This window comes from Carex rostrata, chromosome 30 (genome assembly GCF_964058835.1).
Source record: "Carex rostrata chromosome 30, lpCarRost1.2, whole genome shotgun sequence".
In the NCBI taxonomy this organism is placed as follows: domain Eukaryota; kingdom Viridiplantae; phylum Streptophyta; class Magnoliopsida; order Poales; family Cyperaceae; genus Carex; species Carex rostrata.
This window is the reverse complement of record NC_135947.1, coordinates 4,378,253-4,450,341: the sequence shown is the minus strand read 5'-3', so window position 1 is coordinate 4,450,341 and position 72,089 is coordinate 4,378,253. Positions and strand designations below refer to the sequence as shown.

The window sequence follows — 72,089 nt, the reverse complement described above, 5'->3', positions numbered from 1 at the left end:
TTACTAGATATCATGGTAGATGTATAAATACAATAATATCCTTGTTGAAAAACTTTTTTTTGTCAAATTAAAGTCATCCAATCAAATAAAAAATGATTGTTCATATTTTTTTTGGTGTTTCAGAGATTCACCTGATCAAATGTTATTTTTATTTTTATTGGTTGTCAATATATCTCTTCTTTTTGAAGTTATTATGATTATTATTCATGCAACAAGTCATTCTCAGAGTCTTTTTGCAAAATAATAAATATTATGCTCCTTGGAGCAAAAGAGTATGTAGTTAAACAGCCCTGATATTTTAATATAAACAATTACAAGATCTGCAAAAATTAATAAGCTAATAAGAAGTTTCAGAAACATAGTCAGGTACATCCATCCGTACCAACTTCTATTCAGTAGTACATAAGACTCTTAATAAAAGACACAAAGCCTTTTTTGAAGTTGGAAATAATTAATAGACCTAAACCCACTTATCTACCTAATTAACTTAAGTGACTTAAGCCTTATCTACCTAATTAATTAATTACTTATCATTTATAGACAAAATTCCCTTAGCCATCATTGCTTGTGGCTTGAAAGAAAGAAAGGTACAAAACCACTATCCGATTCTATCCAAAATACTCTCTGAGCAATTCCTAACAGCACCTCATGCGAAGAAGCAAGAAGCATCCATACTGAAAGTCGGGTCGAATTCAATTTTCTCGATCGCGAAATCCATTTCGGGCACCGGTGAATTAGTACTTGAACTAGCCATGGGAATCCAATCATTAAAATCTCCATAATTAATAATATCAGAATGCGCAAAGAAGTTTGTTGTTTCGCTAAAATCACTGGGGAATGATGGAATCGGAAGCTGCATTAAATCCGAGTCGAACTCGTACTCGGTCTTGCATTCGACCTCAGGTTTAAATGATTGGAATTGTTTTGTGTCTAGTTCTTGCTTGGCAATTAGCAAGTTTGAGTTAGGCTTAGTATTCTTTTGTTGACATGAGTGGATTCCATTGTATGTTACATCAAACACCATGGCGTTTTGATCGTTTCGTTGAACTTGCTTAGTTGCAAGGCATCCTTGTGTGTGTCGGTGTGTGCATCTGTAGTAACCCCTGAAATGTTTCAAATATTTATAAGTTTGATTATTTGATACTATTAATAATTTAGCATACAGTAAATTTGCAATTTTTGAAATAGGAAAATTTGAACGTCTTTCTAACCTTGGATGTTTGGCACCAAGTATATCTTTTTGGCCATATTTTCTCCAGCTATATCCATCTTCTAGGGAACTAACGGCACCGCAATTAGTGTTCACTGTCACTTGATTTCTCCATTTGGGCATTGTTTTCCTATACATCAATAGATTAAAGAAGAAGATTAGTCAAATAATCAAATATATATATATAATTTAATTATAAGCTTTCAAGCTTCAAGTTCATCTTATATATATTACAAATAAATTACCTTTTCTTTGATACTTCTTTTCCATCTTTGTTCTTGTAAGCTTGATCAAAACTCTCACTTATGGGGCTACCGCTAGCCGAAACAAGTGAATCTGACTCAGATACTCTGGTTTCACCTAGGCCAAAACTCTTGGCGAAGTTTAGGGATTTCTCAATCGATAGATGCATTTTCGATGCTATGTCCTTGCACGGCTCGATCGAAGACGAAGGTTGCTCTAAGTATACCTGAAATTGCCTCACTAAATCCTTCATTTGGTTGAGCTCTGTCACAAGAAAGCACCCCTCCATCTTTTAGATTAATTAAGAAGCTTATTTATTGATGAAACAAGTAGGACCTGGATGCATGAAATTAAGGGGGAAATGTTGAGAGTGTGTCTAAAAGAGGGAGAGAGATGCAGAGGCAAGGCAAGTGTATCTTTTGAGTTATCTATGAAGAGAATGGTTGTTGGGATAGTTATGGAATGGATGTGGATACAAGGGAAAGGGGCTTTTTATAAGAAATGGGGGTGTCCCAAATCAGCGCGTCTGGGGACTAAAAAAAGTGCAACGAAGGGATTTTATGAGAAAAAATAAATTGTAGTATACTTGTAGTGTATACCAAAAGTTGTACTAAGGATTGCTAATTTCCGACACAGTTATGTCTTGTTAACAGTGCAAGTGCTCTAATATATGTTATGACTGTGCAAAAAGAATAAAATCCATGTAGTAACATTTTCTGTTTTTGTTATAAAAGAACAGTTTTTTTTAAGTTTGTGATTTAGAATATTGTATGAGGTTGATAAATTCCTCTAATTCATTATGTTCTTTTTTTAATGTTTTTATAAGGGTATTTATAGGCTACATCCAACTTTGATTTGTGTATATATTTAAATAATATTACTCAAATTAAGAAAATTAATATTATAGATTTTCTCAATTAACAAGATGGGGTGTATATCAAAATATATTAATTTGAAAGACGATCAGTCTTCCATCAAATAATTTAAATTTTTAACAGTGGAGTTTAATAATTTTATGATGAATAATCATTCAAATTTCAAATTGACTCCAATTTGATATACATCATATCTAAATAAATGAGATGACATATACATTTTTTTTTATTTTGAGCAATATTTCTAAATATACTTACCATAAAAGTTGAATGTATCTAAATTTTATTTTTGTTTAATGAAACATATGAGCAACTTGAAAACTTGGTATATTTATAAAATAAATTATTATCTTGTTGTCCAATTAATTTTGATGAATATTATCTGCTGGAAATTCGTGATTGCAGTTTAGAGTTAATAAACTTCTCTTTTGAAGGCCAAGACTTATGATTAGATTAAAAATAGAAAAATATTATTGCTCAAACAATAGTATATATAGAAAATCAATTACTAGCTATATAGTTGAAGTTTCATTTTATTCAATTCCAATGATAATAATTTTACTTCATATAGAAACTTTCATTAATTGATTTCAAGTTTCTTTTTAAAAAAGGGCAAAAATACCCTTTTGATTGATTGAAACATTAATTACAAAATCGTCACAAAACCAATAAATTTCAACTTAGCCATACTAATTTATGTGCATATTTAATTTACATGCCATTTCGGCTAGACAGTTAATAACTTAGCATAAAATAAAAAATCTACCTCTGTCAAGAATTTTACAAAAAAGAAAAAGAAAATCTTTTCCTTTTCAAATGTTAGACTAGTCTTTGGTCTCTTGATAAGTAACAGGAGAGAACAGAGAGAGAAATGTAGAGAGAGAAAGATAGGAGAGAGAGTGGTGACCAATTCTTGGCCTACGCGCGTATATTAGAAAACTTTCTCTCTCACTTTCTTAGTAGAATTTTAATTTGTTAGATATATAATAATATAAAGCAAGTGGGAAATAATAAAAAGAGGTAATTATAGTGGTGAAGATGCTCTGAAACTGACACCAAAGAATCTTCAAAGTATACTAGTCGTCACGCGCTTGAGATATTGAAGGAGAGAGAGAACTGGAGAGAGGTAACAGAATGCCCAATTACAACCATGTTATTACGTGGCATTTGCTCAAATGGAATGTTTATTCAATTCGGATCCCTAAAGTAACTTAAAATTTGAATTTGAATGCGGACCCTCCGATCAGAATCTACACGCATATTAAATTTATGTGATTTTATCTAGGATCAAATTAGGGGTAAGAATATTGACATAGCAGTGTTGTTTTATTTCTGTTATTTGTGCATTGTATGAAGCATAAACTGATCTGTCAATATATTTACCCTCAAATTAGTCTCAATTTTGATCTGACGGTCCGGATTCAAATTCAAATTTTCAGTTACTCCAGGGATTCGGACCCATGTCTTTTTTGATAGAAACGTGAAAGGATGTGATTTGGGCCGTTGAATTTTATAAAATGTGTTATATGGCGGGAACACTAGACAATTTATTTGCTTTGGTTCTTCTCATTTTCCTTTTTCAAAGTATAATTGAAAATTTTATTATTATTACTGTCATTGTCATAATAAATTTCAATACTGTCATTCAAAAAGTAAGAATTAAAATATTAGAGTAAAAGAAACAAACATAAAGCAGCGCATTTTTTTATTTATATAACTATTAATATTTAAATTTTAGTCGGTTATGATTATTAAAGATAAAAAAGTCGGAAGAATCAAATCAATCAAAATAATGATATAAATTTTTCTACTTACATTCTTAAACTATTAGAGTTTCTAATCTGACAGTTTTTAATTCAGTTTTAGATATATGAGAGAATTTTTTATTGAGCAACTACGTAGGAAAATTTCTTATTAAAAAACTGTTTATAAACTCTATACTAGTCAAATGATTAAATCAAATTAATTCATTTTTTAATTTATTGCTGACATGGCTTAATAGAAACTCTAAAATTAATTTTAAAAATATAAAAGTTTAAAAACTTTATAAATCTTAATTTATAAAAAATAATAGTTATTTAAAAACTCATTTGAGTTTATATCATTCCGAGCTCATCCAATACTCATAACGTACCACGTCGTGTCTGATATGTTCATCCATAAATGTCAATATTGTATATATTTAAATTTATTTCTTAAGTTGAATAATATTATTTTTAATCCAAATCATCAAATGATGAGGAGAGGCCAAGTTGGTGATATATACACAAGCATAGAAATTTACAAAGACAGGGACCCCCTCATCCTCTCGTCTCTCTTTCATCCTTTTTCCTGACTTCTCCTTCAAGATCAAATACTAATTTTGATAGCTCGCCTCTAATATTATTAGAAATAAAATAAAATAGATAGTTCAAACTTCAAACTAGCTTTTTTTTTATTGTAGGTTCTAATATAGTTTAAATCCAAAATTAATTTGATTCATTCGACAACGATTTCAACAGTTTTGAATGAAGCGACACCAGCAAGCCCTGTCCGAAATTCACTGACAACCTCATGAATAGCATTATAGCAGTGAATTTTTAATTTAAGCCCAGGAATTGTTAGAAATGCTAAATTGTAAACCGGAATCTGTAGTTGACTTCACTGATATTTCTATCTAAGTCAACGTGTCAAACAAAAAACAAGTACTTGCACTGCCAGGGAGAAATTTCCATGGAATTCAATTGCATATATTATATATGGGTATCCGTATCATCAAGAAGTTGCCGTGTTTTTTGCACGGAAAGCAACAAAAGGACTGCTCTGAAGCAGGAAGCTTTTAAATTTTAATTACCGTGTAACACAACCACATGAGGCATAATATAGAAACAGTTTTTTTTTTTTTTTTGTATTGTAGAACTTAAAAAAAAAAAACTAAATTATCTGACAAAAGATTTTTTTTTTTTTTCGATTGCATAGATGGGACCGATCCAATTATTTGGTTTCATTATCGGTTCTACTAATTTTCATAAATTTGTCTTCGTCAAAATTTTTTTTGAAAATACTGGACTATGTAATCCACCATCCCTCTCCTCTTCATCCTTTTTCTGTTCTACCTAGCCTTCATTAGAGAAAGCCTAATTGAACCGAATTAATGGTTTGGTCTCATTTATTGGTTGTTGATGAGATAATTGTGAAAATCAGTTGGACTGAATCATTAGTTCATTTCCAACTAGATAAAAAAATAATCCATCTTATTTTTTACAAATTGATTTTTTGATATCTAAATAAAAATGATGTACAAACCACCGAAATTTGTATTTATACCCTAAAATAAAAAAAAATCAAATCATTTCATATTTTAAAGAATTCGAGAAATACCTAGGTTGTCAAATACCCCTACGGCTTCAAAGACTAGGGGCCACCCAATAATTATGCAGCCTCAGTCTTAAGAGTTTCTAAATGATTCTGCGGCTCCATTTTTTTTTTTTTTAATAATTTCAATTCTCGGTTCTGCGACATAGAGAACAAAAATCCTGATATTTGTGCCACTTTTAGCATTTGAAAAAATATTGATGTTTGTGTCACTGAGTTCAATATTTATTAAAAAAAAAAATGTTCTCTGTCATTTACAAAAATCTTGATATTTATGCCACAGAGAACAAAAATATTGAATAGTTAGATTACTCAAATCTTGATATTTCCAGACAAAAATTGTTCTTTGCCGTTTGCAAATATATATATAACCATGGAGCCACATAATTATTTGGAGGCTTCTAGATTGGAGCTGCAACGGCATTTGACAGCCCTCAGTCTTTGAAATCGCTAATCAATTTGATGACCTAGGTATTTATTGAATTCTGATCAAATTAAAAGTTTTAATTTTTTTTTTTGTGAATACCGTAGAAATAAAAATTTCGGTCGAAACCACTCCAGCTTCCTCGTTCTGTTACCAAAAGTTTATCTTAGTGTATGATGTAGCAAGTTACAGACAAGATGATCTATACTTCCATTATATGTTAGAAATTTATTTTAAAACTCAAAATTTATATAAACAAATATTTTTTAATATATATATATATATATATATATTTATGAATTATAGAGCTACTTACGAATATTAAAATCAAATGTATATATACATGAGTTGTGTCAATTTTCTCAATACATATTCAATATTTGTTTTCTGTTATAAACAATCACTTTATGAATTAATCATGCACCAGCTTTCATATGCAATTAATTGCATTTTGACGTTTGAGCTGATGTATGATCCGTTCATTTTGTTCAATATATTGAAACGATAAACATATAATGGATATGAACATAATTGTCATGGATGCATAAATTTGCTTATGAATAGTACATAATATATGAAGAGTAGATCATCCAATCATCCAATAATCATTTAATAATTCACATACTCTCTTGCTCTTTCTCTAAATTCTATAATTCATAAATTCAATTCTATTCTCCCACAAACAAATATTTTCTTTATAGAAAAAAATATTATATTACTACCATTGTTGAAAGAAGTTACATTAACTTCTACCACGGTTGCGCCCGCAAGTAGAGGAATACCAGTGTAACTTGGAGCAAGCTTAACCAATCATTCCTGCGCTTAGAACGGGAAGTTGTCTTAGGTTCGTATTTTGCAGCTCCGGGTCATAAAGTTTTAATTATATTCTTGATTATAGTTTTCATGTAATTATTATTTATTTAGTGATCAAAATTCAGATTTAAAACTAATTGATTAGTTCATATTCTTTTTCAACATTATATAGCTAGGTTACTTGTGGGTCCTGATCCGTGTTTCGTGCCTTGAATGATAACATTACAAAGTCATGATCTGGAATCTGGAGAGACAAAGTTACGGAATGATTAAATGTTCTACCTGAAAAAAATTAATGGCATATCAATTTGCTGCCTACAATAATTGGTGGGATGTTTGATAAACAAAGTGAATAATTTGATTTTTTTTTTTTTTTTTTTTTTTTTTTAAAGTTGAGTTTCATGTCCTCGGTATACGTACGTTGCTGGAAATTCACTTGAATATAAATAATTTTGTATTTTATATTGTTAATTTTATTATCAATTTAAATTAATCAGTGGTTTAAAATATGTGGAGCATTAATACGTCATATAAAGTGTGGATGTTTAACGTGTTCAACTTAATAATGAACTGAATTGAATAATTATTCAATCAAACAGTCAAGGAAATATTTGGGCTGATTTAATGATTTAATCTCCAAAATACAAAACATCATAAACTCACGTTTGTTATCTAATTAGACAAGTGGATGAGAAACTTAGAAGAAGACATAATTAAATAAGGCTCTCTAAAGAACTTTACTGTTTTGAATGAACTAAATTGGTGACATTTTCATGCACAAGGGAGATATTGGTTCAAGTATGTTTTTACACTTAAGTTTGCATATTTTTAAGACTAAATTTTACATTTTTTTACTACCTTTATACATAGGTAAAAAATCATTACTTTTGGATGGTCCAATATTTTTAAATCAATTAATATTGGACCTATCTAAAAAAAATACAAAAATGTTCTTAAAAATACAAATTTAGCATTCAAATATATTTTTTATACAGAGATCATATTTAATAATATGAATTGATAATTTGAATTTTAAAAATAAAAATATAAATTTAATATGTATATTAATTACCACAGCCTCACTAAAAAATAGTTTAATTCCATCTAGAATTTCTCTTACATTACATATATAGATATCAGCATTTTGACCACTGTAGTAAATTTTCTAATTTAAGAAAGACATATCTTTCATGACCTGAATTTTATTATCACATGAAGGACTTGGTCGTTACGTTGATTGATGTGGTACAAATTCAAATGTTGAGTCCGAAGTCAGATAATCATAGAAAATTCAACAATTATATATTTATATGTGTGTACTATAGTACTTAAATTTATCCCAAGTTGACATTTATAAGTGATATCCCAAATAAAGGTGATATGCAACATAATGTTATCATCTTTGAGGATAGAAAATGAATAGTCTGTTTGTAACTTTCGTGTATTAAAGGTGAGTTTGACAGTTCAAATCCTTAGATTGGCTCTTACATTTAATTAGTTCATTGATTTGATTATGGTTTTCTAATTAACTCCCCTAGAGAAGGGAGACATATATGCAAATATTAGAATAATTTTTGCCCACAATACGCTTTTACATATTTTTTTTTCCTTTAATGTTTTTGAAGACATCTGCATTTATCACGCATCTTATTGAATTTAGGAATATGTTTCATATAGAGGTAAAAGATTTGTTTAACAACTGTGAAAATCAATCAAATTATTATATTAATAAATGACAAATTTATATATATCTTCTTTACAGTTTAGATATATGAGTAGGGCTAAAAAAGTAAAAAATCCTAAAATGCCCCGTTAATAACTTTTTAAATTCAGGAGGAGAGATAAAATTTTATAAAAAGTAAAATATTGAAGATGTGTATTAATTTATTTCCTAACATATGATAAAATATTATTATAAATATTTGTCTTCTAAAAAATAGTATAAGTGGTTGTTTTTCCATAGTTGTTAATTCATGTATTTATATTAATTAATTATAAAGAATTGTATTAGCATTGTACCGGATATTTATACAAGTATCGGGTAGAGTTCAGTTTTGAATTAGATAATTAAATCAAATTTATATCCTATTCATTACAATATAAGTTTTGGATCAGATATTTAAATATTAATTTTGTAATTGTAATCATAATTTAATCGGTTATATTTTTTAATCAATATCCTATCAAAATTAACCGGATTCAAATCGATTCCAGTTTGATACCGAATCGAACCTGATAATCGGATAAAAGTAACACCACAAATTGAGAGTTCAAATTGATTGTCATAATTATAAAAAAAAAAAAACCATAATTATAGTAGTTATCTAAACCATTAGATTTGAATTAGTTCAGATTTCAAACGTTCCACCTAAAATCTCCCAACAAACCTGATAATCGGCAACGAAACTTAGAGTGTTGCAGCTTAAGAGTTTAAGCTGTGCTAAGGAGGAGATATTCGGCTAACAAAGGCTTAGAGTAATGAAGCTTAAAGTGTATAAAGGTACTAAGGAGGAACTCTAAGAAGACACTTTTTTCTAAGTCTAGGTTTTTATTGGCTTAAGAATTTCCTCTAAGAGCATCTTCAACAGTGATTGCTTATGGATTGCTTACGCTGATGTGTCAATTATTTTTGTAATTGCTGGGTTGTATGTAGGGCTGCTAATGATTAAGATTCGGCTCAAACTCGACTCGGCTCGTCAATTGTAGCCCAATGATTCGGCTCTTAACTCGGCTCATTTTTGAAAGAAAAAGCTCAGCTCGACTCGGCTCATGAAAGAAAAAGCTCAACTCGACTAGGCTCATAAAAGAAAAAGCTCGACTCGGCTCACGAGCCGACTCATATTTTTAATACATGTATATTTTCATTTGCTATGAGGCCTACCTTTATGCTGATGTTTAATTAATTTACATGTAGAGATGAATTTTTTCAAATTTGTAATACATGTATATCTTCATTTGCCATGAGGCCTACCTTCAATTTTTTCTAATTTCAAAATTTTTTCAGATTTCAAAATTTTCAGATTTCAAATTTTTTTAAGATTTCAAATTTTTTTCAGATTTCAAATTTTTTATGATTTCAAATTTTTTTTCAGATTTCAAATTTTTCAGATTTCAAATTTTTTCAGATTTCAATTTTTTCAGATTTCAAATTTTTTCAAATTTCAATTTTTTCAGATTTCAAAATTTTTTCAGATTTCAAATTTTTCAGATTTCAAATTTTTCAGATTTCAAATTTTTAATATTTCAAATTTTTTTCAGATTTCAAATTTTTAAGTTTTCAATTTTTTCAGATTTCAAAATTTTTTCAGATTTCAATTTTTTTCAGATTTCAAATTTTTTTCAGATTTCAAATTTCAAATTTTTTCAGATTTCAAATTTTTCAGATTTCAAATTTTTTTCAGATTTCAAAATTTCCATATTTCAAAATTTTTCAGATTTCAATTTTTTTTTAAGATTTCAAATTTTTTAAGATTTCAAATTTTTTCAGATTTCAAATTTTTCAGATTTCAAATTTTTCAGATTTCAAATTTTTTTCAGATTTCAAATTTTTTCAGATTTCAAAATTTTCAGATTTCAAAATTTTTCAGATTTCAAATTTTTTTCAGATTTCAAATTTTTTCAGATTTCAAATTTCAAATTTTTTCTTTTTCAAATTTCAAAGTTTTCAACATGTAATATGAGCCGGCATTTTGAAATTATTTTAAAAAAATGATATTTTTTTCAAATTTCTTTAGATCATTCCTTTAAAAAATAATTCAAGTTTTTCAACATATAATTTAAAGTCACAAGAATATCTGTATCCCACTTCAATTATTTCTTTAAAATAATTAAATGATCATTTTTTTAACATGTAATGTGAGCCAACTCGCGAGTCGAGCCAAGTGTTTACATGAGTCGAGCCGAGCCGAGCTTTTTTCTTTCAAAAGTGAGCCGAGTCGAGTTAGAGCATTTTTTAGTTTCGAGTCCGATTCATTATGAAATATTGAGCCGCTCAACTCATTGATTCGCGAGCCGGCTCGACTCATTAGCAGCCCTAGTTGTATGGCTATTGCTTATTTAGCAATTGTTGAAAATAATTGCTTAATAAGAAATCATTTTCTAAAGATGAGTTGGCCAAATGTTTAATTCTCAATTGTTTGGTTGATTGCACCAATGTAAGAGTAGATTGCTTAATTTTTAAAATTTTCATAATTGCTAATTTAGTAATTAATTTCAATTGCTGGATTGAAGATGCTCTAAGGAAACTTAAGAAAGGTGCTCTAAGCTTGTCTAAGGAATTGTTGTTCGGCTAGCTTAAGCTTGTCTAAGGAAGCTAAAGCCACTATAAGGAGGCTAAAGCCTTGTTGCCGAACATGAGCATTACGACTTCGAAACTCTGGAGGGTAAATCCGCAAATAATCCGCACTAATAGTCTAAATACCCTACTGGAGATCTCAATTGTAAAACAATAATAAAAAATTCTTTATGGACCTTTTCGTACATGTTGCCCTCTTGTTTTTTCCACACGTTGGCTTTCAATTAATAAAGTGCTCCACTTGCGGATCATCACAATGCCCTGCACAACAACCATCAGATGTGAACCGCTAGATGGATCCAACGGCTGATATTTCACTCCGCGCTATGCGGATAAAGAGGTGTGCTCGCTTCATGGCTTCATGCTATGATTCCCATCCACTTCAGGCCTTCAGGGTACCGTGTCTAATGGGTAATTCAGCCAATTTGCAAATGTAAAACAAAGAGAACTAATGGGCATTTCCTATGAGGTGGACCAGGTTTATGTGACATGGCGAATTCAAATATGTACTCTTTTTTTTGTGGTATCAGATTCACTGATTGTTGGTATAATGTTTATCCGCGTTTGGCACTGTCTGCCAAATAATTATCACTGTCTGCCAAATAATTATCACAAGAAAAAGTACCAAATAATTAATTAACTTTTCTAAATTACTAAACATTTTTTTTCCAAGAATAAGAAGTTATCGTACTTATTGGATATTAATATGCTCCTCGTTGTGTATAAGTAAAACCTATAAATATTATCAATAATGGAGACAGATTCAGTATTTTCATTAGGATAGGACAAAAAAATAGTTAACTGGATTCAAATTAATTAGCGGAGGCGAGCAACAGTGGAGGAGGTGATATGAGAAATCGTCTGCTACTTTTTTTTCTTTTTTTTTCTCTTTGTAGTGGAGGAGCACTCACCCGCTACTCTTTTCCTCTTAGGAGCGGAGTGTTTTCGTTTTTTATTTTTTATTGATGGATCAGTGACAAACTCAATGATATGATTTTTTTTTTAATAAAAAGTACAAACTGGAGGCAAATTAGCGAACTCAGCAAAATTTATGTAATATTCACGGGAGCATCATGGGTTGTGCACAAGACCCGTTCAATATAAGAAAACAAAATTGAATTGTGGCTGTTGAAAATTGTTGACTTTCAACCGTAGTTTCAAAATCAAAATTGTAAGCGGAATCAACAAATTGATTAAGGAATCAGAATCGGATAAATAAGTGAAAATCGGGTGAATCGGATTAGAAATTAGATATTTCTTTAACAAAATTTGTTTTGTATTAAAAATGAATCTTTTTAATAAAATTAATTTGTTGATTAACATTAAAATATTATGTAAAACACTAATTTTTAGTAATAATTATGTTTAGAAACTAGTGTATTAGAAATTACTTTAATTAACTCAAAATGCCTCCATTTTTAAAAACTTTAATAACTCAAAATTTAGATCTTAAAATTCAAAATAAAACCGTTGGATATGAACTATATCATTTTATCTATGCACGTGTAAAAAATTATGACATTTCAACTTTGTTTTGGTTGTCATCTTAAGCTTGTAAAAATGTATACTAATGTGGACAATTTCTAGACGTTGATTTTTTAACTTATTGATTCATATAAAAGTAAAATCAAAATGTGATAATTTTTTATGGGCACATAGAGAAAATAACATAAATCACATCTAACAGTTTTATTTTGACGTTTAAGTTTTAAATTTTGAGTTATTTAAATTTTTAAAAATGGAGATATGATGGAGGCATTTGAACCCTCCTCTTAAATGAATGAAAGCAGAATCAAACTTTTAATTGAAACACAAAATAAGATTCTGACTCCAGCTAAAATTTAAGATTAGAACTTAAAATACACATATATTAAGTAAGAAAAGATACATTAAGACTCATCAATTGAATTACTTTTTTCTAGCTCTAGTTCCACATGTCTGATTCACAAAACCGCTCTTCAAATATATAGTAGATTTTCATACAAACTCTACCTATTGTACGATTTAGGACTGATTCTATCAACTTTTCACATGAAATTCCCTCAAGCACATAACTCGGATAAAAATCAAACCAACATCCATCGATTCTGGTTTGACTCGACCAAGCCAACTCGAAATAGATCGATTTTCTAAACCATACTCTTAACATGGTTGGGCAATTAATTTTTCGGAATGAGGCGAGAGCTCAAAATCCAGTATCCTAAAAATTGGTTTTAAAAATCCAGAGTAAGGGACATAACTTAGATCTACCCCATGACCTGTAATCTCGATCGCAACCGTAAATGAGACAAGAGCGAAGTCCAAAAAATTATGAATATCGAAATTTGATAATAAGATGGATGTAAAAAAGAGCAGGGTTCAAATACCTTTATTTTTTGTATCTTCATCGTGTCTTCATTTTTAAAAACTTTAATAACTCAAATTTAAATCTTAAAATTGAAAATAAAACCGTTGGATATGAACTACATTATTTTATCTATGCAAGTGTAAAAAATTATGACATTTCAACTTTGTTTTGATTGTCATCTTAAGCTTGTAAAAATGTATACTAATGTGGATAATTTATAGACGTTGATTTTTTAACTTATTGATTCACATAAAAGCAAAATCAAAATGTGATAATTTTTTATGGACACATAGAGAAAATAATATAGATCACATCTAACGGTTTTATTTTGACGTTTAAGTTTTAAACTTTGAGTTATTTAAGTTTTTAAAAATGGACGCATGATGGAAACACAAAAAATGGAGGCATTTGAACCACCCTCTGAAAAAAGAAGAAGTGTAAATTAGACAACATATTGATTGAATTTTCTGAATTATTAGTTTATAAGAAGACCAAGTATAAAATTTTAAAATAAATGAAATTGTATATAGTAGTTTTTTTTCACTAAATTTTACTAGCATCCTTAAATTTCTTATCGTGTTATCTACATTTTGAGGTATGACTTTGGCCACATAATTTGACTCATGGATTATCTTTCCAATTATCAAAATTTGCGGTTATACTTTTGCTCATTTTCAATTTGACTTTGGCCCTATAATTGGACTTTGGCGTCCTCAAATTTCCGTATGTTGTTGAAATTGTTTTCAATGTATGGGTAGTTCTCCATAGATAGAACGATTTAACATTAAACCAATGTTATCAGAATCGGACCAGACGTCAATCCGGTAAAACTCTAATTTGACGGTTCACTGATTGGACCTATAGTTCAACCAGTTTGATTGCTGATTTTTTAAATGCTTGCATATTTATTTATAAGATATAAGTATTATTATAAATAATTATGTTTTATGTAATGAAATTTCCAATATACATATTAACAATGTACTATTAAATTTATATATTACAAATAATAATTTTTTATTAAAAAATAATATATTTATTGTAGCTCAAATGTAGAAGTCATTCTTAGAATTAGTAAAATAAAATATCATGAAATATTATTTTCATCAAAGAAATTTTATAATCTTATACTTCATATTAAAATTGAATAATGACATAAAAATTCTTTTTTTTTTTTGTGATCAAGTGAACCTCTAATGATCCATATTATAATTAATATTTTGTTTTTAAAAAAATAATATTGCAACAAATGTTGGATTATTCTCAAACACATAATTGTTTACAAAAGTATGTTCCAAAATTGAAAATAGATGAAAATGGACACAAAACCAATACAAAACCGATTTTTTTTACTCCCATTTTTTTTATATAAAACCGGCCGGTTTTATTAAATATATCCGGTTCTATTGCATGTCCAGTCCAAATAGCAAACCAAACCGTAAACCTATCCGGTTTCGGTTTATTCTGATCGAACCGATCGGTCTGGTCCGATTTTAATAGCAGTGCATTAAACTGTCCATTTTTCTTATTATTTTTTTTATTTTGTGCCTATTTTCGCCATAATGCGTCTTGCTGCCCCTCACAAGTTCGCTCCTGTTGATCCAGCTCGTGCATTAGCAGGGGCAGAAGTAGAAATTTAAATAGAGAATTAAAATTTAAATTGTATACTATACAGTCGGATCTTGAACCAGATTCTTACAATAACAAATTAGAATTTTAACTATTAAGCTACAAGCACATGTGATCATTTATGAAGAAGGTGAACTATTGAATAACTTTAAAAATAATACGAATTTTGAATTCATGAGAGTAACTGATCATCTCTGAATCTCTGAGCTATACATAGAGACAAAACTAGTGTGTTAAGTGTAGTCATTTGTCTATTCCGATCATTTTGTTTTTTTGTTTAGATCATGTTTTTTTTTTTTTTTTGGGTTTCCTACTCCTAGCCTATGTCTGAGCAGTGGAAGCCATTTTCTTTTGATTATTATTGAGTGTTCTTCTTGATTTCTTTCAATTTTTTTGGATTTCCTAGTCCTAGAACCGGCCTTGTGCAAGTTGGAGAAGAGGGAGACAAATTTGACCAAGGGGACTCATATGTCGGCATCACAACCATCTCTCTAGCTCACGGATAGAAATGTTTCGTATGGACCGTGTACAAATTTGAACAAACTTCATATGGTCTAGGTTTATATAAAAGGAATGGATCTCTTAAAAATTTAAATGACATGGCCTGCTTAGGGCTGGGCAAAAGAGCTCGAATTCGTAACTCACTCATTTACAAATTCACTTTAACTAACTCATTTACAACTCGAGTTGGCCAACTCGTTTAATAAATGAGCTGAGTTCGAGTTGGCCCCAACTCGCTCATTTATAACTCGAGTTACATAAAGTTACATAGTATTGATCACAATAAATCCCAAAATAATCAAACCCGAATCTCTAGACTGTTATTTGTGCTTTGAGATTCGTGCAAAATATGTTTGAATTTGTGTTGTAATACTATCACTGGTTAAACGAGTTATAAACAAGTTGTGATCCAACTCGAGTTGAGAACAAGCTGAGTTCGAGTTCGCTCTGCAACTTGTTATTATCATCTCAACTCAAGTTGGCTCGGTCATTTATTAAACGAGCCGAGTTCGAGTTGGGGGTAACTCGCTCAAACTCGACTCATTTACAACCCTAGCCTGCTCCTTTCTCTAGGTCCCATTGGTCGGTTTCCTTTTGGATGTACTCAAATTGCACCTAAAATTGTATTCATATCTTGTAAAATCCATATAAAATCAACCATTTGGAGGTTTTTCGCGTTCTTTGTATCAAAATTCTCGGTTTAACGCGTAGAATATTATCATGAATTTTATTTTCAAGAAATCCATATTCTATTTTGTGAATTTCAAGAAATTAGATTTTAAGGTATTGATGTTGCAACTTTTGTTATGTTGAATTTTCTTTTGCATTTATATAAGTTCGTTTACCTCTGAAAAAAAATTTGGCTTTGACATTGGCTATAGAGACCACCCACGTGCATTCACATTAGCTTTTTTTCCATATACTATTTGAGATAATCTTAACTCGGTGTGGAATTCCCATTGTCCTTCTTTATCGAATTCAGATCCTCCCCAGTACCGTAATAGGAAATCTTTTAGAATTATTAGATATATACCGTTCTTTTTAATTTGACACAAATTACAAAGTCCAATAATACCACCCCTGCGCTAATCCAAATCTCAAATCAGCTGAGAGTTAATCTCAAACCGTAAAGTGAAGAAAATCTTTTACAATATTAGAGATAATACTTTGTTCCTTATCTAAATTTGCTGGACACGTCCTTTCCCGTAGCACGAGTACAGTTTGGGAAACCTGTCCCTAGTTTGTGCTTGGAGCCATGTGTTGTTAAAATTCGACGGGAAGGCCTTGCTGGGCTTGCTCTTGATCTAAGACCAAAATAACTTATAAAAAAATGAATATGTAAAATAACTTATAAAAAAATGAATATGTAAAATAACTTATAAAATAACTTATAAAAAAAATATTTCTTTGACATCTTGATCTTATAGCAAATGAATTCGAAACTTTCAAAATTTTATATGCACATTCATCACTCTTGAAGTACATAGATTTCAACGGTTTGAATTTATCATTTGAAGCCGATCCGATATACTTTTAGAGTTTTGCTCATCAAACTCACTTAGTGAACACATCACACTCTAGTTTTGCTCTAAGTATATTTGCACAGTTTTATAACGGTTGATTCCCATCTCAAAAAATATTCCACACAATGCATCATGGGTCTTTCTCTTTTTTAATTCAATCATTATGTTCCTATTGATCGATCACAAATTTGTCCCAAAAAAAAAAAAAACGAAAAACTTTCAATGGGCATCGATAATACCCACCGTTTCGATTGATATTATTAAGTTTGCATATTTGAAGTATCAATTGGACCGATTTTCTTTGGTTATCGTTTGAAAAAAATAACAAATACAAAATTGTCATACTTTTTTAATAAATTTTATTCTGTCAAGAGGCGGTGGCACGTAAATGTTATCTACGCACCGCTAAAAACGTGTAGTTCACAATATCCAGAGTTCTAAATAGCTAGCTATAGCGGCACTATAGTTACGCTATAGCTTTTCCGGACCATAAACGCTAAGCTATGAGATAAAATTGCGCTAACTCAGCTACGACCGCTATAGCTATAATAGCTGACTGCTATTACCGCTATATGAGACCTCCTATAGCTACTGCTATGCTACATGGTTTTTTTTTTTGCAATTTATATGGACTTCTGTACTTCTATTCTTATTTCTAATGCTACATGGTCTTCTACGATAAGTATACTAAACCAAACTATATGCTTCTATTTTTATTTGTGATTTATTCTATCATTCTATATCGAGAAATATTCAAATACTAATTCTTCATTTTGATTACTCTTTTTATAGTATTCATTTGTAAAATTATTATCGTTCGTTTCAATTGAAAGCTGATTTTAATTATTATTATAATTATAAAATGTTTAAATATGTATATTGACTTAATTTACCTTATAAAATTAATTGCTCTTTGTCTATTATAATATGTAATACCATGAAGTATAAACTATTAAATAATATTACTTTTTAGATTTTTTTTTTCCTTCTTATTTGCGTAATTGATAAAAAGTATAGACTTAGATTAGTTGTCATTTTGTTGTTACATCAATTCTCTAATATTGATTATGTTGATAATTAGTAGAAATATAGAATATAAAGTTTGAAAAGGGAAAATCGCTATGTGTGATAGCTCCCGCTATAGCTACGCTATTCACAATAGCTTTTTTTTTATTCTCCCCGCTATACCGCTATAATCACTATTTAGAACCTTGACAATATCTGAAGACTAATTATTTGCGTAGATAATACTTATGTATTGTTACTTAGCGGTGCACAGATAATATCTACGTACCGAGAAAAATAGAATTTTCAAAAAAACAAATGTCAAAGTCTTGTATTCTTTTTTATTCAATTGGTAACTAAAATAAATTCGGTCAAGATGTATCTCAAACAAAGGTGTATCTCCAGTTTCAGCTGGAAACTACAAAACTGGAGATGATGGAGCACTGTGATTAAGTTAGAAAAGTTCTACTCTCTTATGATTGAAATGTCACTTAATGACGCGGTTTCTTTAAAAATTAAAATCCACGTGTTTTACTTTTAGCACACTTTTTTCTTTTCTTTTTGCTTTCCTTTTAAAAAAGTGCGTTCTTTTATTGTCTCTGTCTTACTGTTTTCATCACAGATAAGTAGAGTGAGAAAAATAGTACAGCGGAGTAAAATAGTACAGCGGAATAAAATAGTACAGCGGAGTCAGTTTCGTTACGGAACGATACAGTTACGGCACGGTACGATACGGTTACGGTACGGTACGATACGGTTATAGCACGGTACGACACGACACGCATGTCAGTTACGTGCCGTGACTCGCGTGTCCTGTGTCGAGACTATTCGTGTGTCGTTATTATCTTTTAAAAGTTTGATACGGCACAACACGTTGCGGCATGACAAGGCACATAGTCACACGAATCACATATAATTAGAACTATTTAGATATTAATTAAATGGTGGATCTTGAATAAATAACTTATTATGATTAAATGGTCATGCGAATCACGTTTGATCACAGCACGTTTGGACACTGCGTGACTCACATGACATGATCATTCACGTGCCGTGATCACTCTCTTGATATTTTAGTAACGGCACGACACAGTACGTAAAAAATTAACTTGATTACGGTACGGTACGGTACAACACGACACGTTTTTTCCACTTTAAAGATTAGGATGGTGCAAGATTATATTTTCAAGAAATGTTTCGATATTAATGATTATGATCACCAGTCTATTTTATAATTTCTTCTTGAGGTGACTGCGAGTAATTATTATATGAAAAATGTACAAGGTGTTTCTTGTTTTGTCCTTTCAGATATCTCTACGCTCTATGTTTGGTAGGGTCTATTATGGTGAGGGACCCACTGCACATGATGGAGTGCGAGACGAGGGGCGTCCATGCAAAAACAAAAGGTATTGTATCAGCGCCCATTTTATTTGAATTCGAGTCCAACAAGATATCTAATGCGATTTCTATGCGGTATGCGTAAGATATATGCAGTATGCAACTGATATGTAAATTTTTATGCAAACTTATATATATGAATTTTAAAATAAGAATTCATATATACGGTATTATGCAGTAATATACAATAATATACGGTAATATGCGATAATATTCGGTATCATACAAACAAGTATGTGGTGATATGCAGTTAAATATTCAGCTGAATTGCAGTAGTAATATATGGCTGAATATGCGATAGAATATGCGACCGCATATATTAATTGCATACAGATTTTTATGCGGATTACAACTGAATACGCACATACGACCGCATAGAATGCATTTTGTTACACTAGAGATTTCTCATATTTTACGTCACTTTTTGGAAAATTAACCGTTCAAATACATTTTGCATGAATCTCAAAGCTGAAACCCTGCTTTATTCGCCCGAGTAGGCTTTGAGATTCGTGTCAAGTTAAAATTTCAAATTTAAGACTGTCCGATTTAATTGTGCTTAGTCAGGTTACCTGAGGGGATGCCAATTTTTTTATCAATACCCAAAAATAAAGAAAATGTCAAATTTGTCCTTTGATTTTTTTTTTTTTAAATACCCTGATTGCTCAAATGTAGGGCAGTCAACTTTTACTATCAAATCGCCCCGCAATGGGGGGTCAACTTCTTTTTTTTTGGACCAAACCGCCCAAGGGCAGGGAGGTCAGCTAGAGTAATATTTATCTTTTTTTGTATAGATCTTGATATTTTCATCTAAATAATTTTGTGGAGTTTTAGTTTTTTTTTTTTACGATGTATGTCAAAAAGATTGTTAACATTGACAAACTTTCCTAAACCCCTAATTTGATTGTCAAATACTCAATTTTTTAATTGGTCCTAATTTCTTTCCATTTTTAAGTGTCATTTAAGAAATATTTGGATTGATTGATAATTGATTGGTTATTTATGTATTTGTTTTTATTTTTTATATCATTTAAGAAATGTCATTTGTCATTTAATGATTTTATTTAAGTAAACATCATTCTATTATTTATTATAGGTAAGTACATATAAATCCTAGAGAGAGGAGGATAATCCTTATTTTAATAAATTTTTTTCTTCTCTTGTTTTCCGTTAACATTAAAAAGGAAAAAACTGGTATGTACCAGCAAAAAGAAAACTCATAGGTGTCTTATAAAATATGGTCTTACATTTGCACTAAATCGATGTTATTTTTTATCGGATTTTATTATACTAATTGATTTTTTATTTATAAGTTGAATTTAGAGCCAATCTATTTTAATATAATTAATGTATAATGTTGAATACTTATTCTTTTTATTAATTTTTTTTATGAAAATATGTTATTTCGTATGAAATTTTGTTTTTGTTCTCTTATAATATGTTCATGTTGCAAGACACATACACAATACTAGTTACATATAATGATGATAATACAAATTGATCGATTTGTCCGTTGCATATTACGGTAGCCTTACTCATAAGTAATTATTAGTTTACTAAATAGTGATGAGATTGATATGATGTGTTGATCATAATGACAATTATAATAATAATCATTTAGTGCACACTGCAATATATAGTATATTATTTGACCCATTAGTTTAAATAATGGATATTTAGCTTATTAATTCTAGCGTTATTCTGAACTATCTAATTTATATTTGACATACATTTTCAGTTGAAATAATGCGCCGTTTTATTTTTTTGCTATTTCAATGATTGTCAAATGAGCCCTCATACAGAAATATCACAAGTGCCTTCCTTATTATGTAAAATTAAATATCAAAGTATTTAATTTAAAGAACGTTACATGAAACCTATATATAGTCTATAAAATATTAATGTACAAAATTAAAATTTATTATATTTCAAATAAGATGATTAAAAGATTGCTACTCAAAGTAGTGTAAACAAATTAAACATACATAAATTTCATATATTTTGAATATTTTGCTGTAACCTAAAATATAATTATTATGGTCGTAACTTTATCACTCGAAGATCATCACTTAATCAATTTATTTCTAATGCAACTTTACACAAACAACTTTGATTAATTTTTATGAAATTCCATCCAGTTTTACGTTTGGATGACACGGGAATAGCAGCTATTCCTAGCGAGCTATTCTTTGTTTTTCACGTTTGGATGAAAAAAAAAGCTATTCTCAACACAAGGAATAGCTCGGGTTAGCTGTTATTCCGCTATTCCTTAGAAATGTCGGGTTAGTAGCTATTCCGAAATGTCGGGTTAGCAGCTATTCCGAGCTATTCTTTGTTTCATCCGAACGCACCGACTTGAGAGTATAAACAATTGAAATTTGGATTAAAAATTAAAGCAACTAACATGGTGATATATGTAATTATAACAGTTGACATATATGAGCCATATATATTTCTGATTTTTGTATTAATATCCTAAAAAATAAAGAAAATATCAAATTTGCCCTCTGAATGTTTTTTTTTACTTTTCTTGTTTATGATGTATGTCAAAAAGATAATTGGTTGCGTTATTTTTTGGCATACACCATAAACAAGAAAACTAAAACTTCAAAAAATTATTTAGATGAAAATATTAAGATCTCTAAAAAAACTTACTGTAGCTAACCGCCCTACCCTTGGTCGGTTTGGTAAAAAAAAGAAGTTGACCGCCTCAACGCGGGGCGGTTTGGTAGAAAAAGCTGACCGCCTAACGTTTGGGCGGTTAGGGTATTTTTTTTTTAAAAAGTTTCAGAGGATAGATTTGATATTTTCTTTATTTTTTAGAGTATTAATAAAAAAATCGGGAGGGGATGTGAATTCGAGTAGGCACCGAACACGTTGGCCACGCAAAATATGAGATATCTCAGAGGATACACACTCATTTTATTTACTACTCCTTCAAACGACAAATTCGAACAGTTGAAACCTACCTACCTTACGAGTGATGCGTCTACGTATGAAAATTTTAAATATTTGAATTAATTTAGTGTAAAGTCAAGTGGTCAAAATTAAAAGGTTAGTACATTAATTTTAATGCATTCATTTTTTGAATTTGTTTTGACCACTTGATTTTATGCAAAATTATATTTTTTTACATGTAGACACATCACTCGTAAGGTAGGTGGGTTTCAATGTTCAGATTTGTCATTTGAAACCGATTTGACAGATTTTAGACTTGAGTTCACCAAGGAACTTAGTAAACTTAAGAACAACCTAGTTCTATTCTCTCTTTATATATATACTAATTTAGAATTTAAGATTTATATACAAAAAAATAAAATAAAAGAGATTACCACAAGTCTAATATAGATGATAATGTCTCGTTTCTTTATTAAAAATAAGTATATTTAATTCTTGCATAAAACTTTTGAAAAATATAGATGCGGGTTTTGATAGAATCCATCATTTAAAAAAAAAAATAATTATACTAATTTCCTCACCCCTGTCCCCCCATTTATCCCCGCACTCTCTCTCTTCCTTAACTGCCATATATCCCCTCACTTATTTCGCTAAAAATTTACATTTATCTCCGCATTAAATTAGACTGTCATTTAATACCAATCTCCGCATTAATTATGCTTTCCTCTAATAACAATTCATGCATTAATTATTCATTTAAAAACAATTTCCGCATTAATTATATTGTTATCTAATAACAATCCCCGTTAATAAATGTTTATTTGTTATTTCTGAGAAGTATTTATTCATGTAACATAAAGTATTTATCCATATAACATAAAATATTTATCATTATGTCTGAGAGTATTTATCATTGATGTTTATTGTAAGTTGTTATTATGTTTGGGAAGTATTTATCTATGTAACATAAAATATTTATCCATGTAACATAAAGTATTTATCATTATGCATGAGAGTATTTATCATTATGTCAAAGAGTATTTATCATTGATGTTTTACTGTAAGTGTGTAACACTGTGAACTTTTAAAATTCAGATTAATGAAAATAATATGTGGTTAAATCAAATAATATATATATACGTATATACGAAATTAGTGATGTGGATGGTGAAAAATAATTATACGATTAATTGTGTTAAGAGAGATGAGCAATTGGGGTTATATAAATCATTTAAACAATATCGAACAAGTGGAGGGTTTATTTTGCAAAAATACCACTTACAAGTGGGGGCCCCTTGTCATTCTTCTCTCTTCCCCTCCTTCCTTTCTTTTCCTGCGCCCCCTCCCTTTTCCTTTGCTTCCGCCAAGAGAGAAAGAACGAGAGAGAGAGAGAGTGAGAGAGAGACACCCCGGTGACCGTATTGCGCGAAAACGGAGATTTAGGAAGAGGAGCTCAAATCTCGCACATCCATCCATTCCATTGGTAATTCCCCTTCCTATTTCTCTCTCGTTTCGTGATTCCGTGTTTTTAGGGTTTCGGTGAAAACCCGTAGAATCGTACCAAACTTATTATTCCGTGCCTTTGTTGTTTCTATAGTGTAAATTGACTGATTCCGTGTTCCAAAGTGCCACCAAATTTCCAATTTACGGATTTTCCCAAATTTCTCGATTCCGTGTTTTTAGGGTTTCGGTGAAAACCCGTAGAATCGTACCAAATTGATTATTCCGTGCCTTTGTTGTTTATATAGTGTAAATTGACTGATTCCGTGTTCCAAAGTGCAACCAAATTCCAATTTACGGATTTTTCCCAAAAAAATTGATTTGAGGGTTTAAATTGTAAAAGTGCCGGAATTTAATAAATTGACCTATGGATAGATCCTAACGAGCACGGCTAGCGGGATTGACGAGCTTACCGAGTCGCGAGATCGCGGACCCTCTACGTGCCCTACATAACCAGGTGCGGGGGTTCACGGGATCTGTTTTGGGGTTTATTCGTAGAACTAAATAACGGTGCATATTAATATATTTATGTTGATTGCTTGATTTAAATAAACTGTGCATAGCATGTTGAATCTCTAATTGAAAGCATTTGTTGCCGCATTGCATTAGTTGTGATATTAGTGTAATTGAATTGTATAACTGTTATGATTCTCATGTTGGTACGGTTTATCGATTGTTGATCTGCCGTTTTGAATAAGTGAGTGGAACCACAGTATGACTTGGATTGATTGAGTGAAGTGAACAGTGTATCATAGTGGAAAGTCTAGCTAGCTACTAGACTTTCATCCAGGACCCTTATGCGCATCTGGAGAATGGCCCTAGTGAACCCAGTACCGGTTGGGTAAGGGAAGTGCAGTGTAATTTTAGGTAGAACTGTGGTTCAGTGGTTCAGTGATTCAGTGAAAGTGTCAGTGATTCTTTTTGAGAAAATTGATATTCTGTTGCATATTTGCGGAATATGCCCGTGTATATTTTAAGTGATGAATTGATGAAATTGTATGACTTGAAACCAGAAATTAGAACTGTTAAGCCGGAGGTGACCGATAGTTGATATCTGTACCTCATAACCAGACTTATATATATTATATCTGTGAAACCAAATCTTTCTGGAAATTCGTTGATTGATGTTGATTTTATGTGAATTGAAATCCGTTTGAATCTATTTCCGGTACATGTGCATTTATTATTATTGGTGAATAAATAAATAGATGCCCTATTGCTAGTGTATTTAGTTCAGGTGATGGATTTCTCACAAATCCAGTAGCCCTTTAAATTCCGCACTGAGAAAACGGATGACAGGTTTTCTCACCCCCTCCCCTCGGGGAATTTTTCCCTTTGAACTGATATGTGCAGGTAAACGCGAGTGAAGTGGGACTCGGGCTCGACTCGTGAGTATAGGCCGAGCTAATAGGTTATGCCAAACCCTTTTATGTCCATTTTGAATGTGTAGTTGAACCCGTAGTCGGTTATTTTGATGTATAGGTTATTATCGAACCGTATTATGTTATACAACCCTAACGGTATGTTTTAAATAGTTGTTATGATTTAAATGTTGAAATTGCATTTTTAATGTCATTAAAAGGTCCAGTGAATGGGGAGTAATTGTTTAAGTATACGGGGATTTGATCGGGTTTGAAAACGGGGTGAAATTCCACGAAAATGGGCAAAGGAATGAAAAACAGTACTCTTATTGCGGGCCGCAATAACCCTATTGCGGGCCGCAATGAGAGCAGACAGAGGGAAGTTCGCAGGCTGACTTCCAACCAGGTCATTGCGGGCCGCAATAAATTCATTGCGGGCCGCAATGAATGGAGGCAGAGGCTCCCTTCAGAGGCTGGGAAATTTGGAAATTGTTGCGGGCCGCAATAAATTCATTGCGGGCCGCAATGAATGGAGTCAGAGGCAGTTTGCAGAGGCTGGAAATTTTGGGAAGGGTTGCGGGCCGCAACAGCCCTATTGCGGGCCGCAATGGGTTCCCAAAAATACTGTTTTGGGTATAACTTAGCCAAATTAAATCGGTTTTGAACCAAACTTGTTTTAAATCAAATCATATGATAATTTGACTAATCTGGACCGTCGGTTAAAGGATTTTCATGCAATTTGACTTCTCCAAAATAAAATTTTCCGGGCTCTATTGAGCGGTGCTTCGTAACCTCAGACAACGCTCGAGAGTATTTATCATTTGAGAAGTATTTAAAATTTTCCGGGGTGTGACAAAGTGCAATTACGTTTGAGAAGTATTTATATATGTAACATAAAATATTTATCCTTGTAACATAGAGTATTTATCCATGTAACATAGAGTATTTATCATTATGTCTTAGAGTATTTATCATTGATGTTTTACTGAAAATTGCAATTATGCCTGAGAAGTATTTATCTATGTAACATAAAGTATTTATCCATGTAACATAAAATATTTATCATTATGTGTGAGAAGTATTTATCATTGGGTGAGGGGATTGTTTATTTAATGGTCCCCAGTTGTGCGGGGACAATCCAAAAAAAAAGGAAATTTTGTGCGGGGATAACTGACAAATATTTATGAGGGGATTGTTTATTTAATGGTCTCCAGTTGTGCGGGGACAATTAAAAAAAAAAATTGTGCGGGGACAATTAATGGATTGATTTATTCAGTCATAAATAGATATCATTGTATAGGGATTAATACTTTGCAAATCCACGATAAATACTTTGCAAATCCACGATAAATACTTTGATGCTTCAAGTTAAATACTAACACTTTCTGCGGAGTATTAATGATTTGAGCGGTCCCCCCCATGACTTTTTTGGCAGTTTGTGCGGGATTTTTTGCGGAGTTGAGACTGCGGGAATTATTATCAGGATTAAAAAAAAAATAACATAGGAGCACATACAGTCCACAGTTTGAAACCCCAAAAAGGTACCCCTAAAATTGTTAGGTATTAATTTATGTTTTACTTGCCAAAATTAATTACAAGTCTTGTCAGTCAAGAAATTAATATTGTTTTTATTCCAATTATGGTCTTCAATTTGACTAAACAGTTTGTCATTCCAACAAAAAATATTTATATATAATATTATATTCACATTGATTAAAACTTTCTTCAGATTTATATATGGGACGTGATATGAGTACCCGCATTCTCATTCCCTCATTATCCCCCCAATTTTATTTGTTCAATCTCATCTACATTTCTCATGATCTATAAGGAATTTTGCGAATCTAAAACCACGAACGTCTTCTACACAATTTTATCTTTCAAATGAGATCCATGATGACATACTTTCGAGCTCGTCATCACATAAGTATTTATACCTTGTCATTTAACTATTTATACCTAGTATTTTTCACATATGACACTGCTAACATTTAAAAGTATTAATATCAAGTATTACAAGTATTTATACCTATGTGGTCAAATATTTTTGTTAGAGAAAGGTTGACGCAGGAACGATTAGGGAAATGTGATGCGGAGATGCGGGGTCCATGATTAGGGATAAAATACTTACAAGTATAGGTATAAATACTTGCACGATGAGGTATAAATACTTGCACAATGAGGTATAAATACTTGTGTGACGATGAATCCGAAAGTACGTCATTATGGATCTCATTTGAAAGATAAAATTGCGTAGAATATGTTCATGGTTTTATATTCGCAAAATTCCTCATAAAACATGAGAAATGTGGAAGATATTGAAAAAAAAAACTCACCTCTAAAAACGTGTATGATTATTCTCCCATGTAGTTTGAGTGGTTTATCTATATAGTTATATCAAGTTAGACATGCAAGTATTAATATCTTAATTTGCAAGTATTAATTTATTATCTTCCAAGTATTTATACCCATGAATTTAATTAAACTTGGAAGATCACAGTGTTGTGAATAAATTTAATTAAACTAATTAGTTAAGTTAGTTTATGGGAAGTTAAAATTTGTTTAAGAGATGGGGATAAATGCGGATACTGGAGTGTGGGGATTGAAATAATTATTCTTTATATATAATCATGTTCACTTTTTGTTACTTTATTCTTATTTTGTAGAAAACATTTTCATACTTTCCAAATGCATTCCAGCTAACAAGTATAGATTTGAATCCGGCAATCCCATCTCATTATATAGTAAAATAATGATGATGTTCTCTTCTTATTGCAATGTGTATACGTGGATAATATGCACAACCTTTTTGATGTAGCATTGATGGATATCACATAGACATATACTACTTTTGTCCCTTCCTTAATTAATTTGAAGAACAAATTTATCCAAAAATATATATACATTGAAGGTACGGAAATGTATATATTTTTTTTCATCATGGAAGAATGTATATAATTTGATCGTTAATTTCTTTTTATCATTTATTATCGAGTAATTTAAATATTTAAAATAATGACTTGCCAAACGAACAGAATAAAGACAGATATGTTATGTTATTTCCTGATATAATTATAGATCTCCACGATACTCTTTAATTATGAAAATCTGTTCTGATTTGTACTAGCGGGGTTATGGGATTTTTATTTATTCATTTTTTATATATAGCGTTTCTTACTTAGAGCAGAACAACAAAATTTTAATAAGGGGGAATTTCACGCATAACCCTCAAAAACTTCAAAATTACGTATTCCCCCCTCTAAACTTCAAAAACTCGCAAATTTACCCATTTTACTGCATTTTGTATTAAAACTCATTCTAAAATTTTAAAATACCCATTTTACCCTTTATTAAAAGCATATAAAGTCCATCAAACTCAAATTTAAATCTAAATGGTTCATCTACCGTTCGATCCTCATGCATTGCATTAAAATCTGTGCATAGTGCTTCAATATTCGCGCTGATATAGCATGCACAGATCTTAAAGCAATATTGATTGGTACGCAGCACATTAAGATATGTGCACGTTGCATCAACATATGTGCGTGTTCGCATCAAGATTCATGCTGATATTGTGCATGCATATTTAAAAGCAGTTTGGACAATAGAAAAACTGTTCATATTCAAATTTGAGTTTGATGGGTTTTATATGCTTTTGATAAAGGGTAAAATGGGTATTAATATAAAAGACAATAAAATGGGTAAATTTGTGAGTATTTGAAGTTTAAAGAGGGAAATATGTAATTTCAAACTTTAGAGGGGGGATATGTAATTTTGAAGTTTTTGACGGGTATACGTGAAATTCCCCCTAAGGAGAATGGCTAAAAATTAAAATGCACAATATGCAGTAGTCAGTGAGATTTGAACTCAATTCATTTCAACTATAAATTAGAGTTTTAACTACTAAATTACAACTAAACATTTGTTATTTATTGAGGTAGGCTAGAAAGTAAAAAAAAATTCAATTAAATTTCTATTAAATTTATATATACATAATTAAATTTCTATCAATACTTTTATGGGAGTAAAACTAGGTTGTTTCTAAGCTCACCAAGTTTTTTTGTGAACTCAAATCTAAAATCTATCGGATTGACTTTAAATGATGAATTCAAACCATGAAAATCTTTCTACCTTACGAGAGATGCATCTACATACAAAAAAAAAATTAACTTTCGAATTAATTTTGTATAGAGTCAAGTGGTCAAAAAACATTGAAAAAATGAATGCATTGAAATTAATTTATAAACATTATAATTTTGACCTCTTGACTTTATATTAAATAAATTGGAAAGTTTAAAATTATTGCATGTAAACGCATCACTCGTAAAATAGAAGAGTTTCAACTGTTCGAATTCGTCATTTAAAATCAATTCGATAGATTTTAGAGTTGAGTTCATAAAAAGACTTGGTGAACTTAGGAACACCCTAGTTCTACTCCTTTTTATGGACTTATTCTTGTTTTTATTTAGAATGTGATATTGGATATATGATCCGAACTAAATAATAATGAAGAAAATGTCCAAAAGTTTAATCTTAGTTAAACATATTTTCGATTTGATTATATTTAACCAAAGGATCATTAATTTCTGAGATCAATAGTCCAATTTACGCGCAACGGTGTTTTCTTAGATCAATTAATATTTCCGTACATATTTGAGTTCATTGCATTTAGGCCTTATTCATCTTCCTAAAGTTTCAACTGTTTGCAAAGTGAAACGTGTAGACCGAGGTGCTAAAAATGAAGTCAATAAAGAGATACTAAATGATTCACACCTAATGAAAACCCATTTACATTTGTTAGCTAGGCAAGTGTGTATTAATTATTCACTTTATAATTATTGATCATTCTCAGAGAATATTTGTATTGCTTGAGATTAAGTTAAAACGGCATTTAATTTAAGTAATAATGTATTTTTCTACCAAAATAGTAGCCAGATAATTCTATTTATTTTTTAATACAAAAAATCATATCTTGAAATGATGGAATATCTCGTCTCTCGTCTCTATCAAGCCTTTCAAAATTTTAAAAAAAAATTATGGAATATCCCAATGAACATGAATACATGAATCTGTTCGAATAATTAATATAACTGTGAATCCAATTTAATATTTTTAATTTCTACAATCATTAACAAAAGGAAATTGTCCAACAATCTAATTTCTTTACTCCTGCACTACAAATAGCACTATAAATAGTACCTATATAGAAGACTACTGTTCTATTAAGTAAAGCTATTACCATACTAGCGATTGGCACCGCAACACCAGCAAACATCATGACTTGGGATAATTATATCACTATACTTTATATTTTGAATTTTATTTTTAAATAAAATAAACACAGCCTTAATATATATCACCAACTGATTTTGAACATATATATATATCTTTTTATAAGAGGCTAGCAAGGAGTTATGGATTGTTCATTTGTGAACAATCTGACATCACATGTAACATTTTTGTCATCCATTCTTAAATTGCACAAATATTGTGTTCGATAGCTGCTTTCACCAGATTTCTTTTAAATGTACTTATGGACAATAAAGATATACTTTTAATTATACACTACAATCTAAATGCACTATATCTTGGAATATATTACTTATTTGTCTTTCAAATGGAATGCAATAATTTCGTAAATATTTGTAATTTCACATAAATTATCACTATATCTTCTAATAAAATGTAACAATTTAATTGACAATATAATGCAGAATTAGAAATAAAAATATATACTTATTTTAAGAGATGGGCTACGGTGAGCCATGAAGTAAAATGAGTTGGTGCTCCATGACATTATATTTTGATTTTGAAAATTCAAACGACCGATCCGAACCGCTTAACATGATCTCCATATTGAAATGTGCTTGGAGACCAAATTTTACATTTTTTGGAATTTGTTTACTATTTATTAAGCAATTTTGAAAATCGCTGATCCGATGGTCCAGAAATTTTTACTGTTTTTTACTGTTCACAGCAAAACAGCAATTTTCAAAATTGCTTAATAAATAGTAAAAAAAATCCAAAGAATATAAAATTTGGTCTCCAAGCACATTTCAATATGAAGATCACATCTAACGGTTCGGATCGGTCGTTTGGACTTTCAAAATGAAAATACGGCGTGGAGTACAAACGCATTTTACTCCATGGCTCATCTCCTTATTTTAAAATTACATAACAACTCCAAACGATTTAAGGCAGCTGACTAGTGGCATCCAGGGGTAGACGCAGGATTTTTGTCAAGGAGGAACAATAATCAAATTTAAATAGTTATCAGATTCAAATTCATTAACTAATCGGGTACTTAAAAAACATTATTCTAATTTATTTCTCTAAATATATCCTAATTGAAAGCATTCAAATAGATTGGGTTTCGAAATTGATACCAAATACCAATATAAATACAAATTAATAAATTATCAAATTCATACAATTGTAAAGTTGGAGCATTTGTGCGCGCGTTGCACACTTAAGAAGCTTGTGTTGAGTCCTTAAGTTTTGATTTAAGCAAAAATAAGAATTAATTGATCGAACCAGGGGCGAAAGACTTCTATGGGATTGCCACCTTTCAGAATAAAAATGAAATTATATAGTCAGAGAGCACGAGAAGGATTTTCTTTTTATTTAGGCGAGTCAGATAGTTCGACATTTTTTATAGAGCGGAGAGTTAATGACTCTAAATAAGACTATTAATTTTTAGTATATATAAAATATATACTTAGTTACTCTAATGCTACTCTGTCGGATTACAAGTGCATAATCATACCGTATAGTAGTGTCGGGTGTCGATTTATAGGATAGATCTTAAGTAGTTTAACAATTTTAGCACTAGTTTAGGTTCTTCGGTTTAATTGGGTAGCGTGTATACTTAATAAAATAAACATAAAAATAATAAAGGTACATTGTGATTTTATAGTTTACTCTAGCGAAGGTATAAGTGGAGATGCTAATTGCTGTAAACCAAGTTTATGGAGTCTCTATGGTTTTAGATGAAATCTTTCTAATTATCTCAATACATATTTATGGTACTAATGTCTACCCGCAGACGACCTTATATCACTGCCACATACGGACCCGTATACGGTACTCTTACTACCGCATACAGTATAGATCACCCCGCAGACAGAGCCGCATATCGGTACTGTTATTCACTACGGATGCAGGGTTCGGTTCTATGCGTATTTGAAAGGTTCTCTGACTCTAAGGTCAGTTTGTGGGAGGGGAGGGGGGACAATTCAGATTATCACAGGATGTAATATAATTAAATCACTCACACTTGTTGGCTTTTGGGAGCCCTCGAATTATCTGTTTTACTAGATTTGCAAAACATACATAATTGCATTTTACAGTTCTCCTCGTGAGTATCTGTGCAGGTTTATGACAAGTGAAGGAATAGTAATTATACATTAATGATGAATTAATACACTGCAATATAACATCATGGATGTGGTCATGAAAGCACAAGACATTGGATAACAAAAGTATTAACTCAAGATTAAGGATAACGTATATGTAAGATTGGTAAAATAAGTTTGAGATTGACCTAAGTGAGGCCTACCGTTGTCACGGTCCAGTGATCGTGATAACGGAATAAATAAATCCTGTACAAATCCCGTATCTCATAAAATAGGATTTAGCGTCACCGCATCACTAAACCTTCCAGAGGATTACCGTGGTGGGTACCGTTGTCACGGTCATCTACCGTGATCAACAGTAACCACCGTTACACTCCAAACCACTCCGATTGACCTATCGTTGTCACGGTCTCCTGTACCGTTACAACGGTCAGCACCACTTACTTCCTTTTTATCAGCTCTCTATAAATATAAGCTATACCAAGGTTTGGAGTATCACTCTAGCCGCCTCCAACTTCAATATTTCGTATTTACAGATCTAGGAAAAGCCGTTGTTGCTTGTGCACTTCAACTTCAATATACATAATCAATCTCAAGCTTATTCAATCAATCAACCAACTCCTAGAGTGATCCTGCGTGATCGAATCATTTACTACTTCGAGTCTTGTGCTCATCTTGCAATCCTTCGAGTCTTGTTAGGGCCGTGTGACTTCCCAGAAGAATTGTAAGGGCTCACTGGTTTCACCTTGTACTCCTTTCTCATTGGGTAAAGAAACGTGCGCCATCTAGAAGGTCACGAGCCCCGGAGACGTAGGCGTTAGTGCCGAACTCCGTAAATAACTCTCGTGTCAAGTGTCTCTAAACTCTACTATTTACTTTACTTACTTTACATTTAGTTTAGAACAAAGTTGTTCTAGTTTCCGCCAAGAATAACTTATAGACTTGTTAGAATATTATTACTTAGACAAAAAAAAATATAAAAATGCCTATTCACCCCCCCCCCCCCCCCCCCTCCCCTCTAGGTGCCTTTGGGACCAATAACACTAACCTAATTAATCACATTCCCCTATTACTCGCTAAATAATAACCCTAAACCCTATTTATTACAAGTAATAAATAAACTCCTAATTATAATTCAAGATGTTATCTAATCTATATCCTGCCAAAGGAGCCCACTGGGTTCTAACCTTAGTCTTTGAACCGCTGCCAAGCCTTGTTAGCCAAAGTGTTTAAAGTACTTATTTGTATCCCCTCTCACAGCGAGGTACAATGACTTAACACCTATAAGTATGCGGAGGATATTGGCATATAGTAGACAGAACTATGTATGCAAGGACATATTCCAGTAGCATTCAAAGTATAACAAAATCTCAAATAGATATAAAAGAAAAATAAATATTATAGTAAAGAAATAATATATAATTCATTACATCCACACCCTAGAGAGGAGAAGCTTAGCTACTCAAAGCCATGACAAAATAAAAGAACTAATAAAAGAAAAACGTAACCTAAAACCTAGAGCACATCTTCCTTAGATGACGTCTTCTTCTTCCGCCTTGGACTTCAAGCGCCTCTTATTCTCGAACTCCAGAAATTACACGCAATATTCTGCTTTAAACTATAGACTTACACAACTAAAACATGCACACCAATTCCTATTACATGAGAGGTTTATATAGTCTTCCTAAATGTGTGTAGTCATGGAGAACATGGGTGCCAAATATAGCCTCCCATGCCATATTTTGGAGCACTAAATATAGACTTCTAATCATAGCAAGGCCTGCCACATATGGAGATTCGTCATTCTAGAAGGTTGCTGCTCAACGGCCGAGATTTCATCCAAACTAGATAATTCATGTTGAGACAGGTTGCTGCTCAACGGCCGAGATTTCATCCAAACTAGATTGTTAAAATATGACCAATATAACCTAATGAAAACCATTTACCTATGCTAGTTAGGCAAATATGTATGAATTGATCTAGATCCAATATATTTTTGCTTTTTCGATTTGTTGTTGTTTTTAACTCTTTTTTTCTAAATTATAAAAAGGGGGCATGGTTTTTATTTATTTATTTATTGCAATCTCGAAATAAGTCTGATTTTGAACATAAATATATTTTTTATAAGAGGTGATGATTAACACCGATTATACTAATTAAGTGTGATTCTCTTTATTAGCCAAATGAGTTGTTATAAAAACTTGAACAAATAGAATAGCTATTGTTTATTATGATCGTATATGTTTTCATCCGGCTATATAAAAATAACCTTGTATGTGGCAAGTTGTAGTGTATGTCTAATTCAAGTAATTATTCAGATCTGATAACTTATTTCCATTAAGTTTAAGCATATAGGTCATTTGTTATGTGTCATTCCATTAAGTAATTATTTACATCTAATTCAAGTAATTATGCTATAGGTCTTTTGTTATGTGTCTGTGGAATACAAATACTTGATGAATACATTTTGTCAGTTATTTTTGCAATGTCACATCATTTCTCAGTTAGTGACAGTTGTTTCATAGAAGCTCAAACATGAATAGGTATCCTCTGCATTAACTCAAAAGGGAATCTTTTGAGTTAATGTATCTTAACTATCCGATATGTTTTAAGATTCGTGCGGATTAGATTCACTCTAATATTAAAGGATTTTTATACTATAAGTAAGAGTCAAATTTACTCCGTTTAAAATCAGATGTTAAGATTCATTAACTCAAAAGATTCTCTTTTGAGTTAACGCAGAGGATACACATTCGCTCAAACATGGGGTCCAAATACACTTTTGTAAGCTCATAAAACACAATTCTTTGTAGTCGAATGCATATTTAATAATTTTGAAATACGAACGCTTTTTTTATTGTTATCTTAACAAAAAAAATGTACGGCAAATTTTGTCAAAAATGAATGGAGGGAATAAGATGGGGATAAAAAAAATGGGAGTAAAATCCACTAGTCTCTATTTTATTTTTATTTTCTTTCGTTTTTGGTTTGTCTTGGTGGGTGCATTTTTACACATTTGGGAGGAGAGAATTAAAAAATAATCAATTGGGGATTGAATCTAATCTTTAAAATCTAGGTTGCGACCGAGTCAAAAGCAGTACCTACAGCAAGGAGCCAACGACAAAAGGATATATTATGTGCAATATCTGGCAAGATGAGACTTATTCAAAGGATTCATTATATTATTTCAAGGGGGAGGGCGTAGTTACTGTTCTTAACTATAATTCTACAGAGAAAGCTGTTTTGTCATGCTCTTAATTTATTGAACATGTCTCTCATTAATTTCATGTACTTGAAACGAAACAGAGGCTTGGTAATCATGTCAGAAAAACTCTCGAATAACAATGGAAGTGATGATCAGAGAAATATCTATGTTGTTAGAATAAACGAAGGGTTCAAATGCCTTCGTCTTATTGTGTTTTCATTAGAACTTAAATGTTAAGATAATAAAAATATTAGATATTATTGATATCATTTTCTCTATAAATATATAAAAAGTAATAACATTTTAACTTTGTTTTAAGTGTTATCAAAAGAATTCAACAATATACTGATGTGGATAATTTTTTAACATTGATTTTTTAATTTTATTGGTTTGTTTAAAAGCAAAACTGTAAACTGATTTTAAGTGCATGTTGAGAAAATAATATATATCACATCTAATAATTTTTTTAAATATAAATTTAAGAATTTTTATTATTAGAAAATATAAAAATGAATGTATGATTGAAGCATAAAAAATAAAGGCATTTAAACCCTCGTTAAAATAATATAACAGTATATTGAAATAGAAAAATATGTACTTATATTCTGCCAGAATGTTACTAGATCAAAGAGACAAATAACTCAAAAACAAGCCACGTTACTCTCAATTATCAACTCTAAATGTATTTTCCGCGCGGATAATTTGCTTGGAAAAACCTTAGCTTAAAATCTAATTTTAATTTCAATATAATTGAACAGTCTCTTATTTTAATTTCAATATAATAATCTCTTATTATTTTAATTATCCGCCCACCAGGCCTAATATAAATTTCAATGACGAGAAATTTAAGCTTGCAAGGCCAGGCAGTAAAACTGGGCCTTAATACCTCTGCTTTTATGGGCCTGTTAATTTAAGCTCAGTTCCCTCGTCTGAAAATTCAAATCTTTATTATTATAGATTTGCATGGAAAAGTATTTCGCTTTCAATGGGGAAGGATGGTTCCTGCCAATTAACAAGGTATCGTTTAAATTAAGAGCCCTTCACAAATTAATATTTGACAGAGGAACAAGACAAATTTTACACATTATACATAAGACAAAATTTACTGACTATTTTGATAAATGTATAGCAGTAATATCAGTAATCTACAAGACCAAATTAAAAATGTTTGCATGTTCAAGTCTAAGTTGTTTCTCTGATAAGTATACACTACCACACATTACAGCCCCAATAGTAAATGGAAAAAATAACTGTTTCAAAATTGCTGCGCCACCTCTTTTAATCAGATGAAGACATCCAGAACAATTGAGTTGTGCCATCCGAATTTGAGGTTTCTAAAACACCATGAGATTTAGTGGGCCCCTCATTTTGTTCTTCACTGGAGTATTGCAATCTGACAGGAAAAAATAAAAAACAATTGAAGCAAAAAGGTATCAGTTGAGTATAAATATGCTATTCTTATTTAGGTTACGGTATGAGAAAAAGAGGAGAGGAAGAGACACAGTAGAGAGTAAACTTAATTTACTTAATCTAATTTATCTCTCTTACAAGAGTCTTAACATAAACAAAGATACATAACCAATGGGCCTAAATAGCAATTTGGGTCATAACATTTATTACCTATATTATTTTGAGAAAACCCAATGTTTCCCCTTAATTAGAGCATAATTTCCGTATTGGTGTTGGAAAAAAGGAAGCGCCTACTATTGGAATATTCTCTTTTTCTCTGGAACAATGACTTTACCTCTTCCAATATCTATAACCAAAATCATGCCTATTTTTTTTTTCTTATATTAGGATTATTAGTGTTACATAACCTGAGACAAAACACCAAGGAAAAGAAGAAATCAAGAACAAAAGCAATTTAGCTTAGAGTCATTCATTTTATCGGCCTTCATATGGGGTTTAAAATATGTTAGAATTACTAAATGTTAGGGCAAATTGGAATTTAAATTTTTCCAGGTAGCACTTAACCCTTAATCCCTTATAGTTTAAGGTTTTTCACAATTAGTTAATAAATACTGGATGCTTGATAAGAAAGCCCTTAGAAACATATGTATCTGTTGATTAATTTAATTGAGTCATAGACCAAAGAATAATGAGATCACTACATACTCATATCATGTAAAAGGGAATCAAGCACAGTAAGTGTTAATTTGACCAAATTGTACAGTTAACCCTCGATTATGTAGTGATGCCACTATTAAGCTCAAACTTAGATCAAATTTCCGGAATCAACCCCCAATTGTGCAACTATGCCAATTCAAGCCAGGAAGCAAGTAATTACATTGGGCACAATTGTCCAACTACACATGAAAGATGCCTAGAAAAAGTACATAAACGGCACATAAAGGAAGGTAAAAAAAGGGTCAACTAATAACGGTACCAATGGTACAATTTGGTGTTTGAATCAATGGAGATTGGTAGAATAAGAATGACTGCTCATCACAGCCAAAACAAAATTTCAAAAACTCACTCGTGTAAGAGGAAGCAAACTTGCAAGGAATTCCACTTACATGCAATTTGCTCATCACCACCGTTCTCTCGGCGTCCCATCAGGAAGCACAGGCATACGATCCTTGTCATTCAAATTTTGCTTCTTCACATTTCCCATTTTGCCCTTGTCAAAATTTACAGTTCCACCCTCTTCTTCAAACTCGTCCTCATCACTCCAACCATCTTCCTCATTACCCTCAAATACTTCATCGCACTCATCACCTTCCAAAAAGTTATCTATATCTGAAAAATCATCCTCATCCTCCGCCTCCTCTCCATTTACATCTCCATTAACCTCCTCAACCCCATTTATTGGGCGGCGACGACCAAAACGAGGTACCTCCACCAGGGCCCGCATCTTTTCCTTCAAAACCAACAACATATTCTTCTCCACAAGTTGAGAACTTTTATAAGCCTCTCTGAGGAAAACTGAGTCTCGGTCCCCTTTAAATGAAACATAGAACATATCAGGGTGCCGAATCAGCATTGCTCTGAGGTTTTGTGAGAACTTAAACTCTTCCCTGAAATGGGTCAGATGATCGACAAGTGTCTTCTTTTCTAGGGTTAGGCTAAGGATTTCATGTACCACACCACATGCGTGCCGTTCCTTCTCAGGCGAGCCTTGGTCAATTCCTGAGAAATCTGCATAAGGCGATATGTAAGGGAGTTCGTTGAAACGAGTCAGTCGCCTCACTTCCCCTTTAGAGAGGCTGAGCCCCTTTGGGAGTTTAACTATATTGAATTTAAGTGGCCTGTCTATTATGAGATTTCTCTCTTCAATTTCTCTAATTCGCTTTTCCTCGGCTGACATCTCAGCAGCAGAAACAGCCAGTGCTGGGTCCCAGTGGGTCAATTCCAAGGCCGGCCCACGATCGGTTCTTACCACTTTGAAGTATTGGGGATACCGCCTACAAATGGTATGATGAAATTCAATTGGGAGCCCCAAATCAGCCTTCATATGCGAAATTTTCTCTATAAGAATTCTTTTGTGAAGAGACATCATGAGAAGTTTTCGGAGATTTGTAACAACAGTATCCTCCATTTCATTCTTTACCCGTAATTCTTCTAAATAGATCCTCTCCGCCTCTGGAGTAAGTCTAAACTTTAAAGAATATACCCCTTCTTCCATAATTTCAAAAACAGCTGGGAATCGCTTCAATAAGGCAATAAACCGACGCTTCCTTGTCATGCCAAGGTGCTTTCTGAACTTGCCAAGCTCCCTAACACTCATAATTCGATCGGGTTGGCTTACTAAAATACTCCTAATTTTCAATACTAGCTTCAATTTCTTATCTTTTTGGATTACCTTGTCAAAAGGCATCTCTTTTCTTCGTTTCACCACAGCTGCCATGCTTGGGAAATAATTTTTTTTCTTTTGGAGGAGATAAGGTTGCTTCTGCTGGAACAAAAGGGTTTTTCCAAAAAAGGAAGGAATTGGAGGGGTTATTTTCGAAAATGCTACATGGGTTAGGGGACAGAAAGGAGTAGAAGAGATAAGGAGAGGGAAGGGAGAAACTTTGGAGGATGAAAAGAGGAGGTTTGAATCCATGGCAAAATTGAACAACAAAGAGATATAAGTAGAGATTGATTGCAAGTATAGAAGGTTTAAAAAAGATAATACCGATGATGCGCGTAGATAGGGAGAGAGAAAGAGAGAGAGAGCACACCGCGAAGAGAAGAGAGAGCGAGTGCAGTTGTGAGGTTTTGGTCGTTTGCGGTGAGAAGTGAAGAGGGTTTTGGGATAAAAAAGATCTTTTTTCGGATGTGGTCTTCCTTCTCATTTTTTTTCATACTTAGATATAATGTTTTCCAACTTTTTTATTTTCAGAAACAATAAACTAAATTATTGGAAATACGATGGATTATTTTTTTCGGTAGATGAAATTAATTATTGAAAAAAATTTATCGCTATTGTCATTTTTTTCTCTCTTTTAGTTCAAATGTATTGATTAAAATAAATAAAATTAATTAAATAACTAAGTGAAAAAAAATATAATAGGTAAGAGAAGACCACCTCTCATTCTTATTTTTAGAGAAAAAGTAATATCTACTGGATCTAAATTTTTGGATTATCTCTCAAATTTTAGGGATCATTTTTCAAAACGTTTTCAACTATTTTTGAACTATTCGTCCCCCCACTTAATATTGTCTTATTTAAAACTTTTCTCATTCTCTTCTCTCTCTCGGTCCTCTTCTCCTCACCAGATCCTCTCGCTCCTTGTCATAGACTATGTTGTATTCTACTCTCTCATCTCGTTAGAGAGAGAATACAACCAACAATCCTCTCTCTTCACAGTCAATTTTAAAGTTCAAAGTTTCTTCAATATGTCAGTGACTTAAAAAATCACGAGGGCAAGTAAAGGTTATGAAATTCACGAGCCTTCTTTTTTTCTCTCCCTTCCACCCAGTTGACACAATTGGAGTGAAGCCAATGGGACCGAACTAATGCTTATTTTCACTGATTTTCCACATATGTAGTTATTGGTGTGATAATAGTGAAAATTAGTACATAATATTTGACCTCTCCCAATGAAATTGAATCATTGTTTCGGTTGCACACATTTATCACGAAAAAATAATCCATCTTATCTCTATCTCTTAAATTTTATTTGAGTGAGTCTATGGTACTATGCATATTACGATTTGGTATCGTGCTACGGCTCTATATTCGAGTTTTCAAATCCTAACGGTCGATCCGAACCGTTCATCTTGTTCTCTATATTAATATGTGTTTGGAGACCAAATTTTACATTTTTTTAAAAAAATTTACTATTTTTTTAGATATTTAGAAAATCACTTGATCTGAAAATTCTAGACCATCCAAAAACAGTGATTTTCAATAAATTTAAAAAAATAAGTAAAAAAATTTTAAAAAAATTCCACCCAGTTGACACAATTGGAGTGAAGCCAATGGGACCGAACTAAAGCTTATTTTCACTGATTTTCCACATATGTAGTTATTGGTGTGATAATAGTGAATATTAGTGCGGAATATTTGACCTCTCCCAATGAAATTGAATCATTGTTTCGGTTGCACACATTTATCACGAAAAAATAATCCATCTTATCTCTATCTCTTAAAATTTATTTTTGAAATTTTCTAAATTAAGAAAAAAGGGAATGTTTTCACTAAGCGGAGTTGTGACTTGTGGCATGGGTACGCCCTCGGCAGTTGATGAAGCCCAGCATGAGTTTCTTCATTGACAGTTTAGAGCCCAATTATTAAAAACGGTGGAGTAGAAACTGGGCCTGATCGAATTAATTAATTGATAGCCCAAAATTTACGCAACAAAAGTTTCTCCAGTATTCAAGGGAATTTTTTTTTTTGGATAAAATTCAAGGGAATATATAAAGGGACTAGCTTTTCATTTTGGCACTTAAATTTTCAACTATTGGTTTAATTTCGAAAATAAAACTTTGTATCGCTCCTTTTAATATAATCGTACAAAACTACAAATGATTAAAATTATGCTGATACTAACATGGTTATCTATGGGATCATGTATTGACTAATTATGAATAATACGTACTTACATGCACTTGACTATAAATACAAATGATTGAAATTACAAAACAATATTTAAAAGGTCAATTTAGATTTTCATCTGGTTTTGAATCTATAATAACTTATGGGGACTAATGTACAATATATTGGAGACTTTAGAATGTAAATAATATTCTTACACTTTCATGATCAAACTAAAAAGCACATTTTAAAAGGCCATCTGTGTAATTTGTTCTAAATTATTTGTTTACTGAGTTCTGACATGCCACAGCTCCTCGTTTCTCCCCTCCCTCCATGCATGCTGCCACGTACTCTGCCATTTCTCCCTCCACTAACCGCTTAGTTACTGTAAAATTTTCTGAAGAAACCCCTCATAAACTCCTCTCATTCTCTTATCTCTGATATCTCTCTCACTAAAATGGTGAAGCTCGCCTCAGCAAGGGAGAGCCGCCTGTATGGACCCCGCAACGACCGCAATCGGTGGGAGTACATCAACTCAGGCCTCTATGTTTTAGCAGTTCTCCTCCTCTTCGCCGGGTTCACAGCGCAGTTACCGGGTGGTAGTATAGGCGGCCTGGTCGTGGTGCTGATCGGTCTGGTTATTGTGGCGGTGATAAATTTGCATGATTTATTTGCGCATATGGCCGGTATTGGTTACCATATAGGGATGGTACGATATGATATACAGCTTGGGCTTGTGGAGCTTCTCGTGCCATTTCTCCAATTTGTCGGGTCGGTGGTGACTTTTGTTGGAGTGATACTGCTTCTCTCTCAGGTACAATAATTAATCAATGGGGCGGGATTCTTGGTGAAATTGTTATTAGATTTTATTTATTTATTTATTTTCTTGTTGAGAGATATAGTTATTTTATCATTGTTTTTGCTGTGAATTGGAAAATAATATAATTTCCATTGATCTGAAGGGGTACCGGTTTGTCTGAAATATTCTCAGTTGATAAAGTTTAACAACAATAACATTAATTATGATGTACCAATGACAATGCTTATAGTGATTATTGCAGTAAAATTGCCACAACTGATAATAAATCACAGAGAAATAAAGCAATATGCAATACAATTGAGTAAATTCGACAGATACGTACACTGTTTCATATTTTGGTTGATTATTGATGTACCTAATAAATTTAATAAGCCAAGTTTATATGCAAGTCTTGAGTACCTTGCCCCTACTATTATTTCCCCGATGACATGACATTGTTAGCATAGTATCTCTACCTAAGGGAATTGGGATGCTAATTAATGTGACCATATAAATTTTGATGAAATGAGGGCAAAATGATGTAGGGTTTTTGTGCTAGGGATTAATTTTCTCTAACAGTATTTAGATCTAGCTTGATTAATTAACCATTAACAAATTGCAGCTAGACAGAAAATATGATGGCGAACTGAAGAGGCACGCTTCGAATTGCCTTATTGTGGGGCCACTTATATGGGTATTTGGGTCGATCCATAATGGCTGCCAAATATACGAGCGGGCTGATAGCCAAACCCAAATCCTACAAACAAGTGTACATGTTCCATTCCTCATGGGTAGTCTTCTCTTCTTTGTCGGCGGGATTTTCAATCAACGACATGCATATCCAGATGCTGACCATTGGAGCTCAAGAATAGTGGTGGGTATTAATCTTATAGATTGAAATTATTAATGCTTTAACAAAAATAGACTTATTGACTCTTGTTTAAGTTTATATGGTGGCCAATAGCCCACAACATATTCATGCGATTAAATTTGAATTAAAATTTGGTGAATATGACCTTACTAGAGAAGTAAGCCAATGTACTTAGTGACCGATTTAACATTAAAACTGTCGTCTACCAACCTGTTGGCAAAGCCATTTATTCATCTCATAGGTACTAAAATAGCAATGTGAACAATATTGCTATATTCTAGGCTATTAGGAGACTAATTTCCAAGATATCTAATATTGAGGGAATATCTCTTTAATTATGTCTGGTCGTATCCAGTTACACACGAACAATTCCTAAGTCCAAGGCAAATCTGGGCTGCATGTTTCATATCAGAAGGTGCATAGTATGTGACTGTCCTTAGTCCTTAGTCCTGTCTGTCTAGATATATACATGTCGCAACTTTGATCTGTCCAATCCGATAGAACATGCTTTTAATTAGGCACATTAATTAGAGAGGATACAAGCCGTAAAATATAACGTGTGGTTATTTTCTTCTTTCTTCTTGGTTTCGCATCTTTTGAGAGTGAAATTTTTTACCAGAACCTTTGCATAAAGGGTAATATCATAACCTAGTTTTACCAGAACCAGAGCATAAACGGGAAATATCATCAAGTCTCGTTTGTGTAAATACTCTGTAATAAGAAAAGGGAAATAAATGGGAAATAAATACTTATCCAACTTCTAATAATGCAATTCTATTTATGTGCTTATATTCATTCAAGTGAATAGATCTTTCGTTCCTCAAAAAAAAAAAAAAAAAATAGATATTTCAGAACAACATTAGGTCTTTACTTGTCTTATAGAAGCCCTGTTCTGTATAAAGTATAAACTATGATCTCCTTCTAAAGTTTGATAATCAGTGATATGTTAATCACATTGCCTCTTGCTAATTTCATCCTGAAACATCTCATCACTATTTATCGTTACCAAGATTTTTTACTTATTAACCGTAGTTCTGGTAAAGTAGTCAGAATCACAGTTGCGAGGGTACAATAAGTCAATAACCAATATAGGTACTGTAGCATTTTCTTTAATTTTCTGTTTAAAAGGAACTATCAGCTCGGTAAATCTCGAATAACCTTCACTTATGCGGTTAAGTACAGCTGGTGTAGAGTTAACTGAGCTCCAGTAAGGTCAACTGAGCCTATTGAATTTTCAAATAACTCCTAGAAGTATATAAATTTTTAATTAACTTCTTAAAAACCATCATAATTGGAACCACTGGAGAACCTCTGCTCCACACTCCACAGAGCACAACTCTCTGTTGATTGCTAAGCATACTCGGCCACCCAGGAACTTATGATTGTAATGAAATTTTGGGCAGGATTGTGCACAGATTTTCCATTTTTTATCAATTAACCCTCATTTGAATGTTTCCAAAAAGAAATCCCTGTTTGATAAACTGTAAATTTGAGCCTTAATTAAACAAAGTCAAATTCCACCTAGTTAACCTCTGTTTTGTCCGAACTTGAATTTTGTGTCGAAAAAGAGTATAGGAAAATGTTGAACCAGTCAAATTGGTAGCAAAAGGGAAGCTGATCAACAGTACCAAATACCAAAACATGGTCGCCTGAATAAAAAAAAGAAATAAACCACCAGAATCCAGTAATTTATGTCTTTTGTTTTGAATAGTGCCTTGAAATTTAATGCTGAACTACGATACCAGTACACAGCCCTCCAAATAAATTTAATGCCTTGAAATTTCTTGTGACCAATGCCTTTTTAATCAGCGTGACAGTACAAATTCCCCATTTTCATGTAGGCGAAAAGCTGGGCATGGTTATGCATGTTTGGATGCCTCCTATTCTTAATAGGGGGTTTATTTAACCTACTAAAGGTTTATAAGATGCAACAAGGACATGGTCTGAGGTTGGAAAAGCTTCGCGGTGGGGCCCAGGAGAGGCTGAGTCATATCAGAGGCGGCCGAGACTCACTCTCGGTCGAGGTCGAGGAGAGTTCACCAGTGAGATTACCTACTGTAGATCTCAAGCCGGTACCAGCTCCTGTACCAGTATCTGTATCATAGGTACAAGTGCCATGAGTGGCTTTACAGCACTATCTAATTGAATTTTGTAAATATTGTTTTCTTTCTTCTTTCGTTTTCTCCTTTTTTTTGTTTTGTCTGAATTTTTTGTGCAAAATGTATGAACTGGACCAATCAGTATGAAACACGTTTAATAACAGTAATACTGTACTACAATGATAGAAGTACTATATACTACAATGATAGGAGTACTATAATTTATCTTGTTTGACTTTGCAAAAACTCTCTAAAGTTTACATCAATAAAGGTACATGGTAGTAATAATACTCCTCGCCTACTTGCTCCCGTAAAAGCTTTTAATTCCAAGCCTTTACGTGGCTAAGATCAGAATGTATCCTTATCTCTTATTTATTATTTGCTCTTTTATTTCCACTTATACTACTGAATCTTATCTCAATTATACATCTAGAGATCAACTAATTACTCTAACCACTCCCATATCAACTCCGGATCAAACGATGGCATGTGCTCTAGTAAGTATCCGTCATTCATGGTCTCGAGCGGGCATCCATGATTCATCATCTCGACACATCCTCCTGTCACATCACTCGCAAGACTGGAACCACCAGCTGATGATGTGTCAGATTGTGTAACCTCTGCTGCAGCTTTTTTGGTCATCTCCTTCTTCACCTTGTGCCTTGCACGCCTTTGCCGTGCCAGGCGCTGACAGATCGTTTGTATCTTAGAATCGATAGCCAATCGGAGCGCTTGGAGTGGGCCCGGGCACTCGGGTCCATCTGCCAAACCGGGAAAATTTAACCTGGCATATTCACCTCGTAACCTATATGCAGCACGGTCGTATGCGAAAGCAGCTGCCTCTGGCGAATCATATGTCCCGAGCCAGACCCGGATTCGATTTTGTGGCAAGCGGATTTCGGCCACCCACTTGCCCCAGTGCCGTTGCCTCACCCCACGATACAATTTGGTCTTGCCGGTACCCTTACCAATACTGGTACCACAACTGTTACTATAGTTGTTGCTGCTGGTAGAAGACTGGTGGTCATACAGTTGGCAGTGGGAGAATTTCGAGGTGGTACCAGTAAAGCGGCGGAGAAGCTCAGTTTGGCGAAGATACACTGAGGAGCCAAGTGTTGCCTCGGAAGGATGCGGTGGTACTGCCGGAGGTACGTGAGAAAAAATTGTATCAATAGCATTTGAACCAGAGAGGAGGAGGTCTGACACTGCAAAGGCTATGCCATCAGGCAGAGAAGGTGATAAAAGAGATTGTGAGGGATCGAAGATTATGTTATCTTCCATGTCTTTTTTGAATTGAGAGACGTACTGACTAGTGAAAAAATTTAGATTTTGAGAGGGAGGAAATGGGAAGTTACTAGTTTCTCAGTTTCTCTCGGTTTATGATTGCTACAGAAATACGGGATTGGGGTAAGGTTATTTATGCAAGAACAGAGTTGGCAGCTTGATTGGGTAAGTTTACTATTCTACCCTCATGATGGGTTGCCTTCGTCATGTGGCTATGTGAGTGTGGAAATTACAAGGGTAATTGTGAAATTTTGTAATTTAAGGATAAATGAGAAGCAGGACACGTGGTCCACTGCGGGAGACTAGGACATGCTCTTGTGATGTCTTTAACCTGTGGCTGTGGATCTGTGTACTGCGTGGCTATATATTTATTCGAGTGATTATAAATTTATAATGAAATGCCATGTACAGTCGTTAGAAAGCTAGGATAGTCATAATGTTAATTAAATTTTTAAATTGGGCAAGCAAGAGAAATATTTTATGACAACATGTACAAACAAAATTAATTATGAATGAGTAATTTAAGCGTTCTTAAGTTATTTACTTATATTGATACTAATTTTGATATGAAAAATATATATGATACTGATTTTCATAACAGATATGAAGTTCCAAAACTTTTGTAAAATAACAACTATATTGATACTGATTTTGGTATATCCAACTTTGAAGTATTTATTTGTACTTTTAAGAACCCATTAGAAGTTTTATTTGTCACATCTGTTTTCATGTTTTTGCACTTTAATTATCTTTTCAACAGTTGCATGAAAATAATGTATTGAAAAGGTTGCTGTAGATGGCATTTAATTGCCTTATGACTTTGTGGCCTTTTGTTACCTACAATAACAATTGCCACAGAGGATCTTAACTACAATCAAATCAGGTGTTAATCACAAAAGCAAATTTTTGGAATCTAATGGGATTAGCTGGGACGACAGCATCATGTATTGCCACGTTTCTTACTGCAGGCACTTTTGAGTTTTGATTTCACATGCTCTCTAGACATTTCAGCCAGGATATTTATTTATAGAAATTCTATAAAAATAACATAGATTATTATATGAAATTCATTCATATTTTAATTTATAGAAGGAACCGAATTTTTTATTTTTGGTTCTTAAAGGACCGAAAAAGAATTTAGAAATTCTTTGTAGCATCTACAATAGGTACTCTTCATTTCTAAACATTTTATCTACAATAATTTGTCATGGAAATTGTATGAAAATAATATAGATTATTAGATCAATTACATTTATATTTTGATTCATAGAAAGACTTGGATTTTCTCTTTTTTAAGGGAACGGAACAAATATTATAAATTCTTTGTAACATTTGTACAATAGATTTTCATGATCCACCAAACTTCTTTTAAATTTCATTTACAAATCCTAAAGAAATTGGTAAAAAAAAATCGATTTCTTTTATGGAATCAAAATATTAATGCAATATAACTAATACTCTATATTATTTTTATATAATTTCTACAAACCAAAATCATTGTTTCTTTAGCATGAAGTCAGGATAAAGTTTTAAATGTCTTCAAAAGTATATGCTAAATTGAAATTTTGTATTTTGCCACAACAAAAAATAAAACAATAAGTTAGCCTACTTTACATAGTTCTCTGTTTACTGGTAATTGTGAGTGATCAATTCTCCATTATATCCCTATTATAGCTCAATGATGAATCTCTTTATAAGCTAGCTTGATTATTTCCTGCTAGCATTTAGGTATATGTTAAATCGTATAGCGGTAACATGCAAATGGATATGAAAGAAACTTGTGCATAAACTTATGAGCAAATTGATTTTTAGCGTTCACACTAGAATTTCTTTTTAATTGAATAAAATGTCTCAGTTTTATGTTTCTAAAATATCTTCTACAATCTTTTAGTTGGTTTCTAATCTATATTTACTGTACGGAAACTATTATCTTTGACAATTATGTCAAGGTTTAATTCTGTTCATACTAGATTTTTGTTGCAAAAATGTTATGATCATAAGAAAATTGCCGACAGAAAATTAGATCATGACAATACAAATCATTTAAACTGATAGCTTCTATCAGTATTTTCAAAAAAAAAAAAGACAATACAAATCATTTATTACCATTTTGATAAAAACAAAATTAACTCTAACATATTGTTAACGGGTGCTGATATTAGTGCAATAACTCTTTATATTAACACAACAACTTCAAATTCTCAAATTTTATAGACAATTTTGTCCTTCATATATATATATATATATAGAGTAAAGCTAGGGTGTGATGTGCTCACCAAGAGAGTTTGGTGAGCACAACTCCAAAAGTTCATCGGATCGACTTCAAATGCCGAATCCAAACCGTTGAAATCCATGTGCTTCATGAGTGATGCATGTGCATACAAAATTTTGAATGTTTCGAGTTCATTTGCTACACGGTCAAGCGGTCAAAGAAATGAACATTTTATTAAGTTAATTTATAAGTTGTTTTATATAGTCAATTTTTATTATTTCTTTGACCGCTTGACCGTGTAGCACATAAACTCAAAACTTTCAAAATTTTGCATGCACATGTATCACTCATGAAGCACATGGATTTCAACGGTTTGGATTTTGCGTTTGAAGTCAATCCGATGAACTTTTGGAGTTGTGCTCACCAAACTCTCTTGGTGAGCACATCACACCCTAGCTTTACTCTATATATATATATATATATATATATATTTCTTTCAAATGCTATTTTTTATCCCGGTAATTATGTAATCTTCTAGCATGAAAGATAATTTATTAGTTACTATATATTCTTTATTGTTAAATTTTCATCTAATTTGAAATAACAACAAAAAAAAGAATATTAATCCATACATTTCTGGTTGTACTGTATATCAATGATTTTAATTTTCATTAAATATGTATTTTGATTCTTTTTAGTTTCAATATATTTAGTTGGTATGAGAAATATAAAGATAAATTTTACTACATGATATATCATTTTTTGTTTAACAAATAAAAATTGCTTTGTTTATTTTGAATAACTGCATATACAAATTCAAAATAACACATCACTTACAAAATTGCAATAAAAGTATAAAATTATTACAGCTAAACAAACCTTATGCTTTACTAACACAGCGAGAAAAAAAAAAGTATGATTTTCTCAACTCAACAATGGAACTTATATTCAAAATAATATTGAGAGTAGTGTTAGTAAGTAATAATCTAGAAGTCAATATACGATAATTTTATTATATACGTTTTGTTTATGAATTGAGTGATTAATAAAATGTCATTTTGTTGAATTGAGTATTATTGCATTTATGAATTATTTCAAGTTCATGACTGAAATTGTGAAACTTCATAATATAGATGATATATACTCTTAAAAGTCTCTAACCGAGATAATTAACAGGAACACTAATTAACCGCTATAAGGTTATTATGTAGATTAAAGATGGTTAACTTTTACAAACCATAGACAAGATATGTCATTTTAATCAGATAGATACATGTTCCAGAAACATGGTATTTGACAGACCCTGAATGAAACATTAAATGAAATTGTGTTCGTGTCATTAATGCTTTCATTCAGTGTTAAGTTTTACAGTATGAGGTGTTCATCTTTCCTAGTAAGAGATGTGTATATGTTAGTGTTATCTAACGCTATCCGTAAAAATCAATTATAACAGCAGCACTTCAGTATACATAACTTATGCTGAGGAAGTGATGAGTTACCAAAAGTATTATTGTCCCTCGTATCTCTATACGAGTTATAGCATCACTTGGCCCCTTGGTAGAGTAAGATTATCTACTAGCGGAATGATTACATGAGTAATCATATTTGATAATCTGCTCAAGATTAAGAAAATATTAAGTTTGCAAAGATGACACACACCTACTTTGAAACTGATCTGATAGCTATGAGACAAAAGAATTAGCATTAGTAAATAAGTTTACTGGATCGTGATATTGTACAGTACATCATCATCTGTGTAATTGGATGGTCATGATGCATTCTGATGTCACATTATTAGACCTATTATATTGACTTGTTTCCATACAGAAAATGATATTTTGAACCAACAAATAGCACCTTTTACATTGAATATCCCTAGAATGTGGTACTGCTATGTTTTGGTTCCTACTTTGCAGGAATCAGGTGAAATCAGGCAAACGGCAGACTTCAGGAAGCTCTGATGCGAGTCGCATTCACCTCGTGCGAGTCGCATCCAAGCCCAAAGCGACCTGCGATTAGGGGTGCAAACGGGTCGGATATTACCCGTCCGAATCCGGATCCGTATCCGAATTTTTGCGGATTCGGATATTCGGATACGGATAGTTGCGGATTCGGATACGGATACGGATACGGGTTGAGTTTCGGAATCGGATACGGATACGGATACGGATAATTATCCGGATCCGGATATTTTAATTTTTCGGATATCCGGATAGAAATATGCTAGCATGATATGCATAGCATAGAACCCCTCCATGCAACAGCTTGGATTTCGAGTTTTCAAAATCCTAATGGTCGATCCGAACCGTTCATCTTGTTCTCCATATTAATATGTGTTTGAAGACCAAATTTTACATTTTTTGGAATTTTTTTACTATTTCTTTAGATTTATTGAAAATCGCTGTTTTCAGCAAATCTGGACCATAAAAAAACAGCAATTTTCAATAAATCTAAAGAAATAGTAAAAAAATTCCAAAAAATGTAAACTTTGGTCTCCAAACACATATTAATATGGAGAACAAGATGAACAGTTCGGATCGACCATTAGGATTTTGAAAACTCGAAATCCGAGCTGTTGCATGGAGGAGTTCTATGCTATGCATAGCATGCTAGCATATTCCATCTGGATATGTTAAGATTTGAGAAAAAAATTGTGTCTATTTATTTTTTGTATTGTATAGTTATGTTGGTGAATTTTAGTTAATCAGATATATATTTTGTAATGGTGTAACAAGTTAATTAGATATATATTTTGAATTAGAAATCTGAATTATATCCGTATCTGTATTCGTATCCGAAAATATCCGATCCGTATCCGTATCCGTTTAATATCCGATCCGTATCCGTATCCGGTTACTATCCGATCCGTATCCGTATCCGAAAAAAAATACGGATACGGATATGGGTTGAGCATTATCCGATCCGTATCCGATCCGTTTGCACCCCTACCTGCGATGCGACCCTCACTGCTCTCTCTTGAAGACCATCTGATGCGAGTCGCATCCAGTTGATGCGAGTCGCATCAACTGTTGCCGCCCAATTCAAATTCGACCTGATAAGCTCCAAGTCAGATCTAATGCCTATATAAAGAGGTCCTAAGCCAGAAATTGGAGAGCTTTTTCCCCCTCTACATTCCAGAACACAAAAAGAGCGAAGATCAAGAGAGAAGAAGGAGATTGGAGCTTGATTGAAGAAGAAGAGAAGGGAAGATTTCAAGATCCTCTCCAATCTACTTTGGATCTTCGAGCTCCATCATGATTTGCTTATTCTCTCTCTCTTTCATGTTTACTTTTGTTATGCTTGAGTAGATCTCTAGTTCTTAGGGTTAAGATGTAATCTCCAAACCTTTTCTTTGAGTTGAATGATGTTTTGATCTAATGTTGAACTTGTGTGATTGTTGTTTGAGTATTCATCATTTGCTTGATTGTGATTTCTTGATTGATTCTTGATTGTCTACTGTTAGATGTCTATAGCATCTCTTCTAGTAATTAGGCCTTGATGTATCTTGCAATTGTAATTGAGCACTTGAAGTAGATCTAAGATCAATAGTAACCGAGAGGTGAAATTTCTATTATCGAGAGGTTATAGATACTTCTAGTTAACCAGACAATCAATTTAGGATAGATACCAGTAGGCGAGAGCCACAGGTTGAAGCCTCGCACAAGAAATCAACTTAGATACGAACTCATGTCAGCTCTGCTCGAGGGCCATGCGACCCGCATCAGAGATGATGCGAGTCGCATCACACAGGTCGCATCAGAGATGATGCGAGTTGTATGATAGGTCCAGAGAAGGAAAAGTTTGAGATGAAGTCTGAAACCCTAAGAACACCTTTTATAATTGGTTCAAAACCAAATCTTTTAATCGCTTTCATTTACCTTTAATTGAATTGTCTTTTGAAATTAGGAAACATAAACAAATCAAACCCAATTCTTCAAACTTCTAGTACCTAACTTGGATTTGTGAAAGTCTAGAATTGAGTTTAACCGTCCCTGAGGATCGATACCTTATTTTACTACACGGATAGGATTGTACACTTGCAATCCTAGACGTGAGTGGATTCAAGGTTTAAAACAAGTACAATTAGTTGTATTTGGAACTTTGTAAGCACACTCTGAGAAGCGAACAAGTTTTGGCGCCATTGCCGGGGACGGCTATCAATTCCTTTCTAGATTTTCACTTTTCTTAGTTAATCTAGATTTTAGTTTGTATCTTTTCTTTTGCTTTACTTCTTTATTAACTAAAAACTGGCTTTCATCCCCCCTCCTGCAGGTAAATACAAGCTGACTTACCAACTGAGGAGCAGAGGACCACTCTTTGACGAAACACCTCCAGAAGACACAGTTCCTGCTCAGACCTCAACTGAAGCGACCCGCATAGAGGTTGACGCGACTCGCATCACAACTGAGGCGACTCGCATCACAGAGACAATGTCAGAACATCCGAGCAGGGAGGACAGGGATGCAGAAAGAAATAGAGAAAGAGAAGACTTGACCGACCAGTCTGACGACGACATGGACGTCTTCATGCCAAGGACCTTGCGAGAGTTCAATGTGCCAAGGGCTGGAGATGTGCGAGGTGAAATCCGGCTGCCACGCATTCCAGGACAACAACCCAACTTCAATCCGGGAGTTGTCAACATGGTGCAGCAGAACACCTTTCATGGACTCGACCACGAGGACCCGCACTCCCATCTCCAAACATTCCTCGAGTGCATCACGACCATCAAAACCAACGGTGAGAATGCTGATTACACCAAGCTTGCTCTATTTCCTTTCACTCTTAGGGACAAAGCAAAGAAATGGTTAGGATCTTTACCTAGGGACTCAGTTTTGACTTGGAGGGATTTGTCCAAATTGTTTTTGACCAGATTTTTCCCTCATAAACGAACTGCCAAGGTAAGACATGACCTGACCAGCTTTAGTCAAATTTTTGATGAACCCCTGAATGAGGCATGAGAAAGGTTTAGAGAACTGCAGTACTCTTGTCCACACCACGGTATACCAGACTGGCTCTTGATCCAAACATTTTATGACGGCTTGAACGAGAGCACTCGTGCTTACGTCGACGCTGTCGCTGGAGGAGCGCTGATGTCAAGGGAGCCTTTAGAGGCTATGAACTTGATAGACAGCATGGCGCAGAACCAGCAATGGTCCGGCCGTGACAACTCAAGACGAAGAGGAGGCCAAGGAGGTAGCCAAGGAGGTGGCAAGTACGAGGTAGATCACATCACGGCTCTCACCGCTAAGATGGACGCCATGCAGAGAGCGATGGACAAGCTTAGCGTCAAAGCAGTTGAACAGCAACCTCAAACATGCGTCATGTGTGGTGATGAGAGACATGCTTACGAGCAATGTCCATTGGTGCAAGCTGATGAGGAGAGCGAGCAGGTCAACTCCATCAACAATGAACCTTCCTTTTTTCCAAAACCTCCCTTCAACCGATCCTACTCCAAGGATCCAATGGAACAACAGAATTGGAATATGAATCACAACAACCCTGCGCCTTTCAACAATGCTCCCAGGCCCCCTTTCACCAACCCCACCAACAACAATAACTCCTTCATCAATCCATCATCTGGCAACAACTGGAACAATTCTTCTGGAGGAGGCAACAACAGAAACTTCTACCAAAACACCTCCTTCCCCAATCAGAACAACCGAGCACCTCAAGCTGGCCCTTCCAGACCATATGTGCCTCCCTATGCGACGAACTTCACACACGAGCAAAGGAAGATGAACCAGATGATGTGGGAACAAATGCAATCGATGGCAACTCAAATGGCCACCCAAAGCAAATTGTTGGAGCAACTGAGTCATATCGTCACTTCTAGCCAACCTCAACCTGGCAAACTGCCAGCGCAGCCAGAACCAAACCCCAGAGGAGAAGCTAAGGCGATCACACTGAGGAGTGGGACCCAGTACGATGAACCAGCTTTCCCAACTGATCAGATTCTAACTGATGCGACTGGCACCACCATTGATGCGACTGGCACCACCACTGATGCGACCGGCACCACTACAGTGCGACTCGCATCGACACCAGAAGAACCTGTGGATGTGACCCACAATGGTACATTGCGACCCGCATCAAGAGAGTCTGACAAGTCTGACAAAGAGAAAGGGAAGGGAGTTGAGAAATTGGCACATTACAGACCACCTGTGCCCTTTCCCCGACGATTAGCTGAGAACAAGTTGAACGCACAATTCACGAAATTCACTGAGGTGATCAAAGGCCTGCAAATCACGATCCCGTTCACCGATGCCTTGACTCAAATGCCCTCCTATGCCAAGTTCCTGAAGGATATTCTATCCAATAAGCGAAGCTTGGGGGGGAAATGAAACGGTGAAGTTGACAGAACAATGCAGTGCCATTCTGAAGAACGACCTACCTCCCAAATTGGACGATCCAGGTAAGTTCTCCATTCCTTGCATCATAGGAAAGGCGACAATCAAGAAAGCTCTCTGCGATCTAGGAGCAAGCGTGAGTCTCATGCCACGCACGATCTACGAGCGGATGGGGGTAGGTGAGCTCAGACCCACGCGAATGACGTTACAGCTAGCTGACTCCTCGGTGCGCTTACCACTTGGCATCGTAGAAGACGCACCAGTGCAAGTTGGTAAGTACTTTGTACCTGTCGACTTTGTGGTCATGGAAATGGAAGAGGACAAAGAAGTCCCCATCATTCTTGGACGTCCTTTCCTCAGAACAGCAGGCGCAATCATTGACGTTTCTCAAGGAACGCTGACCTTGAACTTCGGAGGAGAGAAAGTGTGTTTTTAAAATCGACCGCGCCATGAAGTATCCTTCAATCGAATCTTGTTTCCGAATAGATGTGCTCGAAGAATGCCTAACAGATTTGGTAGAAGACTACCTTCTTGAGCGGACCAATGAGAGTATGAACGAACACTTCAAATTTCTTTCTGAAATGCAAGGTGAAACGGGAAATCCAGAAGCATGTGGAGCAGATGTGAAAGCAGCTGAACTGGGAGAACATGGACGCAACCTGCATCAAACTCATGTGACCCGCTTGGAGCATGATGCGACACGCATCAAAGCCCAGGCAGAGAAACCCACTATTGAGCTCAAGCCTCTACCAGCCAACCTCAGGTATGAGTACCTTGGACCAGATCAATCTCTCCCCGTTATAGTAAACGCCGAATTGAATCCCGAACAAACCGCCAAGCTTTTGGAGAAATTGAGACTTCATCGAGGGGCGATTGGGTATTCGATCAACGACTTGAAGGGGATCAGCCCGTCCATCTGCTCACACCGAATCTTCTTGGAGGATGATCACAAGCCATCTATTGAGCACCAAAGACGGCTCAATCCGAACCTGAAAGAGGTAGTCAAGAAAGAAATTTTCAAGCTTTTGGACGCCGGTATTATATACCCTATCTCTGACAGTAGGTGGGTGAGCCCAGTCCACGTGGTGCCAAAGAAAGGAGGGGCAACGGTGGTAAGAAATGAGAAGAACGAACTGGTCCAAACCCGTGTGGTGACGGGACATCGCATGTGCATCGACTACAGGAAGCTGAATGCAGCCACACGCAAGGACCATTTCCCTCTGCCATTCGTTGACCAACTCCTCGAACGACTTGCAGATCACTCCTATTTCTGCTATCTGGATGGTTACTCTGGTTTCTTCCAGATACCGATTCACCTGCAAGACCAAGAAATGACCACTTTTACCTGTCCCTACGGTACGTACGCGTATCGTAGGATGCCATTTGGTCTGTGCAATGCACCGGCAACCTTTCAAAGAGCCATGATGGCCATCTTTTCAGACTTCATTGAGAAAGAGGTTGAAATTTTCATGGATGATTTCTCGGTGTATGGAACATGCTTCGATACTTGTCTGACCAACCTGTGCAAGATCTTGCAGAGATGTGAGGAAGTCCATCTCATTCTGAACTGGGAGAAATGCCACTTCATGGTCCAGTCAGGAGTCGTCCTTGGACATGTCGTGACCTCAAAGGGCATAGAAGTCGACAAAGCCAAGATTGAGGTGATCGAGAAACTAGAGATTCCAACGAGCGTCAAAGGAGTTCGAAGCTTTCTTGGACATGCTGGATTCTACCGTCGATTCATCAAGGATTTTTCCAAGATTGCTAAGCCATTGACCAATTTGCTCATCAAAGAGTCTGACTTTGTCTTCACTGAAGAATGCGTCAAATCTTTTCGCAGCTTGAAGGAAGCTCTCATCTCAGCACCTATCCTGCAACCACCTGACTGGTCTCTTCCCTTTGAGATCATGTGCGATGCGAGCGACTATGCAGTAGGAGCTGTTCTTGGGCAGAGGAAAGGAACGATGCCGTGTGCCATCTACTACGCTAGCAAGGTGCTAGACCCTGCCCAGATGAATTACACGACTACCGAGAAAGAACTTCTTGCTGTTGTGTTTGCTCTTGACAAGTTCAGGTCGTATCTGGTTGGTTCAAAGATCATCATTTACACCGACCATGCCGCGCTCAGGTACTTGTTGAAAAAGCAGGACGCGAAGCCTCGACTGATAAGATGGATTCTTCTCCTGCAAGAATTCGATCTTGAGATCAGAGACAAGAAAGGAGTCGAGAACACAGTAGCTGACCATCTTTCCAGACTTCACTTGGATGACGAGAGTTCTGCCGACTTGCCAATTGATGATTCCTTCCCCGACGAGCAGCTCTTCTCCACTTCAACTCTGGCTCACCTTGATGCGACTCGCATGGAGTGTCTTGCGACTTGCATCCTTCACGATGAGACTCGCATGGGAGTCAATGCGACCCGCTTGAGCAGGTATTCCGACCCTTGGTACGCAGACATGGCCAATTACCTTGCCTCTGGGATCCTACCAAACGCCATGACTTACCAGCAGAGGAAAAAGCTAAAATCTGACGCAAAATTCTATTTCTGGGACGATCCCTTTCTTTTCAAGTTAGGGATCGACAGCATCCTCCGACGCTGTGTACCACATGAAGAGACACGTTCCATTCTCACGCACTGCCATTCATCCGCCTATGGCGGACATGCCTCGTTCTCCAAAATAGCCGCCAAGGTTTTACAATGTGGTTTCTTCTGGCCATCTCTCTTTAAAGATGCAAAAGCCTTGGTGATGTCATGTGACAAGTGTCAGCGCACTGGGAACATCACTAATCGCAATGAGATGCCTCTCAACTCCATTCTTGAGGTCGAAGTCTTCGACGTGTGGGGCATAGATTTTATGGGACCATTTCCAGCTTCATGTGGAAATGAGTACATTCCAGTTGCGGTTGACTACGTTTCAAAATGGGTCGAGGCAGTGGCCTGTCGAAGAGCTGACTCAGACGCGGTGAAGCGATTATTCAATGATGTCATCTTTCCTCGCTTTGGAGTGCCAAGAGCTGTCATCAGTGATGGAGGGAAGCATTTCATAAACCGTCAATTCAACAATCTCCTGCAGCGACATGGAGTGATGCACAAGGTCTCCACCTCTTACCATCCTCAGTCGAACGGTCAAGCTGAAATCTCCAACAGGGAAATCAAATCTATCTTGGAGAAGACCGTGGCAAGAACAAGGAAGGATTGGTCTTTGAAATTGAGTGACGCACTCTGGGCCTACCGTACAGCATTCAAAACACCGATTGGGATGAGCCCTTTCAAGCTGGTGTATGGAAAGCCGTGTCATCTGCCAGTTGAGATTGAGCACAAAGCGTTCTGGGCCACTCGAGCTATCAACATGGACTTGTTAGCAGCTGGAGAGAAGCGTATCCTCGATTTGCACAAATTGGAAGAGATGCGTCAGCACTCATACGAGAATGCGAGGATCTACAAAGACAAAACCAAACGAATTCATGACAAGCGCATCATGTCTCGCGACTTCAAGGAAGGTGATCTGGTCCTCTTGTTCAATTCCAGGTTGCGACTCTTTCCTGGGAAATTGAAAACCAGATGGTCGGGTCCATTTGTGGTACGAAAGGTGCACCATTTCGGCGCGATTGAAATTGGGAATGACGCATGTGGGAATTTCAAAGTGAACGGTCAGCGTCTCAAGCACTATGTGGCAGATCATGACTATCAGGAGCGGGTTGTTCAGGACCTCTCCGATCCCATCTCATCAAAGGATTAGCACAACGAAGGTCGAGCTTGAGACCTAAAACAAGCGCTTCTTGGGAGGCAACCCAAGCCTTTTTAGTTTACTTTTAGTTTTAGTTAGATTTGTTAGTTATTTTTACTGTTTTGGACTGCCCATTTCCACTTGATGCGACTTGCACCAACGTGATGCGACTTGCATCATCATGATGCGACTCGCATCATCTCAGATGCGACTTGCATCACTCGATGCGACTCGCATCCCACATGATGCGACTCGCATCAATGCGAACCGACGCAGCATCAAAAGGGTGCGCCCAAACGACGCGAGTCTCACCATATAACCCTCACCCGCACCCCCTGTTCCTTTCTTCTTCCTCTGCCCAGCGAACCCCACCTCTCCTTCTTCTTGTTCTTCTTCGTTGCGACTCGAATCAACTCCGTGCGAGCCTCAACCGAACCCTCAACCCAAAACCCTAGCCTCTCCCTTCTCTACCCGCCGGCCTTCACCTCCTCTCCATCGATCACACCCATCTCCATCTCTCCCTGCCGAAACCTTCTTATCACTTCCCTTTTCTCCATTGCCCTCTTCACCACGATCACAACCCTCTCATTCTCTCTTCTTCCGCCTCTGCTAGATCGCCTCTGCTGCCAGATACCAGCCAGTGCGACTCGCATCGCTACCCAGTGCGACTCGCATCGCTTACAAGGCGACTCGCATCAACAGTCAGGCGACTCGCATCACAGCCATCATGAGTGAACCAGAACCACCCATGAACCGCGAGCTCCGATCCAAGCGCAACCAAGAGCGCCGACAACGCGAGCTTCGCCGACAGAGGGATCTCCGTATCCAACAGGGGATACCGGACCCTACTCCCTCTCCTTCAGAGTCTGAGGACCACGACTGGTCTCAGCTAGGCGCCAGTTCAGCTCGCAACAGTGGTAACTCCTCTCATTCTTCTTCTTCTCATTCTTCTCAGTCTTCCTATCACCCTTCTCCCGCACAAGCAGGGGCTGGGTTGGGCACTATAGAGTACAACTCTGATGACTCTGACCCCATCTCGGGTAGGAAAACCCCCCGAGCAGCAGACTACCCAGCCCCTCACTTCACTCTCTCCAGCCATGGTATGCTGGAACGCTTTCTCTATCTCAGGCAGCGCACTTATGAGAACACGCGCCGAGTCGATTTCGACACTTTGGATGCCTTTGGGGTTCGCGAGGAATTCCTTCGTCTCACTGGAAGGATCGGGTTCACTCCCGCCTTCTGGGAAATCGAGCGTAACTGCTACACCGAGCTTACCCTCGAGTTCCTCTCCTCTCTCAAGCTGCGTCAGGATGTGCATGGCAACTACTACATCAAGTTCCAGATGCTCAACCAGACGCACCGGCTCACTCTGGTCCGACTCCGTGAGTGGTTCGGATTTGACAGCGACCCCGATACCGATTTCCTTGACCATCGCGTGGGGTTCGACAAGGCTCATTTCTGGCGTCTGATCACTGGGATGATGAGTGCCACCAGTGCCCAGTACCGCAGCATTGCCATCTCTCACCCGGTACTGCGGTGCATCCAGCGCACCATCGGCTGCTCTATCTTCGCACGCGGGGAGACTGCAGCCCGAGTCAATGAGGAGGACCTTTGCCTTATGGACCACATGCTCCGTCCTGAGGCTAAGTTGGTGCGACCAGACCTGATGTTGTTCATGGTCCGTCACTGGGTGGATCTCCAGCGCAACACGAAGGTGGGGGGCGCTGTCCGCATTGGCGCCTATGTCACCCTGATCGCTGATCGGCTGGACATCTCCACCGCAGGCCTCACTCTCTCCACTGGCCATCTCACCCTGGATGCCAGGGCCTACGTGCGGGCCACTTTTCTCAAGATTGAGCGCGGTCCTGCTGGCCACCGTTCTCGGTATTTCTGGACCTTGAAGGGTCATGGCTCGCATCTGATGCCTCTCCGTCTTGCACCCTTATCCTTTGAGGATGAGAGCACATGGTTTTTCACTGAGCCACTACCAGACGTGCCAGCACCACCTTCTCCGCCTATCCAGACCACTTCTCCAGTCCATGAGGATGTCGCCATGCCAGATGTCCCTCGCTCTCCTGCCCACCCTTACACTTCTCCTATGCACCTTCCTGATTCCACATTTCAGGCAGGCACATCCACCTTCTAGGCAGGCCCATCTCCCTATCATGCTGGCCCCTCCACTTCATATGCTGGTCCTTCCTATCCACCACCAGTTCCCTCACCCACTATCCAGGATATCTACAGCCTCGTCTATGACATGAGGTTTGAGCAGGGTGCCATTCTCTACGACTTACAGCGCCGGGTGGGAGACATTGAGGATGTTCTGCGCGATTGGAAGTTCGACCCCTCCGATGACTGAGCAGGTTTGTTTTTCTTCTCCCCTTCCCTTTGCTTTATCCTAGAGTCTTGAAGCATTGAGGACAATGCTCAGACTAAGCTTGGGGGGGAGACTTTAGGATTTTTAGGATTTATTCGTTCTTACTTAGGCCATGTTTACTTGTTTATTGCATTTTTAGGTAGGAATTTGTGTGATTGTGTAAATTGGAAACTTTTTGAATAATTGTTGGTGTTGATCAGGATGACCCTAGGAGATTCGAACTATCCCATAATTGACCAACAAACTGATGAGGACGAATGTTTTAACCATTTGTAATAATGAAAACTTGAAATGTATTGAGAAACTCATTTAGAAATTGACTTGTGCCTTCTCAAATAGGGAAATGGGGGTTATTGATAAAGAAAGTTTGGGATATCATTTGGTATGAATGAATATCAAAGGATGTGTGTATTCATGATATGTGCAAAAGAATAAAAATATAATAATAGATGGAGAAACCAAGAGTACTGGCAATAAGTCCTTTTTAGGGCGCCTTTGAGCTCATCTTCAAAAAAAAAAAAAAAAAAAAAAATAAGAAACGAAAAGACGGAAAACATAAGAGTACTGGCAATAAGTCCTTTTAGGGCGCCTTTGAGCTCGTCTCCCACTTAGAAAAGAAAGAAAATTTTGCACATATTAACACGCGAAGTCTGCAACTTTCTGACCTAAGCTTGTTCCAAGCTTGGGGGGGTTGAAAAGGGAAAATCTCCACAAATGAGGACAATAGTTAAATAGATAAATGATAACTTGATTGATTCAAGTGCTCAGCTTTACAAGTATTCAAATATTTCAGAATTTGAAGTTTGGTTGGTCGATTTGTGTGGAGAATCAAGGTTAAATAGGAAAGTCCAAGTTATACCAACATGATTTTTAAAGTTCCCAATTGAAACAACTCATATAAATTCTTACATTTAGGAAACTCGCATTTAGAATTTAGATTGGTACCAATGTTTAGATTTCTGCTTGAGGACAAGCAAAGGTTAAGCTTGGGGGAATTTGATGTCACATTATTAGACCTATTATATTGACTTGTTTCCATACAGAAAATGATATTTTGAACCAACAAATAGCACATTTTACATTGAATATCCCTAGAATGTGGTACTGCTATGTTTTGGTTCCTACTTTGCAGGAATCAGGTGAAATCAGGCAAAAGGCAGACTTCAGGAAGCTCTGATGCGAGTCGCATTCACCTGGTGCGAGTCGCATCCACGCCCAAAGCGACCTGCGATGCGACCCTCACTGCTCTCTCTTGAAGACCATCTGATGCGAGTCGCATCCAGTTGATGCGAGTCGCATCAACTGTTGCCGCCCAATTCAAATTCGACCTGATAAGCTCCAAGTCAGATCTAATGCCTATATAAAGAGGTCCTAAGCCAGAAATTGGAGAGCTTTTTCCCCCTCTACATTCCAGAACACAAAAAGAGCGAAGATCAAGAGAGAAGAAGGAGATTGGAGCTTGATTGAAGAAGAAGAGAAGGGAAGATTTCAAGATCCTCTCCAATCTACTTTGGATCTTCGAGCTCCATCATGATTTGCTTATTCTCTCTCTCTTTCATGTTTACTTTTGTTATGCTTGAGTAGATCTCTAGTTCTTAGGGTTAAGATGTAATCTCCAAACCTTTTCTTTGAGTTGAATGATGTTTTGATCTAATGTTGAACTTGTGTGATTGTTGTTTGAGTATTCATCATTTGCTTGATTGTGATTTCTTGATTGATTCTTGATTGTCTACTGTTAGATGTCTATAGCATCTCTTCTAGTAATTAGGCCTTGATGTATCTTGCAATTGTAATTGAGCACTTGAAGTAGATCTAAGATCAATAGTAACCGAGAGGTGAAATTTCTATTATCGAGAGGTTATAGATACTTCTAGTTAACCAGACAATCAATTTAGGATAGATACCAGTAGGCGAGAGCCACAGGTTGAAGCCTCGCACAAGAAATCAACTTAGATACGAACTCATGTCAGCTCTGCTCGAGGGCCATGCGACCCGCATCAGAGATGATGCGAGTCGCATCACACAGGTCGCATCAGAGATGATGCGAGTTGTATGATAGGTCCAGAGAAGGAAAAGTTTGAGATGAAGTCTGAAACCCTAAGAACACCTTTTATAATTGATTCAAAACCAAATCTTTTAATCGCTTTCATTTACCTTTAATTGAATTGTCTTTTGAAATTAGGAAACATAAACAAATCAAACCCAATTCTTCAAACTTCTAGTACCTAACTTGGATTTGTGAAAGTCTAGAATTGAGTTTAACCGTCCCTGAGGATCGATACCTTATTTTACTACACGGATAGGATTGTACACTTGCAATCCTAGACGTGAGTGGATTCAAGGTTTAAAACAAGTACAATTAGTTGTATTTGGAACTTTGTAAGCACACTCTGAGAAGCGAACACATTCTGTTAGGAGCCTCTTATGATTTGTAGAAGTTAAAATAGTTTTAATTATATTTACCAACATAACACAGATCCTATCAGGTCACACCGTATAAGAGCTAATTGGATAATCTTATTGATTAATTATAAATTGATTATAATTAATAATAAGATGGTTATAATTAATTATATGTGATATAATTAAATTATAAATGTCATATAAAAATGACAAGCAAAAAACAAAGGTTAATTTATAAGCGTGCACGGCATGTTGTATAAAAGTTACCGAAACAACAACCGTAAAAAATATAATTGTTCAGAATAATTATATGGATATTAATTGAATTTGGGCCGAGGGCATTTTGGTCTTTTCACTTCATCCTTATCCATACATGTTATCATCGTTATCCACCGAGGGCATTTTGGTCTTTTCACTTTAGAACCACCTTACTATTCATAACCTCCTTACTATTCATGAGAGTATTTTAGTAATTTGGTAATTTGAAATTTTATAAATAAGGGTGGAGGGGTAGAGAGAAAATCACTAATTTATGAGTTCATACCGAATCAATTTGGTATTCTATTTTATCTCTTTCTCGGTTTCTCTCTCAAATAGTGTTTCAGGTTAGAAAAGAAAGTTATACGTAATCCACGTATAATATTTCAGGTTGTTGAGAAGTATATTTGTGAGATTGATGAATAGTGTTTTCCTGAATTTCGCAGTATTTCAGTTTTTGCTTATTAGTGAATCTAAATAACTACAAGTTCTTGTTTACGTGTTTTCGTCTTTTCCTGGTAAATAGTGTTTTTGCAGAATCCCGTGGTTTACGGTATTTCTGACAAAAGAAATAAATCGCTCTCCTGTTAGTCATGGTGGATAATCAATAGAGATATCAGACATCTGGTGATCCGAGGCGAGTCGATCTTCATTCCAATCCGAATTTGAAAACAAGGTATAAATGTTATATTAATCTATTTAATTGATAAGTAGATTAAAATTTTAAGAAATCAATCAAAGAGTAGATCTGTTAAAAGATTAAAAGGGTCATTGCAATGAAAGACTTGAGAAAGAACTCTCCTTTGGTCTTTCCGGCATATTCCTTTTAATTCACAGTTTGAGTTAGAAGTAAAATTTTTGTTTTACGGTCTTTCTGCAGCTTAAGCCTAAATGAGTTTTGGTTACCCGAAACCCAACAAGTAGTAGGATGGTTCTTTCATTTATTAATTTATGTTGAGGTAAAAAATTAATTATTTCTAGTATTAACACAATTTAATTTGACGTATTCGTTTATATTACCGTGAAGCATTTATGTTTAGAAAAAAAAATTTAACTATTTTTTTTAATATGGCCATATTTCCATTCTTATATTATGCACGTAATTGTCCTAATTTGCCAATGACTGAGATTGAAAGATGAATTTTTGAATTGAATATCATCACTCCAATCACATAATCTGTCTTTTTTTATTAAATATATCTATTTTATGCGTAGAAGTCTAAATTTAGTTAAAAACATACTCGCTACACAGACTGCTACATGGTTGTCACATTAAAATTGAATGAATCCCTAACGATCCGTTTCCGTATTTCTCCTTACAGTTATTTTCAATTTTTGCAATTAAATTATTTTCTTATTTTTTATTTTCTCTGTTTCATTTCTCCTATATCTCTATAGTTTCGACAATTGAAATAGAAACAATTATATCATTCCAGATTTTATTTAGGGTTGTTGTATCTTTGTGAACCGATGAATAACAAAACATGTATTGATGGAAACAATTATATCTTTCTAATCTAGAGAGAAAATAAATAATATCTAGAACTTTTGTGTAGAAAAATGATATGTAGAGAAATTTTTATTGTTAAAATAATTTCCATCAAGAATATATATGTAGAGCAAATCCTTATTTGCATCTTTTAATCATATATTTTCTAATTTTATTTTCTTACAAATTATTTTTCTTCTAAATCGTTTACTGACATGTCTTGCTTGTGAAGAAAATTAGGTATTAAATCGCAATGATACTTCAAGATTTTTTTTATGTTATATTTGATCTGTTTTTTTTTTTTCATTTGTTGTTGTTTCTTTTATTGTTATTTATTATTTGAATTTCCTTTTTTTTCAATCTGTTTCTTTTATTGTTATTTATTATTTGAATTTTCTTTTATTGTTATTGTTATTTTTTTTATTTTGTATGAATATCAAACAAAAAGGTTTCTTCATATTTTATTCAATCTTATAATATATCCCCGTTGCAACGCACAAGCACGATACTAGTATTCTTTGTTGTCATGTAATTTAATAATATATTTTAATTTTGTCTTTAAAAATCAAGAAAAATGGTAAATTAATATCAGACACGAAAATATTTAGACTAATTTCAATCCAAATAAAAAATCACATAAAATACAAATTTATTTTAGTAAACTAAGCATGCAATGAAATAAAGATCAACAATTATTAATGTAAGAAATTGTGGAAGTTAATAGTAAAAAAAAGGGCTAAATTGTATACGGATGGTAAACCAATAAAATACATTTTTGTTTCTTCATATTAATGACTATTTGTTATTTGTTTTATTTTCATAACTAAAACTTATTCCTAGAACATTTCATTTTAAAGAATTGATAATAATAAATTAAAAAGCTCATTCTTTATATATGGAAAAATCATTCCATCAAACAACTCTAGAGAGTCTGCTTTAAAATTCATTCAATTTTTTTCTGAACGACTCGGATCTAATCTGAGGAGATCAAATACCTTGCCTCATCCAAATTCGGTACATGAGGAGATACTCTTTCTTTAGAATACAGAGAATCTGTTTTAAAATTCATACACTTTTTTTTTTTCTGAACGGCTTGGATCTAACCTGATTTGTCAGAGAAAGAAAAAAGAATTTGTACTATTGTTAATATTTTGTTCCTGAACTCCTGATCGAAATTATACAGCAGACTCATATTAAAATTGCTCGACTGATTAGAATATTGAGTGTATTTTAAAATTCATACAATTTTTTTCTTGACAGCTCGGATCTAACTCGACGAGATGAGATACCTTGCATGATCTAAATTCAACACATTATGACATTCATATTAGTAAATAGGATTGCCCACAAGGGTGTCTAGCTATAACCTTGGCAAAAGGTCTACTTTGGAGAGAAACTGTCAAACATCTCAATTAATACCCTCTTTATTCGTCTACTGGCTTTGCGTTGTTTCACATGGAAAACATAAGCATCACTTGTGATATCATGAATCTCCACCACCACACTCATCAAACGTTTCAGATATTCTATGGACATATCTATCTCTTGTTTCGTGTAGCAACCAATTGTATACATGATTTTCTTCTTCTTTATATTAGAAAAACTTATACTATAGAGAGAGAGAATGACTAATGTGCATTCGAATATATATGGGTCGAAATATATACGGTCTAAATTTGACTTTTCAAAATCCAAACGGTCGATCAGAACTGTTCATCTTATTCTCCATATTAATATGTGCTTGGAAACCAAATTTTATATTTGTCTGAACTTTTTTTACTATTTATTAAGTATTTTATAAAATTGTTGATCCAACGGTGACTTAACAAAACAGTAAAATCAACAGCCACCGTTGGATCAACAATTTTGTAAAATACTTAATAAATAGTAAAAAAATTCAAAAAAATGTAAAATTTGGTCTCCAAGCACATATTAATATGGAGAACAAGATGAACGGTTCGGATCGACCGTTTGGGTTTTGAAAAGTCAAATTTGGACCGTATGTATTTCGGCCCATATACATTCGAATGCACATTAATAACTCTCTCTCTCTCTCTCTCTCTCTCTCTCTATATATATATATATATAGGGACTCTCTAATTTGCTGCCGGCAGCATTTCAGCGAGGTGCTTACGGGGTTATATTAGAGTATTTGATGTTCAAACAACAAATCCAAACCGTTAGATGTTCAATCAATATTAAAATCTGCTTGGAGACCAAATTTTATATTTTTTGAAATTTGTTTACTATTTATTAAGCTGGTTTGAAAATCGTTATTTTTATTAAATTTCTGAAGCATTGAAAACAGTAGTTTTCAAACCAGCATAATAAATAGTAAAAAAATTTCAAAAAATGTAAAATTTGGTCTCCAACCAGATCTTAATATATATTGAATATCTAATGGTTTGGATTTGTTGTTTGAACATCAAATACTAAAATATAACCCCGTAAGCACCTCGGTCGAAGTACTTCCAGTAGCAAATTAGCCAGACTCATATATATATACACACACCCACACACACAGAACAACTTACGGAATATTATTCTTGCATAGATAAAACCAAAATATAGCTGTTATAAAAATCTTTTGGATAAAAAATATTATGATTTTATCTGAACAAATAATTTTTGATAAGCTTACATTAGTACCAAAATAATCCATCATTTTTATATGCTTTTTGTGAAAATCGGGTATGCATCTTTCTGTAGAGAGATGCAACTCAAATACTCAAATGCCCTCCCTTCTGGATTTCGAGTTTTAGTGGTGATCTATTTGGTACCGATCGACTTTGCCCTTCTCTGAAAAAAATTTTGCCGTCCTGGATATTTGATTTGTAATTCGGGCTAAATTTAGTGTTAAAATCAAAATAAATTTCTTGAATTATGATTCGTAATATTAATTATAAGTTATAATTTCAGAAATTACAAGTCAGGGTATTAGAAAATAAAAGTTAAAACATTTTTTTTATCGAGAACCTAATTAGTTAATGGGTTTAAATCCGATAAACTATTTAAATTTGATTCAATATTTTTTTGCCCCTTCTGACAAAAATCCTGGTCCGCCCCTGCAAATACCTATGCTAAATTCATTGTTCAACCATCTTCTATTACCGAAATAGTGCCCCATTTTTTATATGTTTTCTGTGAAAGTCTAATATGCATCTCTGCATAGAGAGACACAACTCAAGCACCTGTTTTAAACTCGTTATTCAACCATCTTCTAGTTAAATGCATCTTATCAATTTAATGATGTTACTTAAATTCTCACAAAATATCTATTGCTTTTTGTATATATACCTTACTCTTTATTAAATTATTTTCTTTCATCATTGTCAAAATTATTTTGATAAGCAAGACTTAATTATATCTAAAAAAAATACTGAATCTATATTATGCATTTGCAAAGGCAAACTATATATTTATGACAATTACTTCGCATTGATAGTGACAGGAGATATTGATTAGCTAACAAAAAAAAGTCTAAGCAAATCACATTATATATCTTATAGAAAGTCATTTCAAAAGAAAGGAACAAAATTTCCGAAAATAAAATAAAATAAACAATATAACCTTGAAATCTAAATTTTATATTTACACGTAGGACATGTAAATGTCATTAAATGAGGCAAATTAAAGCCAATATTTTCTATGACATTTTGGACCGACCATGAACCACCTTGCCACATAGGTATAAACTTTTCAAATGATAACTTCCCCTCATTAAATCCCATCCCAATTAAATCAACCCCAATAAAAGCACTGTACTGTCCCACATTCTAATTCAAGTCATTTTCCTTCCTTAAATGTGTTTCTAAACATTTTTTTTAAGAGAAAGGGTTTCTGTCCACTGACTTTTGTCCACCATCTGTCCACAAACTCTTATCCACCGTCTCTTAACTAATTTTAACGAACCGGTTCCACCTTGGGCTCTCATCTCCGCCTATTTAAACCTTCTCCGATTATTCATTTCCTTTTTTGAATCTTTTCTTCCCGATTATTCATTTCCTTTCTTAGGCGATTTTCTTCCTTGCTGAGGCAATTTTCTTCCTTCCTTGATCTGCACGATTTCATTCAATCAAGCCCTTCGCTCTTCATTTGTCTCTGTCCTTCATTTAAATGAACTAGCGATTTTCTCCCTTCGCTCTTCATTTGTCTCTGCCCTTCACAAGGGCTTCGATTAACCTGGTTCAATTTGCTTCAATCAAGCCCTTCGCTCTTCATTTGTCTCTGTCCTTCATTTGCTTCAATCAAGTACTGGTTCGATTTCGGCTCGCTACTCCGAACAATGAATGCATTGTTTCAAGCTTTGGTAAGAAATATTGTACATTTCTAATTCATTTTTTCTTTGCAATGTCGATTTTAATTGAGATTACTGACTCGATCTCATTTTTTATACATGATCGCAATGGAACCTTCAATCATGGAGCGCAATGGAACCTTCAATCATGGAGCGCAATCGAATATAAGTTGTTTTTGTTGAAGAGCACGACAAAATTCAAATCTAGTAAGTTATTTCTGTTGAATTTGTTGTTTTCGTTGTATGCAGTAACAGATCTAGCATTTCAAATGAAATCTGGAGGAAAGAGATGATAGAGAGGCGATATGGAGTATTGATCTGTTAATTTTACTGTATTGTCCCGTTAATTTTACAGTATTCATCCTGTCATTTTACAGTATTCATCTTGTGAAAATCTGAAGGAAATAGATGATAGAGAGACGATATGGAGTATTAATCTGTTAATTTTACAGTATTGCCTTGTTAATTTTACAGTACTCATCTTGTCATTTTACAGTATTCATCTTGTGGAAATCTTAAAGAAAGAAATGATTTGTTAATTTTACAGTATTTATCTTGTAATTTTACAGTATTCATCTTGTGAAAATCTGAAGGAAAGAGATGATAGAGAGGCTTCTTACTCATCCGAACAATGAACACAAGAGGTTTCTAATATGAAAGTTATTTGTCCATAGTTTTTTTTGTTGCTATTATGCTATTCTGAATGTTGCGGTGAATATTTTTATCTTGTGTTGAACAAATGTTGTTTGTGGTGAACATATGTTGTTTTGTGATGAACAGATTTTTTTTGTGATGATGGATGTATGTATAGATTTAGCAATTTTAGAGTATACATGGTATTATTTTATGGTTTATATTTTCAAATTTTACAATATACATGATTCTTTGTAGGTTGTAGTTTAAACTAAAATGTAGCATTTGTTACATTTTTATCTTACAGTATAGATGGTATTATTTTATGGTTTAGTTTTAGAAATTTTACAGTATACAATATTCAATTGAAAATTTACAGTGTTATGTGAAAATTTTACAGTATACAAGATTCAATTGAAAATTTACAGTATTATTTGAAAATTTTACAGTATACAAGATTCAATTTTACAGTATACAAGATATAATTGAAAATTCTACTGTATACAATATTCAATTTTACAGTTCTGCTGATTCAATTTTACAATATACAAGATTCAATTGTAAATTTTACTGTGTAGAAGATTCAATTTTACAGTATACAAGATTCAATTGTACAGTATACAAGATTCAATTGAAAATTTTACTGTATACAAGATTCAATTTTACAGTATACAAGATTCAATTTTACAGTATACAATATTCAATTTTACAGTATACAAGTTTCAACCCAGTGCGAACGCTAATAATTAACTCTAACTGCCAATAACTTCCTATAACTGTAATTTTCGAAAGTACAGTTTGAAAGTACATTTATTTTGTCCTGTTGTGCAAGTTGCAATCTTTTTTTAACTATCATGAGACCACTTCAAATAGTTGCTGGATGTTTTGTGATTAACTGATATATTTTATGTGATATATTGTATAATTATACAGCATGTAAAAGTAATTTTACAGTATTCGCGCAAGTCAAAGTTGTGGACAAATGGTGGACAAAAGACTGTGGACAATTAGACGCTTCCTTTTTTTAATTACAAATGTGTTTCTAAACATACTCTCTCAAATTTACTTGAGGTGTTGTTATAACTGTTTATGGTGTGTGCTAATGGGCGTCTAATTTGTTCTGAGTTTATTCATGACACACCTCATGTGATGTAAAAAATGAGGATTCTCCGTTATTCCTCTATTTTTTTACTCTTCTAAAGGGTTGTACTACTTTTATCTTTCTTTCTTTTTGTGTACATATATACTTTTAAAAAAAATATATAGACACTTCTATATTATTTACATACATCAATGAAATTTGAGAGCAGTCATCCTCACCTCTCAAAAAAAAAAAAAACATTGCATAAAACAAACTTCAATTTTTTTTCAATATCTGATATCTATTGATGCCGCCTA

The 72,089-nt window shown here is 34.1% G+C and overlaps 4 protein-coding genes across 5 annotated transcripts; 1 reads left to right on the top strand and 3 right to left on the bottom strand.

The window, feature by feature from the left end:
- Positions 1-275: 275 nt before the first annotated feature.
- On the bottom strand, positions 276-1,927 carry LOC144547011 (putative WRKY transcription factor 30). Its single transcript, XM_078295609.1, has 3 exons — positions 1,456-1,927; positions 1,212-1,340; positions 276-1,103 (listed from the first exon to the last, which is right to left on the bottom strand). The coding sequence occupies exons 1-3, from the start codon at positions 1,740-1,742 to the stop codon at positions 647-649; spliced, it is 873 nt and encodes a 290-aa protein (XP_078151735.1). The 5' UTR covers positions 1,743-1,927; the 3' UTR covers positions 276-646.
- Positions 1,928-37,023: 35,096 nt separating this feature from the next.
- WTF1 (Ubiquitin carboxyl-terminal hydrolase family protein) lies at positions 37,024-40,156 on the bottom strand. 2 transcript variants are annotated; one of them, XR_013508908.1, is made up of 2 exons: positions 38,409-40,156; positions 37,024-37,325 (listed from the first exon to the last, which is right to left on the bottom strand). XR_013508908.1 is itself a non-coding variant. In XM_078295510.1 (2 exons), exon 1 carries the CDS (start codon positions 39,975-39,977, stop codon positions 38,463-38,465), a length of 1,515 nt encoding a protein of 504 aa, XP_078151636.1. In that variant the 5' UTR covers positions 39,978-40,129; the 3' UTR covers positions 37,024-37,325; positions 38,449-38,462. The 2 variants fall into 2 exon arrangements, 1 of the variants encoding a protein (XP_078151636.1); XM_078295510.1 differs by having other exon boundaries at positions 38,449-40,129.
- Positions 40,157-42,351: 2,195 nt separating this feature from the next.
- On the top strand, positions 42,352-45,672 carry LOC144547083 (uncharacterized). The gene is made up of 3 exons (XM_078295688.1): positions 42,352-42,708; positions 43,316-43,564; positions 45,406-45,672. The coding sequence occupies exons 1-3, from the start codon at positions 42,352-42,354 to the stop codon at positions 45,667-45,669; spliced, it is 870 nt and encodes a 289-aa protein (XP_078151814.1). The 3' UTR covers positions 45,670-45,672.
- Positions 45,673-45,873: 201 nt separating this feature from the next.
- Positions 45,874-47,064, bottom strand: LOC144547062 (ethylene-responsive transcription factor ERF061-like). Its single transcript, XM_078295672.1, has one exon. It carries the CDS (start codon positions 46,942-46,944, stop codon positions 46,108-46,110), a length of 837 nt encoding a protein of 278 aa, XP_078151798.1. The 5' UTR covers positions 46,945-47,064; the 3' UTR covers positions 45,874-46,107.
- Between the last annotated feature and the right edge of the window lie 25,025 nt (positions 47,065-72,089).

Bases quoted from the DNA above. Each gene is read 5' to 3' on its own strand.
- LOC144547011 (XM_078295609.1), bottom strand. From the start codon at position 1,742: ATGGAGGGGTGCTTTCTTGTGACAGAGCTCAACCAAATGAAGGATTTA. The intron at 1,341-1,455 runs GTAATTTATTTG...ATTGATGTATAG, and splicing joins AAAGAAGTATCAAAGAAAAG to GAAAACAATGCCCAAATGGA. The intron at 1,104-1,211 runs GTTAGAAAGACG...GAAACATTTCAG, and splicing joins CTTGGTGCCAAACATCCAAG to GGGTTACTACAGATGCACAC.
- WTF1 (XM_078295510.1), bottom strand. From the start codon at position 39,977: ATGGATTCAAACCTCCTCTTTTCATCCTCCAAAGTTTCTCCCTTCCCT.
- LOC144547083 (XM_078295688.1), top strand. From the start codon at position 42,352: ATGGTGAAGCTCGCCTCAGCAAGGGAGAGCCGCCTGTATGGACCCCGC. The intron at 42,709-43,315 runs GTACAATAATTA...AACAAATTGCAG, and splicing joins TGATACTGCTTCTCTCTCAG to CTAGACAGAAAATATGATGG. The intron at 43,565-45,405 runs GTGGTGGGTATT...ATTTTCATGTAG, and splicing joins ACCATTGGAGCTCAAGAATA to GCGAAAAGCTGGGCATGGTT.
- LOC144547062 (XM_078295672.1), bottom strand. From the start codon at position 46,944: ATGGAAGATAACATAATCTTCGATCCCTCACAATCTCTTTTATCACCT.